Here is a 72,089-nt window from a genome sequence, read left to right on the forward strand (position 1 = left end):
TCATGTACCGTCAGCAGGTGATTGTCATCAACAATGACACCTCCAATTTACAAGCACCTTCAGAGGCAGTGCCCCAAGGTAGTACTCTGGAACCTCTGGTATTTTGAAATATATCAGTGGCATTGTAAATATTGACCGCTTCCGTAAAGCATATAATACTTATATATGCTGATGATACAACGGTACTTATAACTTCATAAGATCATGAGAACCCAATGAACAGCTGCAATCAGGTGCTGATGAAGTCATCGTCCTGTTCACATATAAGCTCTCACCAATAAACACTTCCAAATATGAAAGCTGCTTCGTTTCGGCCTAGAAATAAAACACATCTATTCAGAAATCCGGCTATGTTCAGAAACAATTGAGAAATCCAGATAATAGCATGTTAAAAATGTCCAGATGTAACTTTTGAACAACACATTTCAGGCATTGTGCATGCTGAAAATTTATTTCCACTGCCTCAAGCGTTCTGTAGAGGGTGCGTTTTTCATTACCAAATATAGTAAGCTTCTCCTCTTTAAATCGTTCTTCTTATCTCCTATAAACTACTGTCGTCTTGTTTGGGCTATGGCGATATCGACGAATATCCGCAAATTACTTATAATACAGGAAAAAGCTATTCGTGCGATTGCAAATGTTCCTGATGGCAGTCACACTGCCCTACTTTTCCATGACTGCCTCACTATTATCGCACAATTTGGACGAGGCCGTACCACGAAGATCGATTGCTTTCTCTGTTTCACTTGAATGAACTAATAATCTGAAAATATCGATTAAGGTAAGTCATCGTTTTTTTTACCTTGTTGAACTCACAGTTGATGTAGCATTTTCTTTAAGCAGTTTTACCGCTTTTCGTATGCCATTGTTGAACTAATGTTCGTAGCATTTTGGGTGATTGGGTGATTCGGTCCAATGGGTGATTCGGTCCAGAATGGGTGATTGGTGATTCGGTACAATGGGTGATTCGGTCCAGAATGGGTGATTCGGTCTATCTCATATATATTTTTTATGTATTCTTGGCTTAGTGCTGATCTTCTTTTGGAGACAAAGGCTTAAACGCCGACTACGGGGGGGGGGGGGTCTCCGGGGCCAGAGCCCCCTCAGGACTTTTGCGGGGGGAGGGGGCTGACCCTCCCTCGGGCCATGCCCCCTCCAACCTCCCCCTCCACACACGCACGCACACACGCACGCTCACGCACACACACACGCACACACATGCACGCGCGCACGCACGCACGCACGCACACGCGCACGAACACACACACACACACACACACACACACACACACAGATCTAAAGTACCACGATGAGAGCTTTGTCCCCCAGATAATTTCAGGTGTCTTTTGAATTTCCTCGACCTTCTCCTTTGAGATTTTACTGGGGCTGAAATCTTACTGCATCATCGTTGGCGGGGATGCACACGGATTTTAATTCCTACTTTCATTTTATTGCTGCAAAGTGTGACAATAGGAGAACACGGGCATTAGAAGCACTAGCTGTGGCTGCCTCATCCGTATTTTCTCACTTCAGCATTGTTTTAAATTTGCACTGTAAACACCATGCACATAGACAATATATTTAATGTACACACAGGACAAAAGTTATTATAATTTGGAAAGGGATGCAGGGTAGCATATTAAAAGTTATTTCTAAAGGCATGGAGAGCCTACGATTAGAGAACGAGTACGTTGCTGTATGTTCACCACGCTTCAAATTACTTTGCGTGCTTTTTTGACAATAACAAAAGTCCATAGACTTAGTTACCTCATCATCAGAGTCTTTTACGTTTGACGTTTGAAATGCACGTGAATGTTGTGTGTCTCAGTATTGGTTCTCTTTCCAGTAAGCAATGGTAACCACTCATGAAAAAAATCATTTCTAATAATTTACAACATTTATTAGGCATGGAAAAAACATCGTCACTTGCATGCAAAGGTCACAAATACATACAGGGTGTCCCGATTCACCATAATATGCTCCAAGATTAAAATAAGAGCAATGCGTTACTCGGAGAAAACCCAGCCCATATTTACAGTACGGTGGAGTAGCTGCCAGTAATTTTTCGTTACTGAGATTTAATTAGGTAATTGTAAATAATTAACTGTGTTCCCACCCGTGACTATGTTCCCACCAGCATCATAATGTCGCACACTCGAACAGGCTCCCTCTGAGTTATCTAGAACGAAATTAGGGAAATAACGATAAACATCATTAAACATCGTCCGAAGTAACACGTCGCGTTTGGCGTTAGTTGGAAACAAGCTGTGATAGCTGTTGTCTTAGCGTAGTTAAAGTGCACGGACTTTTTCCCCGCAAAACCTATTACGTCAAAGGCGAATGGACAACGTCAGTGCAAAGGTTTAAAGGTGCGTTTTGTTTCGTCCCTGTCCCCATGTCTATCTCTAATGAGCAGAAGGTAGGCATGATCCTTGCCTTGGAATCCGCAAATGGCAAAAAGAGGAAGGCCGCAAACAAGCATATCAGACATCGAACTGTGGCGGTAGACGAAACGCATCGACCATCAATAGAAATAATGAAAACTTGAGACAAACCGGCCGCTTCAAGAAACAGCGGCGGAGGACTCCATCATTGAGTCCTAACCTATGCGCCGATGCTCTAGCATTTATGACCTCAAACCCCCATGCTACAGGGCCGGACGTTGCCGCACAGGCACTAATTTCCAAGTCATCAGTCTGGAGGACTCTAAACGACAGTCTTTGATGCGTAGTACATTAACCAGCACCAAAGCTTGGAAGGTAGGGATCTGCAGAGTCGTCGAAATTTCTCGAATTTGGTCGGTGTGTCACCGGACGTTTTGCGCATTATCATGACCTCGGATGAAGCCAATTTTCGCTGAAACGCCAATGTACGTTTGCATAACCCACACCTTTGGAAGGACTCTAATCCACGCTGGGTAAAGCGCAAACGGCACCAGTACCAGCGGTCGCTCAATATGTGGTTCGGAATTTACGCCGGTGCTATAATTGGTCCCATCTTCTTCGATCACACACTGAACTAGGCAGCGTTACGTGTACGAAATCCTTGAAGAAGTGGTGGATGAGTTTCTCAGCGAAGTCCCGCTGCCACGTCTTCAACTTCTGTGGTATCAGCAAGATGGAGCACCAGTACACAGTAGTAGCCAAGCATGAAACTAATTGATGCGTCTTTTTATGCGCGATAGGTTGGTAGGCACGGGCCTGTGAATTGGCCGGCTAGGTCACGTGACCTCTCTACACTCGATTTCTTTCTTTTGGGTTATGTGGAAGATCGTGCTTACATGATCGAGATGGACGTCAGATTAGTTCAAGGGAAGGATAACGGATGTCAGCCGTAGAATTCTCTCTAAATGTTGGTCATTTACTGGTCTGTTTATTTTGCTTCAATTTTTTGACACAAACCTGTTTTTGCAGCACGTATACACTTTCATGAAAAATAAAACGGTCACTATAATTTGGCTGCGGTCCGATGGTTCGATCGAAGCAAGTCTCTGGCGCAAAATATAGTTTCGCGCGCACTTTTTCGATGCGGTGCAAGCCACAATGACCAGATTTTGAAACATGCTATGCCTATTGCATTGTTTTTCGCCTTTCCTGCTGGTCAGAGGGGCGCTTGAGCCGCGTTTTCAAGCGGCTTTTGTTATCGATGTGATCAGTCAGCATTGAGAGGCGGATAATAAGTGTGACGTAGAAACGAGAGGAAGGAGTAGCTGCTAAGCCGCGAAACAGGCTGTTGGTGCTCCTTCCGTGCACCAGTATCAAGGTTATGCGCTCTCTTCGAGTTTGAGACAGGCAATTCAATTGCTTTGAATCAGTTTATTTGAGGGCGCTGCTTTATGATGTGGATGGGAGCGCAGTCACGTGATATTTTTCATATTTCGTGGGGTTTCTTTACCAGTCGGAAAAAAATTTGTTCGCGATTAGTGCATCGCTCAGGGCACCGGAGTTAAATGTCCTTTGGTGCGGCCTACAGATGCCTCATTGACCCTTTGAAAATTAGGACAGTACATCTCGAATTAGATAATTAAATGCAATTACCGAATTACATCTCAGTAACGAAAGTATTACTGGCAGCTACTCCACTGTAGTGGAAACAATATGCATCATTTTTCTTCGAATAACGCAAATGCTCTTTTTTAATGTCTTGATGCGTGGTAGTTGGGAAACAGTTTATAATTCACTCAGTAACCGAAACAACGCGCAGCCGGGCTCACTCGAAATTACAATCAACAGCAGTCATGGGCCGCAGCGCTCGTTCTCGGTCTTACAGAAAAAAATAACATAGGGAGAGAGAGAGAGAGAGAGAGAGAGAGAGAGAGAGAGAGAGAGAGAGAGAGAAAGGCTGCAGTTTCGCCGGAAAGGCGAAGCAGTATTAGTCCTAGCCACGTACGCGACAATTACACGAAGGAATATTGCGCCACCAACAGGACTCAGGCTGCGAAATTGAAATGTCTCCTACTATGCGGTCTTGCATATATTGTCATAACACCGTCACTTCAGCGCTCCAGCCATCGAGGTCGCACGCAGTTGCTTCAAGTGCAACGAAAACTTTATTACATATATATATATATGATGTTGTTTCGATTCACAAGCAGCAGAAACTGATAAAAAAGGGCAGGACACGTCAATTGCAGGCCATCTGAAAAACGATCGTGCAGGGACATCTTCCTCAATGCACGAGAGCTTAGTCTTCCTCTACGTGCCACATACTGGCTGTGGCGTTTGCCTCCCTCCTGAGAGAGGACCGTTCCGATGCTCACCTAGCGGCAGGACGATGTGCCAGAAGAGGTGTGGGTACTTCATACTGAACAATAAGGCTTCATGGGCGCAATATGCAGAACTTCTATTGGACGCTTCCTCGCCCTGGAGGAAGCAGTACCGTCCGGGATAGCCTCATAGTTCAGGTCGCTGAGGATTCGTAAAACCTTGTACGGACCAAAGTACCGCCTGAGTAGCTTTTCTGAAAGCCCTCGCCGACGGATGGGACTCCAAACTTAGACTTTGTCTCCTGGATGATATGTGATGTAGGAGCGCCGTTGATTGTGGCGTCGCGCATCGTAGTCCTGTTGTCGGGCGATTCTGACGCGGGCTAGTTGTGTCACTTCTTCAGCACGTTGAGTGAAAGCTTCAGCATCCATGCCTATATCACCGAAGTCATGTGGGAACATCGCGTCGAGCATCGTCGTCGCTGCATGGCCATGAAGAAGTCTAAATGGTGTCTTTCGCATTGTTTCCTGTTGAGCAGTGTTGTAAGCGACTGTGATGTGCGATAGAAAGTCGTCCCAATTTTTGTGCTCAACGTCTACGTGCATACTCAACATGTGGGCGATATTCTTGTTCAAGCGCTCTGTTAGGCCCTTCTTTTGCGGTTGATAGGCTGTGGTCTTTCGGTGAGCCGTGCCGCTGAGGCTAAGGACTGTCTTTAGAAGTGTAGCCGGAAAGGCTGTCCCTCTGACCGTTATTATCATCGCTGGTGCACCGTGCCTCAGAACCACGTTTTGAATAAAGAATCGCGCTGCTTGGACTGCGGTGCCACTTGGAAGGGCCTTGGTTCCTGCATAGCTTGTCAAATAATCGGTGGCAACTATTACCCACTTATTTACAGTATTGGAAGTCGGGAATGGTCCGAGAAGGTCCCTCCCGATTTGGGCAAATGGGGTCTGGGAAAATGGACTGGTTGTATTAGCCAGCTGGTTTCGTATGTGGTGGTTTGCGTCGCTGACAATCGAGCACGTGCGCACGTAATGTTTCACAAAGATGGCAAGCCTTGGCCAGTAATATTTCTCTTTGACTCGGGCCAGTGTTGGCGTGTAGCCGAGATGGCCAGATGTCGGTTCATCATGGCAGGCTTGCAAGACCTCACTACGGAGGCACGTTGGGACTACAACTAGGCGGCTCATTCCGCTTGCAGAGAAGTTCTTCTTGTAAAGAACATCATTACGGAAGCAGAATGATGGAAGCTCCTTGCAAACGTTTTGGGCGCGCTTGTAATCCGGCTTTCTAAAAATTCAATAAGCGGAGTCAGTTCGTTATCTTCCCGCTGCTGAAGAGCAATCATGGCCGTGTCTAGAACACCTATAAAAGCCACGTCTTCGCCATCTTGTGTGACTTCCTCCTCAATCGGTGATCTTGAAAGGCAGTCCGTGTCGGAGTGCTTTCGTCCGGTCTTGTACACCACTGTCATATCGAATTCTTGAAGCCTTAGGCTCCAACGCGCTGGTCGACCGCACGGATCCTTCAAGTTCGTCAGCCACCGCAAGACATTCCTTTTCTGTGGTTGAGTAATTAGACTCAGCACGTGAGAGCGTCCTGCTTGCGTGTCCAATGACTCTCTCGGCTGAGTCTTGCCAGTGCACGAGCACAGCACCTAGACCTACGTTGCTAGCGTCCGTATGAATCATGGTAGGAGCGTCCTCGTCAAAGCGAGCCAGTACAGGAGGTGTTTGCAGGCGCTGTCGGAGATAAAAAAACGCTGCTTGTTCTTCTTCGCCCCATACGAAGGCAACGTCTTCCCTTCTAAGGCGCGTTAAGAGTGAAGCTATATGTGAAAAATTGGCAATAAATCTTCGGTAATACGAGCAAAGATCGAGGAAACGCCTCACTGTCTTCTTGTTCATGGGTGTTCGAAACTTTGGTATGGCCTTGATCTTGTCGGGGTTAGGGCGGACGCCTTGGTGACTCACAACGTGACCTAAGAACTGAAGTTCCTCAAAACCAAAGCGTCACTTTTCTGCTTTCAGTGTTAAGCCGGCGGACCGGATCGTTTGTAGAACCGCCAGCAGCCGTCTCAGGTTTTCCTCGAACGTTTCCGAAAAAACTATGACGTCGTCGAGGTATAGTAGGCATGCCTGCCACTTCAGGCCTGACAGAACCATATCCATGAGTCACTGAAAAGTTGCTGGAGCTGAGCATAAACCAAAAGGCAGTACCATGAATTTGTAAAGACCATCAGGCGTTACGAAAGCAGTTTTTGCACTTGCATTGAACATAAGGTAGGCTGATTATGATAATGATGACGATGGTGATGATGATGATGATGATGATGATGAGGATGATGATTAGACAGTGTGTTTCTAGCCGTATCATCATCAGCTTAGTTACGCCCACTGCAGGGCAAAGGCCTCTCCCATGCTTCTCCAACAACCCCGGTCATGTACTAATTGTGGCCATGCCGTCCCTGCAAACTTCTTAATCTCATCCGCCCACCTAACTTTCTGCCGCCCCCTGCTACGCTTACCTTCCCTTGGGATCCAGTCCGTAACCCTTAATGACCATCGGTTATCTTCCCTCCTCATTACATGTCCTGCCCATGCCCATTTCTTTTTCTTGATTACAACTAAGATGTCATTAACTCGCGTTTGTTCCCTCACCCAATCTGCTCTTTTCTTATCCCTTAACGTTACACCTATCATTCTTCTTTCCATAGCTCGTTGTGTCGTCCTCAATTTGAGTAGAACGCTTTTCGTAAGCCTCCAGGTTTCTGCCCCGTAGGTGAGTACTGGTAAGACACAGCTATTATATACTTTTCTCTTGAGGGATAACGGCAACCTGCTGTTCATGATTTGGGAATGCCTGCCAAACGCACTCCAGCCCATTCTTATTCTTCTGATTATTTCCGTCTCATGATCCGGATCCGCCGTCACCACCTGCCCTAAGTAGATGTATTCCCTTACGACTTCCAGTGCCTCGCTGCCTATTGTAAATTGCTGTTCTCTCCCGAGACTGTTAAGCATTACTTTAGTTTTCTGCATATTAATTTTTAGACCCACTCTTCTGCTTTGTCTCTCCAGGTCAGTGAGCATGCATTGCAATTGGTCCCCTGAGTTACTAAGCAAGGCAATATCATCAGCGAATCGCAAGTTACTAAGGTATTCTCCATTAACTTTTATCCCCAATTCTTCCCAATCCAGGTCTCTGAATACCTCCTGTAAACACGCTGTGAATAGCATTGGAGATATCGTATCTCCCTGCCTGACGCCTTTCTTTATTGAGATTTTGTTGCTTGCTTTATGGAGGACTACGGTGGCTGTGGAGCCGCTATAGATATCTTCCAGTATTTTTACATATGGCTCATCTACACCCTGATTCCGTAATGCCTCCATGACTGCTGAGGTTTCTAGCCGTATAGGGACCACCAAATACAGATTTCTGTATGCGCCTCCACACAGCGCCAGCGCTCGAGACGGAATTGTGAGCGCCTGTACAAAAAACAAACTAACTTGAGCGTGCGGCTCTTCGGGGTAAGTTTTCATTCGAGAACACGCACCTAGGTGTCGACAGCGACGTTGTGACGTTTGACATGACTTCCACGTGACTGCGATTTTCCTGGCAGTAGTCCAGTGTGACTGGCATCAAGGAAGGTTTGAATCCGCTTTGTACAGATTGCCACATGACCACCAGCTGGAACCCCAAAAGCAGTAGCGTTGAAATTCCAGCGCCCTGTATCAGAGAAGGGGACAAAAATTAGGTGGCATGGTCAGTAGAAGAATGGCAGCGCATTCGAGGCGTGCCAATCGTAGGGACTTTCAGATAATGGTACACAGCTAACTTTTCTCATTGGCTTTATTGCGATGCACGTGTTTCGCTTCTCAGCACAATGTCTAGTATCAAGAAGGGTCGGGTAAGTTAAAAGTTATTTGCAGTAGCGAGGTTCTAGAGCACTTATGCTCTAAATGCTCTCCCTTTTCTCATACTGTGATGTTCATCCGGGGCATACTGTGCAGGTTGTGTGTGTGGTTGGTATCTTGACGCTATCGCTCAGAAAGCTTAAAGCGCTTCGGAATAAGTAAAAGAGATGTAGTGCAGTGACTTGCCGAGAATAACGATTACAAGTTTAATCCCGCGCATTTGGCAAGAAGCAGTGCTGAGATAACATTTCTTTGAGTATCTATTGAAGAATCTTCGAGTTTAATAATCCTTGTTTTGAATTCGTACTGTTTTAAAAGTTTGAAAATAACAGTTCTTACACACCTTTGCGTGCACGAAAGGAAACGCAACTGCCAGTATCATCAAGCCCACGAAAGGACCCATGGATGCAGACAGTACCATGATAATGATCTGCAAAATATCCAGTAAGTGCCCAAGTTACTTCCTGTAGAAACACTTTGGAGAAGATTTCAGAGGCAGTTTCCCGTAGTTGAATGTGCCATAAGCAAACGAGTCATTGAGTACGCTGGAATACCGATAACTTAGGAGAAATATTTAGGAGTCTCAAGCTTGAATTGATTTCTTTAGGTTTAACACACACAGACACACACGAATATACGCAAATACGCATGCTGGAAGGCAGCATTTTGAACAGAAAGACTCGGGCGGCAGAATGCTCGCGCACCACGGGAATCAATGTTAGTATGTTTAAGCGCGATATAACCGCAGCGTCTTCAGCCTAACTTTCACAAAGCCGGGCCGTGGTCACAGAGCTTCTACCCTCTGGACGAGTATTCCACACTCTCGCAAGACACATCAATATTTTAGACTTAGCCAAGTAAAAGTATAACAAACAGAGAACATAAATTTAGCAGTACATTTTTCCATCGCAGTCGAAATAGTTGTGTCAAACCACGGCGTAGCAGTGTCGCTTACGAAGCCCTCGGTGCATGTTAAATAAATTGTTAGTGTACCATAGTTGCCGACGAGAAGAGAAATCGAATATTAGGCGAAGATAATGTTGGCGAAAGTATGATGATAGGGCGCGGCCGTCTCTAGGCTGTCGCCAAAGCCTTCGCCGAGCATTTCAACCAACCAAGTCATAACTTTGATGAACTTAAACTCTACATGTTACAGTCAAATTTTGGTTCTGAACGAGAAACAAAATACAGAGAACCATACCTTATCCATGAGTTCAAGACATGGCAACCAATGAGCTTAAACGACTCAAAGGGAGCTTTAGAATCTATTCGCTGTGCTAAATTTCAAGCTATAGGCAAGAACACTTAGTTTGGTTTCCTAGCGTCTTTTCTTCTTCGTCTTCTTTCTGTCTTTTTCCTTTTATTCATATATTTATTTCATTTGAGTATTTTCTGTTCTATTATTATTATTTTTTACATGAGAACCGATTTCTGGCGCTCCTTTTATTAGCTCTTCAAGATATACGATCGCCCACAACCACCAGCGAAACAGGTAATAGAGCGCTGATGTGCACGCCGTCGACACACCGGCTGCCACACGGGCGTTGTCACGTGATTGACAGGCGGCTGTCTCCCTGGCTTTGTGGAAAGCACTTCTTTATTCTCAATTCGACACCCTCACCGCTAACACACCTTCGCTCGTTGCCGCACCCACCCGCCTTACGCCCTCTCCCTTTTAGAAGAACCCTACCTATATATACAGTGGCGAGGAAAGCATACGTCGCCTTGAAGAAGACAAGTCCCCTTGTCGAAAAGTTGGCTCTTGCTTTCACCTTGTTATCGCTTTACTCGTCTTCTTTTTTAAACAAAATAATTTATTCACTGACTCAAACCACTTACACAAGTTCATCATAGGCTGCAGGCATAACGAAGAAGGAAATGGTATTGTTTAAAATTGCTGGCAAAACGCCGCATGTCACGGATCCCGCCAAGCATCCTGGTGAATTCGGTAAAGTGGCCGTGCGTGGCAAAACTCTGCAGACTGAATGGGCCCACATCGAAAAAGAAGAGAAATTTTATTTTACCCATAGCTTAATGCATAAGTATACAACGTGTCCCAGCACTATGCGCCAAAATTAAATATATCCAAATGCCACGTAGCTGGACACAACCAAGGTAATGTTGTTTGCCGTGGTTTGGAGATACTCAGATCATATTTTGTATTGTGCCTAATTAGCTAATTAGTGTTAATTATTTATCAGCTTCTCAAGTATTATTATTAGATGAAACGTGTGAATCAGAAAAATGCAGAACAACATGAAAAACTCCCTATACAGCTTTCTGTTGCTCAATACGTGCTACATAAAAGAGTTTTTCCGAGCGTGAAAGAACAGCGTGTGAAGCAACCGGCTCACGGAAAAGACACAAACGAGGGAGTCAGTGCGCGAAGACTAACAGTCAACCACAGGGTTGCGGGATAAACAATTCGGAACTTTGTTTAGGCTCCCTGTCTTGCATGCGACCGTGTACGTGTACGTATTCTTGCAGGCGCTGCGTCCATCGTGCGATTCTGCCTGTAGGATCTTTCAAACTACTGTAATATGGCCGGCCGAATAGATTAGGGCGAAATTTTGCATCTGCCCATACAAGAGCCAGGCACTTACGCTCTCGAATAGAGTAATTTCGCTCCGGTGCGGAAAGCAACCTGCTGGCATAAGCGATGACGCAGTTCACTCCGCGATGACGTTGGGCCGAGACAGCGCCTATTCGGTAGCCACTCGCTTCAGTGCGGACTCCGGTTTGGGCTGATAGACTGAAGTGGGCCGAAATGGGAGGCGTTGTGAGGAGTATGGTTACATCGGAGAAACACCAGGGCTTGAGAAGAACCCGAAGTAAAAGGAGCGCTTTGTTTAAAGGGACACTGAAGCAAAACAATAAATCAGTTTAGGCTAATCAAGCATTGTTTGAGAGTCCTGCAGGCAGTCATTTAAAAAGATAGTTTGATTATTAGATGAGGAAATGAAGGTCTAAGTATCAGTATTTGAATTCCGCGCCGAAACCCCGACGCCGCTACGTCAGTGTGACGTCAGGGATTCCAAAGTATGTTTTCGCATTTGGGCCGCGTTGGCTGAGTAAAGGTTCCCGAAACATGCCATGTTTAATATTTGGTTCCTTTAGAACACAATGTAGTCAATCTGTTCCGCTACATACAATTAGTAGGCCCTAGAAGATGCCATCAAAATCCAAGACGTCACAGCCCCCAGGTGCGGGAACTGAAGTAGGTGTCGCCACCCGTATTTCGTTCTTACGCTTTTTCTGGCTTACCAAACGTCTTATCGTTGTTAGAGTGGTGTTTTTGGTGTTGTAGAACGGTAATTTACTGATGCAGAAGAAATAATTTTTCCATTTAGTGTCCCTTTAAGAATATTAGTGAATGGTTTCGCAAGCACTGCAAAATTCTCCACAAATTGGCGAAAATAGGACCACGGCCCTTCAAAGCTGGGAACAACTTTGGTCCAGTTGGGCGCAGGGAAGTTTTTTAGGTCTCGAATTTTCTCCGGGTCATGTTGCGTGCCGGTAGCATGCACAATGTGACCAACGATTGTATAATGCGATGAAGGACAAAACAGCACTTCGATGAAGCCATCTGAATTCCGGCATCGCTGTACGCGTCAAGAATCGCTGAGAGAGTTAGAGGTGTGTGTAAAACGTAGGTCGAAACACAGGTATATCATCGAAATAACACAAGCATGTATACCACCCATGAAGCAGATAGTCAGTCATTCACTCTAATGTGGCTGAGGCATACCACAGACTGAAAGGCAGGACGTTGAACTGGTAAAGCCCATCAGGAGTCACAAAAGCCGTTTTTTCTCATTTCATTGGGCACCCAGCAATATGAGAATATCCAGATCGAAGGCCGATAGACGTAAGTGGCACCATAAAGATAATTCAGGGCATCATAAGTTTGCGGTATTGGGTAAACGTCTTTCTTCGTGATGTTGAAGTGGCGATAGTGCATACAAAAGCGCTATGATTAAGTAAAAGTACCAATTCACAGATAAAATCTTATTAATATCCTTAATTAAAATTTAACTTGCTCAAGTTTAAGTATATCCTTTACTTTATGTATTACAGTAACAAGTTTTCGTTAGCATTCCTGTTAGGGCAAGGCTGAATGTCGCATTGATCACTAGTTTATCTCATGCATTAACAGTTTATTTTTCATAATAGGTTATTTATTTATTTTTCTTTTTTATGTTATTTATCACTTAACTAAGTTATTTTATTTTTCAATCATATTACCATCCATTTCGTAGCCTATCCCCATAGTGAGTTCGTGCCATTGATTGGGGCTTCATCATCATAATGATCCATCGTTCTTTTTAACCAAAACAACGCTTAAAGCTCAGGCACAGGATGATGGCTGGATAATGTCCTTCGCAAGCATCTTGTTGACTTGCTGCTGGATGACGCTTCGCTCAGGCGCAGACACACGATAGGGGCGTCAGCGAACGGAGTTGACATCGCCTGTGTGTACTTGATGCGCGACCACTGACGTTTGGCGTAAAGGCCGATTACCAAGTCGAAAATATCGCGGTAGGACTCGAGAATACGTCTAAGGGCTTCAGCTTTATCAGGGGGAAGGTCATTCGATCATGCTGCGAATTTCGCGGTTGCCACAAGTTGTCCTTGTCTGACTACCCTTGAGAAGACATGTAGCATCCACTGCAAAAGATTCTAGCTAAATGTCTTGTTGGGAACAAAGGTGAGCTACGGAAAGCTCCCCTGGAAGTACTTGCTTGATGAAGCCAGAATTCCCATGTGAAAGGCAGGTTCTGTTAGCCGTAATGCACATGACCGTGTAGGGTGCAGCGATAGCGTGAGTGCGCAGGACGTCAGTAAGAAGCGTCCCGTAGTTGTCATCATCTGGAACAGTTGGCGAGCTTTGCAATTCAACATACGCCATGGTTTCAGATACTAGACGAACAAAGGCGCTGCAATGTAAGCGAGACGGAGGAACTTGGCCACTGGATTCACAGAGGCGAGGCAGTTCAAGGCGGAGGACACAGGCGGAGCAATCAATCTGAGCTGAATCTGCAGAAAGAAAATGAAGCTCTAGTATGAGGTCCTAAGGGCACTGGCCAAGGACCGCAAAAATAAGAATCACCTGTTGACCAGCAACGGTAAACCGAGCTGTGGACATAGCAGCAGGGACCGCCGCGCCGTCAACGACATGTACGAGTTGGGCCGCGGGAGTGTAAGGGTCTTCATAAGACGGCGAAAACACAGACGTGCGCCCCGGTACCAATGAAAGCTCTGAGAGGGACGCCGTCGACGTGGACTTCAAGAACGTTTCGGTGGGCACGTAAGGGCAACTTAGGATTTGGGGTCAAGGGACTGGGCAGCTACAGCTGCGGAAGCTGCCCAGTTTAGCTTTACGGCGAAAAGCGACGATGTTAAGGATAGGAAAGGAGAGCGGCGGGGAGTCGGCGAACGAGATGGACCGCGATGCGGTGGACGATACTTGTGTTAGTGCAAATGCGTGCCTTAGAAACAAATTGAACCAGTTGTAAGGGAATTTGACTGTGTGCACAGTGTCGCAAATCAAACTAGCGGCGCTGTGGCCTGGCCGAATGCTCCAAATCTCGAACGAGTGCTGTTTTCAGTTGCGTCTAAATTTCTTGAGTTCAAATAAACAGAGCTCACCGCACTGAACTAGGAAATAACATCTGCTTACACCGCAAAATGAAGGCATGCTGTCAAAACGATATGTTGACTCGCGGCACATGTGTGCTAATCAACTTGAGACCTTCCGAGCTAGTTATTGTTTCTGCTATCGGTACTTGCGGACAACAGTATAATAGCGAGAGTATTCCTGCTGCTTAAGACATTACTAGCACTAATGTTAAGGTAGACAACTAAACTAACCAACGCAAGTAATGCTTAAGCGTGGATCACGAATTTGTTATAGCGCCTCCCCCAATTTAAAACGCCAGCCAGATATTCAAGATATATAAAAATAAAGCAGTGGGCTACTCACCAGAAATAAAGAAGTCGCCCGAGCGAAGTGCTTCGAAGAAACCAAGATATAGTCGTCCCCTTTTTCCCAATGCACAAATTTCTTATCCATGTCGCTGTCCTCCGCGCATCGTCTGCTACTTTCTGGTAACGATGAATTGCCGTATTTCCATTGCTATGACAGGGCATCATGGTACACGGAAAAATTCTTTCGACGCCCAATTTTTATTTCGTTTTCGGGCTTGTGAGCCACCAGTTCGAAAGAAAAATAATGTTCAGTTCGGTTCGCTATCTAAATGCCACTTTAGTGCACACACGTCACTGTGACGTCAAGAGTTTTCGCGGTTTTGTGACGTCGCGTGCCAGAAAGTCGAAATGGGTGAAGCCTGAAAATGTTTGATCCCGTAGTGGAGGGCTAATGAGCAATAAGGCGTGGAATCGGAAATAATTTTGTTTCTCCTGTTCGGTCTAATCACGCATAGCCAGTGCGTACGCATGATATCAAATGGGGCATTCTTGCGATGTCACATTACAGAAAGGCGAAGTGGAGGTGTCCCTAAAAATGTTCCACCAGTTGTGGAAGGCGAGTGGCTGAGATAAAATTTAAAGAGATCGCAATAGCTTTACGTTATTGCGCTCAAGAATGGACACTAAGAGAAAGTAAGGCTGTCGAGTATGGCATAGAATTAGATGCTGTGATGAAACTAGAATATTTGCAGGTATAGGATGGGGAGAGCTGGCACATGACAGGGTTAATCAGAGATCGCTGCGAGATGTCTTCACTCTCCAATGGACATAAACAGGCTGCTCATGACAATATTACTGACCATGATTTTGATGGCGACGACGTTTCCATCAGAGCAATTTTTAATCTGAGATTTTCCAGGAACTTCGCGGGGCGAGAGCATGCGCATTTGACATCGGCGCCTTTTCATCGGCCGCTGAAAGACCGACCGCCAACCAGGAAAACGGGTGACATAGCCAAAGAAACTCCGAGTTGCTAGCGCAGCTGAATAGCAATGAGAGCGTGAACGATGGGGTCTGTACAAAAACTGACTTTTTATGAACTACCGAGAAGGGACGGGGAGGCAGAACCAGCGTGCCAACAGACTTGCTTGTCAGGCTCATAACAGGGTGCCGCTGAGCGGCGCTATAAACTAGGGATTTAAAGACGCGAAATGGAAACACTACAAAGAACGCAGCCAGTTACAGCGGCGCGCAGATGGCGTTCACTACGAAACCTATTTGTTTTAAAAGATGAAACAAAAGAACGCACCATGAAAAGACGAATGATTAGGCTGAGCGAATTATATGCAATGTATGCGATGGGGGTGTAAGGAGACACTATGGCACCAATCTGGTGCAAATGCCAGCCTATTCCACTCTTTGAAGGGACGCATCATAACCCGGTCCTAACTCTGATACTGTTGTGGAAGATCTTGGCTTTCCCTGTCTTCACATGAACTGTCCTTTCATGCGGTATCAACCATAACATTGAGCTAGGGCGAATCATCTCAAATAGCAGCATTTCCGAATGCTGTCTTGAAAACACAATATCCCGCACCCATATCTTCAGCAACTGACTTATATTTCACAGTTCTTTCATTATGCTCTTTCCTAGCCCTCTCACTTTCTTATTACCGTTGTTGGCTTCATCGCGATAATTTCAAAGATGAAGGCTTTGATTCAAGCGCTCAAAGAACCTGAAGAACTATAAAGCATGCTTACCCTTGTTATAGATCCCAAATAGACACAAGCACAGCTGCAGAGCGTCATCGTCGCACCTAGTAGGAATGCTGAAAGTAGAAGAGGGCGACGTAATTTTTATGTAGCCTTGTAATACCTTTCACCTTTTTCGTAGGCTGTACAACCGACCCATAAATAAATGTGACAAGAAATCGCTGTCGTTGAATTCAGGAAACATTCCAACTCTCATAACATAGATAATAAAATATACCATTCGAGATATCAGAACTTCTTGCAGCAGCACTTCAGAAGTTTTACGCAAAATGTTAACGGGAAAATAAGACTTACCTGTACCCCGTGCGACCCATTTGAAATGAAGCTTTACGCTATGAAAGCGCGGTGACAGCACATCCACGTAAAGAACGGCAGCCTGGGAGTTGATTATTGAAGATATTGTGCTGAAATAGGAGGCAGCGAAGTTCAACTTTGTGGTCACCAGACCAGAATGCGGAGAAAAATGAAGTAGCAGCCCCGAAAGGGTATTTTGTCTGGGGATAACTCGATATTCTTCAACGGTTCGTTGAAAGATAATGCATGCAATAAATAACGTACCTAGGTACTCGGTCGCATAAAATGAACATTAGGCACCTTTATTCTCGTCCACATGGGCATAGATAACCAGACAGCGTTTATAGGGGGCTGATCACTTTCTCATTGATATAGATAAAAAACGATAAGTTCTTCTGCTTCCCGTAGTTCTTGTCCTACGCAATCGTGTTGTTACGAGTATGCTTGTAAAAGCACTGCGTTTTAACTTCCTTCTGCGCTGTGGTCTTGCTGTTCTTACCTAGGAGCGTTGGAAAGATTCAATAATGTCAAGCATCTAATTAGCCTAAGTTTATAGATTATCACTCGTTAAGTTCATGTGCTCTCTCATTTATCAAAATAGAATCAACACTGTAGCTATTTAGGCAGTGTTTTTGGTGAACTTCCTGAATAAAATGGCTTTGAACCAGATCTAGTCACACTGTGCCGAATCATACGAATTGTAGCAGCCCACAATCATATCGCTCGCAAGCTCAGCAATGGCGCATGAGACCCACGCACGGAGGGGATAGCTTGAGAAAGCAGCATTAATTCAAATCTTTCTGTGCGAAATTTGTAGCACTTATTCACATAAGTTAGACAGTTATTTATTGCTTCACTACCCTTACCTTGTGGCAGCGCTTACGATGGCAGCGACAAAAAGACCAGTGAATCCAGAAAGCTTCGTGATGTAACCGCTCACGTAGTATGGAAGGATCTGTGGAAGAAAGGACGCAATTTCGACTAGTGCAGCCATCAATAGCTCTGCTGCATACGGCGGGTTGCACGACAATTTATGGTTGTTGGTTTACTTACTCAATCTTGAGTACTGTTGTACAAGGGACTTGAATTGCAGTGAAACCAGCTATGTAGCGATACATTCATAGTATTTCAGCGAGATTAATTCTTATCACTACATGGAGAACTTCTTACGTGCCAACTTAATGAAAATTGCGTGTAGACCCCTCCCCCCACTCCTTCTCGTTTTTTGGTTTCAAGTATGTTTCCTTGTGAGAAAAATTTTAGCACCTGATGTAATGTCCGAACAATATATCAAACTACACAACGACTTCACAGTGAACTCTGTTGAACTCCAGCATAGTATGCGAGCTGTAAGCGCTTATTGAAGTCATATTTCCGACAATGTTGCAGTGGAAAAGAACTGCACTGTGTGGCATCTAGATTACGGATGGGAATGACAACTTAGCTCCTGCCAGCTGGCTTAAGTAGCAGTTTCTTTTGTTTAAGCACGTTCCAATGCACACTGAAGGCGAAAATTTTTAAGTATTTTTCTGCGTGTGAAGCGAGTACATAGTAGCACCGTCCATTCGATAGCCGACTACTATTGACAGGTATCCTTGAACTGATTTTTTTTCCGCAGCCTAGATAAAAGTAATCACAAAACTGCGTAATAACTTCATCATTTCCAGTGCTTGTCAAACTGGCCTTGCGGCTTTATTAGGCGGGTGACATTCAAATCAGTTGCGTACAATAAAGGACGTTCACAACCTTTTGAGTTTATCTTCCTGCAAAACAATATACCAATTATGTCGGAAAACAAATGTCAATGAGTCGAGTAAAAAATTATTGAAGAGATCGATACAACACATTATAAGTTTCAAAATAGGCTCCTCCTGCATCGATACATCGGTTCCAGCGAGATTTCCAGGCATTGAAGGTGTCACGGTAGGCTTCCTCCGGAATGTAATTTAGAGCGTTGATGCAAGCCTCTTTGACTTTGTCTACTGCCCCGGAATAATGTCATTCCATAGTAGTTTTCAAGCGCCGAAACAAAAAGAAGTCTGGGGGAGCCACGTCAGTATGGCGGCTGGGTAACCGTTGGCGCCTTTAAAACGGCCAGGAAGCGGGTCAAGAGAAAGGCGATGTAGGCTGGCATGTTGTTATGGTGAAGTTTCTAATCGCCCTCGATGTCAAAAAGGGTGTGAAGAAACTTTCATTTGAGTCTCTTGAGCACTTCTACGCGAAATTTATTGTTGACGCTTTACCATGCGGCACAAACTCATGGTGGGCGAGCCACCTGGTGGCAAACACAATCAGTATGGTCTTGACCTTTTAGCCGCTCAATCCGGCCTTGTTGAGGCGAGGGGACGTCGAGCTGTGCCACTCGGGACTTTGCCTTTTTGTTTCTGGGTCGTGTACAAACACCAAGACTCGTGGCCTGTGATGACATCGTCTAAAAAGTGGAAGTCACTTTCACACAAGCCCCAAAGTTCCTGGCATGCTTCAACTCAACGCGATTTTTGGTCCTCCACTAACACTTAGAGCCGTATCTTCGCTCACACTTTTCGCATCTGCAAATTATTTGTCAAAATATTGTGAACAATATATTTTGAAATGCTTACTGTTGGTGCCACTAGCCGGACACTCAAAGGACAGTCTGAGCTCAGCAGGTTTCTGATACCCGTGTCATTTTCGTCCGTGATGGTCGTTGATGGCTTTCCAGCGCGGGCTTCTTCGCTGATCCCTTCACGACCTTCTTAAAAAGGCCTTGTGCCAGCGGTAGACTTGATGTTCCGAGAAAAAGCTATCACCAAATGCTGTCTCTGCCATAGAAAAACTTTCCACTGGTGACTTTCACACAAAATTTGATGGAAATCCTTTGTTTCCAACGAGTGCTGCATGATGGCTTGCACAGGAAAGGAAAACAACTTTCACGAAAAATCGTGTCCTTAATTTGGTAGCGTAAGCTAACTTCCCCCTCTGCCATTCTGGCTGCGACGTATACTCACTTCACAATATAATCACTGACATTACTTTTCGGATATACCCTGTATGTCATGCGTCTTGCTTGCGTTTTATTTCTTAATCTGAGCTCGTAACTTTTTTTTACCTGTCAAGGATGCCATGGTGATGCCTATAATGCACACGCCATTCGCGACCTGGAACTACCGGGAACGCAGCGTTGAAGACAGAAAACGTATGTACAATTGATCACTTATTGCTTTGGGTGCAAGATGAGTCAGAGAAGGTGTTCTCTTTCTAAGAGTGTAGTCGCGTATAGAGCTCTTGGAATTATCTGTTTATTAGAATTTGTCTTTGCTGGCAATCATTCGCCATGCTCTAGAGCCATTTTCTAGCTATCTTTATCAGCGTTTTTGAAAAGTCACATTAGAACTAGCATCAAATTAGACGACCAGCTTACTTACAAAGGGACGTTTACCATCCAATCACATTAATTCAATCACACAACAACTCTTCTACTGGGCGCGGTAGGAGCCGCCCATTGAACGCCAAAGTTCGACCCACTGCTTCTTGAGGTAAATGCCGAAACATCAAGGGTAAGTCCGTCAAGATGGAGACAGCTATAGTTCTGAAGCTCTTCATTATATAGTGATTCATATATGAGATGTAAAATGTCTTCTTGCTTGACGTAGCAGAAGACTTGCCATTCCCGTAACGTTTTGACACGCCATACGACATCAAGGTCGACCTCCTCGCTTGCTTCGGCCCCAGGCTCTTGGTCCCTGGCCAGCCACCGAAACCGCGAACTAGCTCCAATTATTATACTGTTCTGTCTTGAGATTCTAAGGTTCCAGCGCTCCTGCTGACGAAATCTTCGAATAATGACCTATAGACATACTGCCATTTCAATAGCCGCAATATACAGCGATTAGCCGAAGCGATGAAACTTTAGTATTTTCTCCAACTGGTTAAATTAGAAAAGAAACTTTAACTTTGCATACATGGCAACAACCTTTGATATGTCCAACAGTTCTAGCAAGTGTCATTGCGCCAGCTCCAGCAAACCTTGAATGAAGTTTCTTAAAAATACTCCATCACATTTTGTCACGCAGCAACCTGTCTCACTAGTAACCTATCTTGGTCTTCGCATATTCCTACAATTTCCGCAACTGCATCTAAAAGGCTTGGCTTGCTGAGGGCAACTTGCAAAATTCATCTGCTGACGTGCGTAAATTAGCATACCTGACGTTCGTGCGCCCGCAGTTAGAATTTGCATCCACTTTGTGGACCCCACGCCAAGAATATTTAATAACTATGCTGGAACGCATCCAGAACAGAGCTGCCAGATATATAGCTCGTAATTTTGATCGGAAGTCCAGTATAACGCAGATCAAGTTCGATATTTCTTTGCAGCCCCTAGACATCCACCGCAAGGTTTCTTTGCTCTGTCTATTTCACAAATATGTTCATTCCCATAAGCCATGCATATTACCACTGGCAACCCCCTCCCGTACGTCTTCAAGATTACATAATCAATTTAGTTTCAAGCGCATTTTCGGGTAAAACGAGTGCTTTCAATTTATCTGCTGTACCTCGTGCCATATCCCACTCGAATGGTCTTCACGATGATATCGTCTCGATAACTGATCGTAAAACATTTCGTTTTACATAATCTCCTTCCTCCTATTTCGTTGCTATGCTTGAAGACGCTGTGTGTTGTTTTGTTTTTTTAGTTCGGCCACTGTACAGTTGCCTTAGATTTATTTTTGAGATGTTTCCATTGTACTCAACAGTTCTTGGTTACCTTGTCCCCCTTACGCAATGCCCGAATGGGCCTGTAAGGTGTTTTCAAAATAAAAACAAATAAAATAAAGTGAACAAATAAATAAATAACGTGAATGTGTTGTCAGAATACGTTAGTTGCATTTGCTACTCGGGCATGGCAAATAACAAAAATGCCCTACCGTATTGACAATATTTCTCGCAGTGTAGCTTACCTATCAGTTGAACAAAATACTTGCCTGATCATGACTATTGATTGCACCGGTGAGCCTCGGGTCACATCCCCAGAACCACACTACCAAAGCCAAAGCCAGGGCTAAGTTGAGGACGTAAACGGTGAAGAGCATGAATGATCCAACGAACAATGTTCTGCGTGGAGAACGAAACAAAGGAGGAGTCTTTTCAGCCGTAATCATACAATATAAAAACATAACCAATTCCCTCTCGGCTAACAAGGACTAGGCTGTAGATTAGACCTAACGCTGTCTATCTTTTCAGGAAACATTCTGATAGAAAGAAGTCTCACGCATTTAGTTGTTCATATGAAACACCGAAGGCACGAACGTGTTTCTGCACCTGTCTTGTAGACCTTAAAATGTACGTAATGCTATTTTATTGAAAACGAGAACGTATCTGAACAAGACTTCTGGGACTTTGTGAGCAAGGCGCAGATTTATTCTTACGTGCGTCTTGCACATCTTACATCCAAGAGGATTCTCTACTAGCAAGTTAACGGAACAGCAAGAACTAATTTTATCACCATATTATTTTTAATGACAGTGATGCTACGTTTATTTACATGTGTGCGTGTGCCCATGCGTGTATGGGTGTATTAACGTTTTGTTGTACGTAGTTGTCGTGGCTCGTCTTCGTGTCCTGTTTTACAATGGCTGTGTTCTTTCTTGTGAAGCATATCGCGAAAACTAATTTGTCGTTTTTAATGTTCTCGGTAATAAGTATCACTGCTATCTAGCACGCTGCATTGGTCATTTATTGGAAGTTCTGCGTTTCTGCTCTCCACTAAAGCCAACACTTCTATTGAAACATCATTATTAATTAGAAGACGGGAGAATAATAACCTGAAGGTTGACGTAACAACACTGCAATCATTTTTGGCGGACTGGCTTGGTGGAATACGGTGAAGCCAGCAAAGATTATTGTGCTGTTTTTAGAGCTTTTAGTATATCCAGGCATAAATGCCTTGAGGAGGGCGCCATGTGGGAATATATTTGCTTTACTCATACGGAGTGTATGAACGTGAGAATCTGACGCATTTTTTAATGCTGCTCATTTCGTCGGTGGTCTCGGTTACTCCCGATGTCCATCATCTGATTTATCTTTAGTCTTTCATGCGAACACAAGCCCTGCTTGCAAGTACATCATTTACCTCGCTTAGTTCAAATTTCTGCTCTCGCTAAAATATATTTATACTGTAAACAACTGTTTATTTCCCTTCGAACGGGTTCTTATTATGATCCTCATACAACATGGTGGCAGTGCAGCAATCATTACAATATGTTATGCGCATAAGAGCTAAAAGAGAGCCCGCAAGGCATTTTAGATAATAAAGCTGTGCTTGACGATTCATTGTTTCCTTGTGGTGTATTGTCAAACAAGCCGTAAGAAAAGAAAGAAAAAAGAAAAGCGTATGCTACCTTGATTTCCAATAATATATAATGCACGCCGCCCTCGGGCAATATAATATATCATTTCACAACACAGTCCAAAAATATTTCATGCCGTCTTCCATGCCTCTATAGCACTCAAATTAATGTGGTAGTATAGTAATAATTAACCCTTAAGTGCCGTATGTTTAATAGCTATGGCCTGTGGAATGAGTTTCAGGGACGGATAGATTAGAATGCCCGCTGAACTTAGCTATGTATTTCTTAAACAAGCTGTTAGAGCTTGTGGTGACAATCTAATACAGTTGCTATTATGCGGAATATCTGGCAGTTCGAGAAAGGGTCAATGTTTACCTCTTCGCATCGCTGAGGGTACGGGAAGCCATGCACCTTTGAACAGTCACTTGGTCTAAGCCGACCCGGTAAAGAGAAAAAGTCGTAGAAGCCAGCAAGGATGACCAGACATTCTCGTCGTGACTAATGTCAAAATCTACACTGAAAGAGACAGGAAAAATTGAAAAATACGTAATTCTCTTTGGATGTTTATTTTCATCAATATAAGACTGAGCCATCTCCCCAAGAATTTTAAATATATGCCAGAACAGGTACCTTCCAGTGACCTTCACTGGCTTTAACACATGTTATATCAACGTATTGTTTTCAGCTGATTTTTATACGTGTTATGTTTACAGCTACGGTTCTATACATGCGAGCAATATAATGTATTTTAAGGCTTCACCTTACTTATGTTACCTTTGCTGTATTGCGCTATGGCATGCACTGTACTGATTGAAATTCATCCCAGAAGGCAGTTTTATGCTTTCAGTTCCAACTTTGTGAATTGTCGTTATTAGCCATTATGCACTGCAAATTTTAATTTAGTTGTATTTATCCTGCTGCATTATTAGTATTTTTTGTAAGGGCACATGCTTAGTTAAACTTCCTGATTTCCCCTCTTTTATTTCTGTCACCTTTCTTTTCTTTAAATGAGGATAAACGCTCAGTTTCATTTAAATAACACGCGTTTCTGATTCTGACTTTACTGCCTAGCTGTTACTTAAGTTTCAGTCAGGAAACTCGAGGTTCTAAAATGAACTGCAATGCGTACTTCATACGCAGCATAGTTTCTGTCCAAACGGGTATAAGACACCACCCACCACCCGTGATATACTTCAGCGCACAACGTAGAAACACTAAGGAGAGCAAACCGACGAGACGGCATGCAACCTCCATGTGTTTCCTCTGGCATCATTGAGATGTGTTTTGTCTCCTCTGCTTGTTAGCCCGGGGCTTTGCGAGTTGTACGTCCTGTATTATGTCATGCCAATATAAATATCTTCAGTCATGCACTCATGGCAATATGTGGAATATATGCACAGAAATAAACAATTTCGTCACCTTTAATAATTTCCTGATGACCACAAGAGGCCCGACCGGAGCTATATCTTAGTTGCTATACGAACATCTTCGTATAGCATGTTGAATAGCATGTTGTTGAACATGTTCCTCAACATTTCTTGGAATGCAAGCACGTCAAGTGCAGTATAAATCAGCAGAAACGTAGTTTGCACTCCCGCGATCACGTATTAACCTACGAGACAGGTGCATGCGTGTCTTAGAATATATTAGGCCATTAGAGCTACTAACACACACCACGAAAACCTAATTTTGTTTATTCTTTGGGCGCACATTGTTCTTCGTGCTACTTTAACCACCGAGTCAGTAACTCTTTGTATATCTAAAAAAATCAGTTTATGATGTGTCAACAGTGAGGACGACCGAACTAAATAATTTCTGATTATACCTAGTTTGTGTCTGTCGTGGCCAACCTATGACTGCAAATTTCACCAAGTCCTAAGAATGCCTGATCCTATGTCATTGACTACTACACTTTTCTCCGCTTGGCGCCAGATTTGTTGCTCAGATAGGTCCTTATTATTATGTTCTTTTCATTGCATATCCTGGAGAACGCTACTTAACGAAGTGTACTGCTGGGCTATTGGGCCGAGACCTTGTACAGCAAGAATTTTCGTGTGTTTGGGGAATTCAACGTGAGTTCGCGCTTGTCCTGTTTTTGCCGCTCTGGGGTTTGTTGGCTTGCGCGGTAGATATTGTAAAGTATAATTTCCAGTTCTACGTCTTCATACAAAACTGGAATATCTGGTACATTCCCTTGCCGTTTATATCGCTACCACAGGCATCCTGTCTCGTAAGATTACGAGCACAGTTTTCCATTCCTTCGCTCGTCGCTGGTCCTTAACTTCAGATGAAGTTTTCGTTGTCCTGCAAACCTGTAAATCGGAGTTCCCATGGAACATCTCTCGATATAAGATTTAACATCTGAAGTGACCAACAAAAATGCAAGCACCACACTTTTGGGACATTTTCACGTGCGGTGGAAGATGCCGCTCACACAGAAAGGTTGCATAAAACTTGCCTCAGACAAGCTCACACAAGAAAGCCTCATTCTGAATGTCAAAATACTCACGAGCATGGCACTGCAATGTGGAGTCCTAATCAGAAGCTCACGGGGAGCGAGATGCCGGAAAAAAGTGGAATATTTCCTGAGCATGGGGGGCTTTCCTGTTGTGGCTTAGCTCCATTTTCAAAAATGTCACATGTGCTATATTTTACGCGACTTATATATTTTGGGCCAGATTTCATGACTACCAGCTCAAGCTAGTCTTACATTCATATCTCTTGTGGAACCGACGTCCTCCGAACATTTACCTTGTGTGCACGTAGGATAAAGAGTTACAGTGTGATGTGCTATGTAACGCTATAGAGAAGTTTATAAGAAATTTTAAATTATTCTTACCACAGGAAGTTTATTCCCGTCATCTACTGAAGATATGAACTGATATAAATGCGCTTGAAAGCATGCGCAAGTGTACGGATTGCACAAGTCCTTATCTATAAGCCCACTTGTAGACATCTATGTGTGTATACCAACTGATATAGGCTCACCAAGAAGCCAGCATCCCAAAGGATGCTCGCTTGCATCTGGAACAAAGTGAAGCATGTCTCCTAAAAATATGCATTAGCAAAAAATATGCATTAGCACTGATCCGACAATGGTGACTCCAATAAATTTTACGGAAAGCATACTATGCTCTCGAATAGAAGTACAGATTTAGTGGCACTTACTTGGTTATGTATCTGCGCACATCCAGCTCATGGAGCGCTTGTTGCGCGCCAATAGAACTTTTTGAGCCGGAGATGACATTAGCGATGACAATTGTCGGTCCCAGAATAATGAAGATTAGCTGCACGCAGTCTGTCCAGACAACGCCCCTTAGTCCACCCTTGGGTTTAATAGGAGATTTCGGGCACTAGGTTTAGTCATTGAGCAAACATGATGTAGCTTATACGATTAAGGAAAACCATGCAGTTCATAAATTTTGGATATCATAATACGTAACGTTGTGATATGGTCACAACTGCAATGTACATTTGCTTAGTTTGCAGGTGGTAAATATCTGTGCATGCAGCTAAAACACAAAATCGTAACACCTATTAGATCGGCGAAAAAAATGATTAACGCTAAAACGCAACGAAGAGTGAAAGGCTGTGCACGAAACAATGACTTGCAACTAAAGGTTACTTCGGAGAAAGATGGAAAATATAATCCAGGGCCGATAGTGTACAATGTCTTGCATGCACATTAAATAAATAGTAATTAGGAATTTACATCGAGCATATGTTTTGTTATATTTGTCAATGCACATATTGTATAATGCACATATTGTAATGCACATATTGCACATATTCGCAGGAATGCTGCGAGACTACTAAGGTACCTGCACATTGTATTGCCATATCTCGACAGGCGATGACAATGTCAGAAAGCCGGTCCCTGGCAGTGAAGCAAGCTTTTCTGAGCGGTTCCTACTGACTTACCCCGACTGTGGAACTTTTTCTTTAAAAAATATAATTAGGCAAGAATATCCAAAATGTTAAGGTACACGTGAAAAGGGCGCGAATTTGCTCTCGTGGTGTTGATTTGATTCCAAAAATTTGACCTACGTTTCGAATGCTCTCTCAGAAAATCACGCGTAAGCCTATTTACTACATATATAGCATACCAATGTAACTTTTCTGTCATGTACACATTTTGAAATATTGTTGATATAAATTATATGTTCGAGAAAATAGGTTCGATAAAAATTTTGTTGCTAGGACAACGGCAACAAGTGACGTTCAAGACATACCCTGTCGTCGAAGCTGAAGATAACAATTGCAATCTTGCATCTAAGTAGATAGATACTTGGGCAAACAATTTTAGTACGGACTTGTGCTAACTTTTTGCGACAGGGGCGATATATATTTATCAAAACAGGATCGGTTGTATATTCGTTGAGCCTCCGTATAGTTTTCTTTTTACATGCACTGCACCATCCACTAGGTTGTTGTAGCTGGCAGGATTTTTCGTTCTGGTTGGCCTCCCTGTTTATCCTTCCTTTCATCTCTTTTTGCGGCCACATTTTGTGTGCTCACCTCGTAAGTTGATTTGGTCGTTTGTTCTTAGCAGCCTTTTAGCATGCATTGTTTCCCCGATCGCTAACAGTTTTTCTGAAGTGGTAAAGGCTGTCGTTATGTAAGCATCGTTCTGCTTCATTTATACTTACTGTGTTGCCTGTCGAGCGCGCGTGGCTCGAAGCATACGTATTTAAGAGCAGCCTTTCTTTCCTGGTTGTTACCCAACTCGTCTAACGTATCTTTGTTGCTTAGAAAATCGACCAGTTGATCAAATGCATTTGATCAAGAACTGATGCATTCACTTCGGCTCATTGTAGCTGACCCTAGCATAGTCATTACTGCCCGCGGTGCATACAAAACCTGCACAATATAGTCTTCGTGTATGACTTAAGAAAGCCCTGAAACACTTTTCCAACTGTTAACAGAATGGCCTCACTATTAAAGAACGCTAGCTTGCGCATATTCTCCAGCAAAAAACTGTTCTAATCCTTCAAGTATAAGCGGAGAAAGATGTAGTTATCGCATCGATAAGCGGCTTTCTCGTTTCGTGTGTAATGACGGTCTGAAAGCTAGACAGGCTAGGCAGCTTCCTTGCATACAAGGGTTACAAAGATCATATCAGTGGTACGTCGATATAGCCGCTATATATATATATATATATATATATATATATATATATATATATATATATATATATCGTTCGGTCCGGCTATTATCAGCCAGAGGTAGCATGGTATCAAGTGTTGACGTGACGTGGCACCCGTATACAAGTTCGAACGGCGTAAACTGTGCAGTCTCCTGTACAGCAGTATTATACGCGAAAGTCACATAGGGTAAAATTTCGTCCCACGTCTTATCCTCTACTCCGATATACATGGAGAGCATATCAGCCAGCGTTCTGTTCAGACGTTCCGTTAATCCATTGGTTGAGGGTGATACGCTGTGCTCTTGCGGTGAGAGCTATGCGTATGCTGCAGAACGTCCTGCATAAGTTCCGCTGTATATGCTGTGCCGCGGTCGGTGATGACAACAGACGGTGCACCATGTCGTCGGACGATGTGGCGTACAAAGAACTTGGCCACTTCATACGAGTTTGCTTGAGGGATAGCATCACTTTCGGCGTACCGGGTTAAGTAGTCGGTAGCGACGACTATCCATCTCTTGCGCGAAGAGGTCAGTGGGAATGGCCCTAGTAGATCCATTCCTATTTGTTGGAACGGTGCTTGAGGAAGGTCTACAGGATGGAGACAGCCGGCCAGTTTGACTGCTGGTTTATTTCGGCGCTGACAATCGCGGTAGGCCTTCACGTACCGTTGTACAGAAGAATAAAGCCGGGCTCAGTAGTACTTCTGCCGTATCCTTGCTAATGTCTTAGCGAATCCCAGGTCTCCCGCGCATGGCTCATCATCTCCGGCTTGCAATATGTCTTAGCGCAGCGCCGGCGGCACGACAAGGAGGTACGTATTGGGATCGCTTCCACAGTTCTTTCTATAAAGGACGTTGTTGTGCAAGTAGTATGACGATAAGCCGTGCACAAGCGAGCGGTGTAAAACACCTTCAACTCCTTGAAAGTGTTCGATCAGCGGCAGTAGCTCAGAGTCAGCAGGCTGGTCCTCAGCCATTTTTATGGCGTTGGTAACGCCGACAAATGGCATGTCATGGTCAGTGTCCGATGCCGTCGTAGAGAGAGGTGCGCGTGACAAACAGTCAGCGTCACTGTGCTTCCTTCCAGATCGGTAGACAACTGTAATGTCGTACTCTTGTAGGCGCAGGCTCCAACTTGCTAGTCTGCCTGAAGGATCCTTGAGGTTGGCAAGCCAGCACAGCACGTGGTCTACACTGACTGCATTAAAGGGTCTACCGTACAAGTAGAGTCGGAATTTACTAATTACCCACACAAGCGCTAAGGTATCTTTTTCAGTTGCTGAGTAGTTTTTCTCAGCTTTGGTGAGACTGCGGCTTGCATAAGCAATGGTGCGTTCCGCACCAGCTTGCCACTGCACAAGAACTGCGCCAAGACCAGAACTGCTGGCGTCAGTATGAATTTCAGTGTCAGCGTCTTCGTCGAAATGAGCAAGTATTGGGGCCTCTTGCAAACGCTTGCGCAATTAATTGAACGACTGCTGCGGCTCGTCCGCCCAAATGAAAGGCACATTGTCACGTGTAAGCCGTGTCACAGGCGCAGCACTTCTCGAGAATCCCTCCACGAAGCGCCTATAATATGCTCACAAACCAAGGAAGCGTTGGACAGCCTTCTTGTCTGTGGCTGGTGGAAACTCGGCGACGGCAGCTAACTTCTCGGTGTCTGGTCGGATGGCTTGAGGACCAACGACATGGCCAAAAATTCGGGCTCTTGGAACCCGAAGCAGCATTTTTCAGGCTTGATGGTGAAGCCGGTAGTATGAATCGCAGCGAAGATAGTCTCGAGGCGTACGAGATGTTCGTCAAACGTGCTCTGGAACACGACGAGGTCGTCCAAGTATACGAAGAAGGTTTGCCATTTGAGTTCAGCAAGCACGGTATCCATCATGCGCTGAAAGGTGGCAGGTGCGGAACAGATACCGAAGGGGAGAACTTTGAACTCACAAAGCCCGTCAGGTGTCACAGACGCTGTTTTTTCCCGATCCTCTTCATCAACTTCGATTTGCCAATACGCTGGTTTAAGATCCAATGAAGAAACAGGCCGCCATTGGAATATGAACCTGGCAACGTTTAACGCTAGAACGTTATCTAGTGAGGCGAGTCTAGCAGTGCTATTGGAGGAATTAGAGGGCAGTAAGTGGGATATAATAGGGCTCAGTGAAGTTAGGAGGCCAAAAGCATATGCAGTGCTAAAAAGCGGGCACGTCCTGTGCTACCGGGGCTTAGCGGAAAGCAAGAACTAGGAGTCGGATTCCTTATTATAAGAATGTAGCTGGTAATATACAGGAACTCTTTAGCATTAACGAGAGGGTGGCAGGTCTTGTTGTGAAAATTAATAAGAGGTACAAAATGAAGGTTCTACAGGTCTACGCCCCTACATCCAGTCATGATGACCATGAAGTCGAAAGCTTCTATGAAGACGTGGAATCGGCGATGGGTAGAGTGAAAACAAAATACACTAAACTGATGGGCGACTTCAATGCCAAAATAGGCAAGAAGCATGCGGAATATGGCATATGCTCTAGAAATAGAACCGGAGAGTTATTAGTAGAGTTTACGGAACAAAATAATATGCGGATAATGAATACCATCTTCCGCAAGCGAGATAGCCGAAACTGCAAGTGGAGGAGCCGGAACGGCGAGACTTTTTAAAAATGATACAGATTTCATACTCTCCGCTAACCCTGGTATCATACAAGATGTGGACGTGCTCAGCAAGGTGCGCTGCAGTGACCATAGGATGGTAGGAACTCGAATTAGCCTAGACCTCAGGAGGGAACGGCAGAAACTGATACATAAGAAGCCGATCAATGAATTAGCGGTAAGAGGGAAAATAGAGGAATTCCAGATCAAGCTGCAGAACAGGTATTCGGCTTTAACTCAGGAAGAGGACCTTAGTGTTGAAGCAATGAACGACAATCTTATGGGCGTCATTAAGGAGAGTGCAATAGAAGTTGTTGGTAACTCCGCTAGACAGGATATCGCAGGAGACGGAAGATCTGATCAAGAAACGCCAATGTATGATAGCCTCTAACCCTACAGCTAGAACAGAACTGGCACATCTTTCGAAGTTAATAAGCAAGCGTAAGACAGCTGACATAAGGCAGTATAATATGGATAGAATTGAACATGTTCTAAGGAACAGAGGAAGCCTAAAAGCAGTGAAGAAGAAACTAGGAATTGGCAACAATCAGATGTATGCGTCAAGAGACAAAGCCCGGAATACCATTACTAATATGGATGAGATAGCTCAAGTGGCTGAGGAGTTCTTTACAGATTTATATAGTACCAGTGGCACACACGACGATAATGGAAGAGAGAATAGTCTAGAGGAATTCGAAATCGCACAGGTAACGCCGGAAGAAGTAAAGAAAGCCTTGAGAGCTATGCAAAGGGGAAGGCAGCTGGGGAGGATCAGGTAACAGCAGATTTGTTGAAGGATGTTGGGCAGATTGTTCTAGAGAAACTGGCCACCCTGTATACGCCATGCCTCATGACCTCGAGCGTACCGGAATCTTGGAAGAACGCTAACATAATCCTACTCCGTAAGAAAGGGGACGCTAAAGACTTGAAAAATTATAGACCGATCAGCTTACTGTCAGTTGCCTACAAAGTATTTACTAAGGTAATCGCAAATAGAATCAGGAACACCTTAGACTTCTGTCAAGGAAACGACCAGGCAGGATTCCGTAAAGGCTACTCAACAATAGACCATATTCACACTATCAATCAGGTGATAGAGAAATGTGCGGAATATAACCAACCCTTATATATAGCTTTCATTGATTACGAGAAAGCGTTTGATTATGTGGAAACCTCAGCAGTCATGGAGGCATTACGGAATCAGGGTGTAGACGAGCCGTATGTAAAAATACTGAAAGATATCTATAGCGGCTCTACAGCCACCGTAGCCCCCATAATGAAAGCAGCAAAATCCCAATAATGAGAGGCGTCACGCAGGGAGATAGATCTCTCCAATGCTATTCACAGCGTGTTTACAGAATGTATTCAGAGACCTGGAATGGGAAGAATTGCGGATAAACGTTAAAGGAGAATACCGTAGTAACTTGGGATTCGCTGATGATATTGCCTTGCTTTGTAACTCAGGGGGCCAATTGCAATGCATGCTCACTGTCCTGGAGAGGCAAAGCAGAAGAGTGGATCTAAAAATTAATCTGCAGCAAACTAAAGTAATGTTTAAGAATCTCGGAAGAGAACAGCAATTTACAATAGGTAGCGAGGCACTGGAAGTGGTAAGGGAATACATCTACTTAGCGCATGTAGTGACGGCGGATCCGGATCATGAGACGGAAATAGTCAGAAGAATAAGAATGGGCTGGGGTGCATTTGGCAGGCATTCTATGATCATGAAAAGCAGGTTGCCATTATCCCTCATGAGAAAAGTATGTAATAGCTGTGTCTTACCAGTACTCACGTATGGGGCAGAAACCTGGAGGCTTACGAAAGGGTTCCACTTAATTTGAGGACGACGCAACGAGCTATGGAAAGAAGAATGATGGGTGTAACGTTCACGGATAAGAAAAATCAGATTGGGTGAGGGAACAAACGCGAGTTAAGGACATCTTAGTTGAAATCAAGAAAAATAAATGGGGGGGGGGGCATGGGCAGGATATGTAATGAGGAGGGAAGATAACCGATGGTCATTAAGGGTTAGGGACTGGATTCCAATTGAAGGGAAGCGTAGCGGCGGTCGGCAGAAAGTTAGGTGGGCGGATGAGATTAAGAAGTCTGCAGGGACAACATGGCCACAATCAGTACATGACCGGGGTAGTTGGCGAAGTATGGGAGAGGCCTCTGCCTTGCAGTGGGCTTAACCAGGCTGATGATGATGATGAAGAAGAAAAAAACCTATCATATTGTAGACGATCCAATGCGTCGTCGTTGCGTCGCAATGGATAAACATCGCGCTTGGTGACACGGTTAACTTTCTGTAATCTACATAGAAGCACATTGCGTTGTCTTTCTTTCGGACTAACACTACAGAGGAGGCCCACGGGAAGGTGGAAGGCTGGATCACGTTGTCTTGGAGCATCTCTTTCACCTGATGCTTGATCACTTCCCATTCCACCGGAGACACTCTGTAGCGATGCTGACGAACAGGACGTGCGGACTCGTCCGTAATGGTGCGGTGCTTTGTGATGGCCGTGCGCAGCACTTTGGATGACATTGAAAAACACTCCGCAAATTCATTCACGAGACTCAGTAGACGGTCCTTCTCGTTGTCTCACAAAGAGGCGTTAACGAGTATCCGTTCTTTTAGGCTAAGTAACCCAGATTGCTGAGACGATTTGGTTTGCAATGCGACAATGTCAGTAACATCAGTGATTTCGCGAAGGAATGCGATTGTCGTTCCTCGCGGTACATGCTGATATTCGTTGCTAAAATTTGTTAGGAAAACGACTGAACATTTGTTTGGTACCTGAAGAAGCCCTCTGGCTATACAAATGTGGCGCTAAAGAAGCAGAGGCATGTTCGCCTCAGCAATTCCTCCGGCGTCCTCCTCCATGTCGTATCGGACAAGGTTAAGCACGCTGCTCTTGGGTGGGAACATGACGTGATCGTCAGCTACGCGAAGCGCGATGTCACGGTCGTTGTCATTACTGTTCGCTATGGCTTGCGTAGTAGCGAAGCTGACTTTAGATTCTCGCAGGTCGTTGATGGCACCGTTCACCTAAAAGAAATCCACGCCGAGTATAAGGTCCTTTGAACATTCAGGAAGAATGACGAAGTCGCCGATGTACGTGAAGCCCCGAATGTTGACTCGCGCCGTGCACTGGCGCATTGGAATAATGAGATGCCGTCCTGCAGTAGGAATTTTAGTTCGGGCCCATTGCGTCGAAACTTTGTTCAGTATACGGGCGAGATTCCGGCTCATAACAGACGTGTCTGTACCCGTGTCGATTAACGCCGTGACTTCGTGGTCATCTATGGTAACTGGTACATTGCAGGATACTGACACGGAACTTTCACTGCGTCTCAATTACTTCATATCGCAGTCGTCGTAATGGAGGATCTTCAGCGTTCCCAACGTCAGCGACCTCACCTCCGCAGGTCGCTGGACTCAGTTTTCCCGGAAAGCATGGCTGGGTGAGCGACGCCTCGTTGCTTTCGGCGTGAAGAGGGGTCTGGAAGACCTGTTTCGGGCGGGCGACGGTGACCGGGGTTCACCCGAATCGTGGGGCAAACGAGGTCCTGGCGTCCGCGAAGTATGCTTCAATCTCCAGGGGGCGTTCACCATTGCGCGGGCAGGGCGCATTCAGTGAAAATGCACGGACCTAAGCTCGGCGGTAAGGACACACCCTGTAGAGGTGATTGGCTTCACCGCAATGAAAACACAAGGGCCTCCAGTCTGCGGTGCGCTATACGCCACACTTGCGGAGTGGTCGTGTTTCAGCCATGAATGGTGTGCGGCGAGTCCTGAAGTCGCCAGTTGCTTTTTCAACGGCGCGCACATCATGAATGTCCGGGACGTCGCTCACATCGCGAAAAATCGGGGACAATGAAATTCGCGTTGCTTCGGCATACGAAATGCGAGGTCGTGGCTGCCGTACCTCGTGCTGGGGTGTCTCGCTTGGCTCTGGGACTTGGACTGCCTGTCTGATTTCCTCCCGGACGACCTCAGCCAGAGCGAGTCGCTGTACCGATGCTGGAGCCACCTGAAGCTTTTAGAGCTCTTCTCGAACAACAAGCCTAATGAGCTCCCGCAAGGCATTGGTATTGTCCAAGGGCATAGCGAGAGGGTCACGCGATAGGGTCGACACTCGCGGTTGTACTGCCTTGTTCGTTGGTGCAGTGCCTTTTCCATCGGTATGGCTTCCGCGAGAAACTCTGCAACGTTATTTGGTACGTTGCGCATTAGGCAACCGAATAACTCTTGCTTGACACCGCGCATCAAGTTACTGAGCTTCTTTTCTTCCGGAATGGATGGATCCGCGCGTCAGGAAAGTCGGCACATATCTTCCACAAACATTGTGACGCTTTCGTTCGGCCGCTGCACTCTCGCCTGAATTGCAGATTCAGCTCGCTCCTTGCGATCGAGGCTGGCGCATGTGCCGATGAGCTGCCGTCAGAATTCGTTCCATGTCGATAGGGTGCCTCACGGTTCTCAAACCATGTCCGCGCATAGTCCTCGAAAGCAAAGTAGGCGTTGCGTAGCTTGCGCTCTGGAGACCTGCCGTAGTATTCTGCGACACGCTCAAAGTGAACGAGCGAGTCCTGTACATCCTCGAAGGTGCCCCGATGGAATGACGTGGGGATTCGGTGCTGGTTGAGGACGACCTCTGTCGGCGCGGTCGAGGAAGATGATGAAACCGACGTACTCATCCCTCTGACGTGGTTGGGTAGCTACTCGTGCTCAGGTGGCAATCCTTAAAGTCGGCGGCTTGTCCGTACGTGCACAGGAGTCAGCTCGACCGGACTTCGTACTGGGCTTGTAGACGGTGTTCGATCTGGGAGTGGAAGCATGTACCCAGCGCCTCCACCAGAAAAATGTAACGTAGATTGGAGACAGAGTGTTACAAAATAGACGTTTCTCTTTAATGGCGGGCCAGAAGAAGAGCGTGCAGCTTACGCACTTCATCGCCGTTCATGGCGCCGACCTTTGCGCGCGCCGTTCTGCGGTGCGGGAGCCCCACATCTTTGTGTCAATATATATGTGCGTGCGTGTGTCCGTGTGTGTGTGCGTGCGTGCGTGTGTGTGTGTATGTGTGCGCACGCGCGCGCGCGCGTGTGTGTGTGTGTGCGTGTGCGTGCGTGCGCGCTCCGATATATCCGCCGAGATAGCGACCGGCCGAACATCAGCGGGAGCCCCATCATACCTGGGAATGCACAGGCAGTTGCATTCAACGGAATATAATCTTGAAAAAACCACTCTATACCAATAACTATGTTAGAATACTCACAAGTGCAGTGTAAATTGTTCCACCGAGTCCAATTAATATATTGCACCAGAGGAGAGGTGTTCCGAAAACTGCAAACAATGAATTCAGACAAAAATATCATCGATTATAAAGTAGTTTCACTATCACATTTGCATTGAGATAGAGTCTTAAGGATCCAAAGCCATGTCAGTTAAGGTGAGCACTTTGACCGCTTGTGTTACTCTTGCTGTGCTTTTTTTACGAAAATAAAAACATATTATGGTTGAGCCAGAATATAATATTGTGGGAAAGGGAGGGGAAGTCCCCCCCCCCCCCATGCCGCGATTACTTCTAGATAGACGGTAACCTGCACGGTGACCATACTAACAGCGTTGGGCACAGTGCTTTCGTTTTCATTTAGTTCTTATAGGCTCTGCACTAGCTGTAACAAGCATATTAGATGAAGCAATCCTATGAAGGCTTCCAAATAGTAGAAGTTGAAACAACACAAGAGGCAGGCGGATAAAATAGAATAAACACGAAGTGCGATAGAACAAAATGGAGCCTGAGTTGTGAAGCTACTCAGTGCAGTTTTATTACATATTTTGGCGCAGTCGGCTTTAAACGATCCATGAAGTGGGTAACCTTCTTCGTTCGGCCAGCCAAAGACAGCCCCGTCTTCACGAAGTACGAGCTCCGTGCAGACCCGCCTGTCGATCTTCTTGACGTGACGACAGGTGAGCTCGTGTCTGTCGTTCAGCAGAAGGCATCTATTTCTTTGGAACAACCTTTAGAGAAAGGGTCTGTGAAGACAAATCTTCAAGCCTCCCTTTTCAACCGCCTTCTGCTATCACAAGAAGAGAAGTCCGTCGCATCAGAGCCAACTTACCATGCAGATCTTTCTGTTATGCTTCAGGCTATTCGACATGAAGAAAAGCTAGTTTTACAGCAAACTGAAATGATTCTGATTATTATCTTGGCTCTGAGTCTCAAAGAGAGCGTTCCTACAAAGGCTGTGGAACCGGAACCCTTTGATGGTTAGTCGGGGAATCCAGAAGCTTGGATTGCGTTCTTTGAATACGCCTGCCGAAAAAACGGCTGAGACACAGATGAAAGAAAAGTGAAGCATACGCTCCCTTTTCTAAATGGCATCGCTAGAAAATGGTGAGAGCTGTGTATCACGGGACATCAATGTGATGCATGGAGCACGTGGAAGGAGAGTTTCACCTCGTCATTTTGTGGCAGCCCGCTTGAGCGATGGGAACAAACCATATTTTATCGCTACAGGTATGGAGCAGTGCTCGAATATTTCTTCGAAAAGCGTCGACTACTTCAGCTTGCAGAGCCGGAACTTCCACTACAATCTGTTATAACGCTCATAATACATGGCCTACCTCGGGAATTACAACAACAAATCCAAGATGCAACACTAAAAGCTTGAAGGCTTTGCTGGAGTCACTTCAAAAGATGGCCTGTCATTGGATGGAGAGGGCGACAAAGCCGTGCTGGGATGTCCAATGGGCAGAATCATCGAGAAACAGAGAATTTCATGAACGTTTGCCAAAGAACGGTTACCAAGAGGAAGTCAACGTCGGTCGTTGCATACCGCGCAGAGAGTCGTTACCTGAGGGACGCAGTTTGCCCAGACTGAAAAAAAAACTAACAAATAAGGGGGGTCACTCTGACCCCATGACGAAAAAAAAGCGAGACTGTTTCTTTGATTTCTGTAAGTTTGTTAAATATAGAAATTGGGGTTAATGGACAACGTGCAATTGCACTTATCGAAGGCGGAGCTTCTGTATCCATTCTTAAGAATAGCAACGCAAACGCACAACATGTATTCCGAGGGAGATCAGTTTTTGTGCGTGGGAATGATGGAAGCAAGAGAGAGTATTGTGAGTGGGCACGCCTGGGGGGGGGGGGGAAGTAAAGTACCAATCTAAAGAGGTAGAAGTGGTTGCGGTAATTTTAGACACTGTGGAGTACGAGTTTTTCCTAACTCGTCCTGACATTAAGTTGTTGAGACTGAATATTTATTGCGACGATACTGTATCTGTTGATTGAGAGGCTGAACAGAGTCGGGACAGAAAGACGACCACCTATGGATGCTAAAGAAAGTGTAATTCCTCAACTCTACCCCGAACTGGTATGCTTGGGAGGATACTCACCGGCGACGACAAAGTTCGAAGTTCCATTTCACCTGTCCGGCACAACAGTTGGGAGAAAAAAGCCATACAACTTGACGAGAGAAAGGAAGGCGTGGGTAAAAGAAGAGCTACAAAAGATGTTACAAGCTAATGTAGTTCGCCCGTTGGAGTCTCCCTTTACTTCACCTATCACCATTGCTCCAAAGTAAGACGGCAGCTGGCGGCTATCTACTAATTACAGAGCCGTAAATAATCAAACCCTGTTGATTCCTTTCCCAATGCCAAGGATTGACGCCATCATTGATGAAACCGGAGGCTGTACTTGCTTTTCTCGCGTAGACTTGTGCAAGGGCTTCTGGCAGATGCCACTGCAAGAAGACATCATGCACTACACCGCATTTACGACTTCCTTTGGCATATATGAGTACAACCGCCTTCTTTTTGGATGAAAAAACTCACCAGTTGGTTTCAAAAGATGATGAACGCAGTATTGAATCCCTAGATTGGACGCTTCTGCAATGCCTACGTGGATGACATTATGATATACTCTCATAGTGAAAAGTTGCATGAAGAACACCTGGGTCACATTCTGGCAGCGTTATCTGATGCTTAGTTAATTTCAAGAAGAGTGAGTTCCTCAAAGCTAAAGTGACATTTCTTGGCAAAGTTTTAGACGGGACAACAAAGAATACGAAAGAAGAATTGGTAGCTCGCATAGAAAAACTAGTAAATTCATACGATGTATACTCGCTTCGCGTGTCTCTAGGTTCCGCGGCCCATTTCAGAGAATTCATTGAAGATTATGCTCTCAAAAGTCGCGGTCAGACAAGACTGACTCAGAAGGATGTTCCCGTTTGTTGGACAGAGGAATGTCATGAAGCCTACCGAGAAATGTTCCGAATAGTTTCTTCCGATCCTGTGTTGTGCTTACCAGACATTGCGCCGCCCTTCGAATTGAATACCGGTGCATCTGATAATGGCACGGGAGCCGTCTTGTATCAGAGAGACTCATCACGACCACCAAAACAGTTTCGTGTAGTTGGATACTACAGTGACACATTCAACAAAACTGAATTCAACTATAGCACAACAGAAAAAGAAGCTCTCGCCGTTTTAAAAGTCGTCCGCTACTTACATTCATATTTGGAAGGTGCAAAGTTCAAGCTATACACAGACCTTGAAGCACTAGCGTACATATTGAAGATGGCCGAACTGAAAGGAAATATAGCTCGTTGGGTAGGTGAACTTCAGCAATTTGATTTTGAAGTAGCTCATCGCCCGGGCGCTTCTATGAAGGGTGCGGACGAAATGACGCAATTAGTCATTGTGTTCTCAGAGAATCATGAAGAGGCAAATGTTGCAAGGATATGAGAAGACACCGAGGTTTAGCAACGTACTAAAAATGGACAAGTAACCGTTCCTACTTCCTTGGTTCCAAGAATATTGGAAATGTATCATGATAACTTCGAATCAGCAGGCAACGATGGCTTTTGGAGAACCTACATGAAATGGACAAAAAGGTTCTTATGGCCTCGTATCAAGCAAGAAACAAAAGACTATGTATTATCATGTCATAAATGCCAGATGGACAAATTAAAATTTAAACAACCGACGCAAAAAATGGCTATACCACAATATTCTAACTTGAAATTTGAGGTTATTCATCCTTATAACCCGGAACTACGAAAGAAGTCTGAAGGAGTTAAGCAGACACAAGCGTTCCCGCTGTGCATTGATGAGTGCAGCAGGATGATTGAAGCAAGACCTGGTAAAGAAGATGCTAACGGCGTAATGTCCATTATCAACACGAAAATGTTTGACAATGTAAAAGTATTTGTCTTCGACAATGGACTTGCTTTCTGAAGTCGTCGGCCAAAGGAATGGGCTGAAAAGCGTAACATCAAGTAATGGTTCACGGCGCCCTGTCATCCCGCAGCAAATGGGCTAGCTGAAAGGGCTATAAGGGACATCAAGCAATACATTAGCACGTATTCAGCGTTTCCAGCTGGTTGGCAATGTTGTCTGGAAGCGGCAGTAGCTCAACAAAGCCGCTCATATACAAGTGTTCTGGGATGCACTCCTTTATTTGCTGTAACTGAGAGACCACCTTATCTGCCTGCGGATGTAAGCCTAGGCATTGACAAGAACATAAAGCTCGCAGAAGCAGCAAGAACTGAAGACAGTAGCTCAAGGTATCGAGAAAGAATGAATAGAAATTTCGACAAAGACAAAATACCAACACTCGACATTGATGACTACGTACTGGTAAAAAGAGGGCCAAGCCTGAACGCGGCCTATAACGGACCACTGCGTGTGATCAAGACGGCAAGTCAACTAGGACACTTAAAGACCATACGGTACACTGGTCCCAATGACACCGCGTAGTCCGCTGTTATTGGCAGCATATTCAAGTATCATCGCAAAAGGGTTGCAAGCAATGCTGGGGGAATGAAGCAATCCTATGACGGCCTGCAAATAGAAGAAGTTGAAACAATACAAGGGGCAGGGGAATAAAAGAGAATAAAGAAGAAGTACGATAGAACAAAATGGAGTTTGTGTTGTGAAGCTACTTAAGTCAGTTTTATTACATTAGATTCTCACTCTAGCTTTTGTAAAGCCTTCGCTAATAACGCATGATGTAGTTGTAGGAATAGAGGTCTGAAAAAACTGTTTGGCGGCTACCGAAGTGGTAATTGTTGTGGAATCACGATTTTCTTTCTTAAAAAGAAAACAAAAACGCTCTGCATCTCTCCGACGTAGATTTATACTATCCCACACACCCTATCTGTGACGGGCTTTACCTGACGTAGGCCATAAGCGTTAGCGAAGTCGGTACTGAATAAAGTGTCGATAACTGCGTGGTGACTTCGATGAACACTCCTTCAGAAAATGCACTCTGTTCAGCATTTCCCCCAGAGCTGCGAACTGATGATAGCCTCAAGGCACGAGATCGGGAGCAAATAAGGGACACGTGGTTACAGTTTGATGCAGCCAGTTTTATTCGGCACAATAGTATGGTACAGTCTTTGAGGAAAATAACCCGATTTTCTAACCGTTCAGGACGCATGATAGAATGTGTAAGCGCAACTGAACGAGGATATAGAAAGAAACAGGCACATAAAGACAGTGCTACATTCAACTATAGATTTTATTTTCGCACGGATCGATAAATGTATGCCGTATGAGCAGAAATAAACTAGAGCAAAAAGAACGTTCAGTGGTGCTTGTCGATGAACCGTACACGTGTCTAAGGCATGATCAAAACATACGCTACGATAGTTAATGCGACAAACTGAGGAATCGTGTCCCTTATTCAGATAGGGACGTAGATGGCTTGTTCACGCACCTTTCTTCTAATTTTGCAATTTCATAGGCTTCCACAATGTCCCTTGTCATCCTGCTTTAAGCTCTAACAAAATAGAAGTACTTTAAAACTTGATTTTGCAGGTACAATCTCGGCAATGAATGCGTAATTGGCCCGAGATTAACTCTAGGGACGTTGTATTCATGCTCTTTTGTTCTCTGATTGATGCATCTGCAAGTTTGAGCACAAACGTTTTTTTGCATAAAGGCTCAATGACATAGACAACGTTATGAGCGCAAGTTACAAATTGTTTGCGATGTTGAGGAGAGCCATGCATTCGTTTTGTTATTCTCTGAATTAACCTGTTCGACCAGGCATCCGTCCGGTCAAATGGAAGATGGATCAATCAGACATTAAATGAGCATCAATATGAGGTCACTAGAGTAATCTAGGGCCATTTGGGCGTTGATTGCCGATATTTTTTCTGCAAGCTCATGTTTTAAAATACTTCTGTTTTGTAAAGGGCTCATAGTGGGATGACAAGGGAGATTGTTCAGGCCTATTAAACTGAAAATTAGAAGACAAGTGCGGGACAAAGCCATCAGTGTTGCTATGTGAAGAGCAGATACAATTCCTCACTTTAGTATTTTAACTATTGCAGTGTATATTTTGATCATGCCTTAGACGCGTGTACGGTTCATCGACAAGCACCACTGAATGTTCTTTTTTGTCTCGGTTGTTTCCGCTCGTTCGGTATATATTTAACAATGTGTGCGAAAATAAAATGCATAGTTGAAAGTAGCGTGATCTCTGTGTGTGTTTTTTCTATGTCCTCGTTCAGTCGCGCTTATCCATTCCATCCTGGATTCAAACCAACTAGCCGACTAACGTGCTTTGACCAACTTTTACGACACTCCTTCATAAGAGCGGCCTCCAAATTGTTCAAAATGTTCGAGTATTCGTCGGCATTTACTTTGTAGTATTTTTGGCGATAATCAATCAAGACGGTTAGTTAAGCAGTCTAAAAGAGAGAGAGAGAGATAAAGAGGAAAGGCAGGAAGGTCAACCAGATATCGGTCTCCGGTTTGCTACCCTACACTGGAGATGGGAGATAGGGGTTATAAAGAGGACAGAGAGGAAGACGTTAAAAAGAACACGCACACACGGACGCACACACACAGATGGCTAGATCATAAAAAGCGCTATAGTGCTTGCACGGCCTTCTTCTGTGACGGTAGGTCCTTTCGATGATGTAAAATTCTTTTTTCTGATAGCGGTTTTTGAAAAGATGAATGTCATGATTATTCCTGCAGATGCTTGCCCTTGCAAATTTTACGAAGGGGCAGAGCTGAGATGCTTTTATTATTTCGAGCGCCGTTTGGTTTTCGGACCAGTATATTGCTATCGCTCGATCCACCTCAACCGTGGAGGTTAATTGGGCAGTGTTTTCCTCATTCGCATGGCTTGCACATGGCGTTACACAAATACAGAACACGTGAGCAACTAAATGCGATGAGCAATATCTTCATTATTTCTGAAGCTCGCCACCTTGACAAACCTTTCGAGTGGACATCAAGCAGAAACTGTTCATGTACAGCGACACCTTAGAAAGAAGCATAATAAAACTTACTCTTGCTAAAAAATATGCGTCATTAGGCATTGATTAGTTTGTGTTTAGGTGCGAAAAACTTCAAACAACCATTTTCCTAATGCAAATAACATAAAAGAATGATAGCAGTGTCTTGCAGCCAAAGTTTACTTATTTTTCATTTTGGATTACACATATACGTAACGCTCTTGAACAACAAGTTAACGCCACAAATGAGCTGGCTAGGAAGATTCCTGCTGCTGTGACTAAGCAGTGCCGTACGTATGAAAGTGATTGCTGCACAAACTTCGTAAAATTGCTGCCTTTTCTGCATTTTCGATTCTCCTGCTAAGGCTGCATGGTCATGTCTTGTGAGGGATAGCAGTACTTATGGGTGAAGCACAGCCGGCAGTGTTACACGCTCCATGTGGAAGCTGAAGTTCGTCATTTACAGCGTAAACATTCACGGGCAAAATCCAATAGCCATTTTAGTTGGCGATGTTGTCCACCACGGCCGCTACCGATGTTCGTCGCAGCGAGCGCCAGGAATGAGAACAAACATACCCAGTTCACGCCGATATCTAGCACTGGCACTGTGCGCGAGTCAGCTACTCTACCACTGCACCACGCCAGTGTTTCCTAGCTGCTGCGGAAACATTCTCTATACACGTGTGCTAGAGCACGAATAGTCACGCGATGTGAGATGCGCGCCGCGAAGCGTCGATACGTGCACACTTTGCATTGTACTGTTTGGTGCAGCGTGAAGCAGGACCGGGAACACAGGAAAAAATGAGAAGCGCTTACAACTTCAACATTACGCGTACGGTTACGGCGGTCGGTCAAACCGTCCTCTAACTTGGGCATTACATGTTTACTAGATCTAGCCTTAGGAGTGTTAGCCAGCGCCACTTAGAGCCAAGGTCGGCAGAGGTGGAATATCCATTGCGCCCGATGCCGTCGCGTGACACGTGATGTTAGGACAGCATCTTCAACGTGTAACCATTTAAACATTTTCTTGTTTTACAAATATCCTGCATTTATGCGCCTCCTTATGTTCGTGAATATTACTATGGTTTATTTGTTTCCCTTCCAACGGATGTGCATTTTCATTCTTTGTTTAAACAAAGGCAATGCTTCACAGTAGTAAGGATTTCAAGCAACTTTGTTCGTACAGTTCCCTCCCACTAACCAATCAGCAAGTTTCCTCGTTCTGCCTGGCTCTAGTGGAGGTTTCGCTTACTGTTCTCGCAAATATCATAACATCTGCTCTTTTGCAACCGGGAATTGTTCTGCCTGTAGCGGAATTCGATAGAACAGCGAGGTGCACAACCTAACACTGCCTCTGTCATCATTCAATTACAAATGCGGGTCTCCCAAAAGAGCGCGGTAATAAAGTAGTGTGAGTTTACGAATGACTTTCCTTATGACGTTTTGGGCTTCAAAAAGAGCGTTGCGATTTAAAAATCGTTGGTGTACATTATGACAACTGCTGGCTTTTCCGGCGCACATAATTACTTGTGTGAGCGCTTGCGTCCTTTTTTTCCTATATGCACTTGCGCATATTGCACTTGCGTCCTTGAGCACTTGCGTCCTTTTTTGTTGCTTTATGTTTTGCCAGTGCCCATTAATAAACTTAATAACGCTTATAAAGAGATGATTTGCACAACGTGCAAGTGGATAAATCTCACATTGTTGATGACATTACACATGTAGGCAAGCAGAGCTGCCATTCTCGTCTTGCCATCCTCTTTCATTCGTTCTCAGTTACTGCCGATACCAGTTCCATGTGTCGTAACTTACGCCATTAAAAATGAAAAAGAAAACCACAATGTTAATGCTCTATAACAAGTCGTAGATACAGCCTATTTAATGCCGAAATAAACTAGTGGCCGTCAGAGTCCGCCACTTTATTGTAAACCGCTATAATTATTCTCCTTATAGAAAGATCTGTTTTATGCCTCAAATTTGAACAATATTGCAACTTACTTGTTACCGTCGTCAAGCTGGCTGCGAAGATGGTTACTGCACCTGCACTTAGCTGAAAACCAGGTATACGACATCAGTCATCTCAAGTCAAGATTGCTGTTCACAGCAAAGGGATTCTGGCATTTGCAGAAATAGAAAGTAATTGTGAGGGGAAAATTAAAAGAGTAAGTCGAAGGTAGGTGACTTGTAAGCCCAGAAAACGACTTTTCGATACTATTACCGGCTCCTGAGAAAAAAAAGCTTAAGGTAAAGTAAACGTAAAATATACTTCATCGATCATGAGTAGTCGTTTTCCGTTTCGGCAACATATTCCAATGCATCCAGAATAAGCATGTTGTACAGTTTACTTGCATACTAAACAAAAGACCCCATTTGAATGTTTTGAGAAAAGGCTGTTCAAACTCATTGTCGTATACGAACTTACAGCTTTGCTGGGCTGCCATTGGAAGTCATTTTCTGTCATTTCTGTAATTTACCATACCGAAGTAATGTTTTTTAACATATAACTGCAAAAAAAAACGTGCATCATTCCCGAATAAAGATATAAAGCCAATACGAATAGATATGATGTGCCGTAATATTAGATTTCCGACTCCCCACAAAGAGGCAGGAAATAATCTTTTGTAACCACTGTGCTTATACATCGTCTTTATCTCAAGACAATAGATAAAGATTAATCCAATTCTCATGTTCCACGTGCCAAAAGTAGTGGGACACTCCGGGTGAATTCCGACAACCCAATGCACGGCACACAGGCCTCTTTGCATTTAGCAGCCATCGAAATGCGGCAGCCGCGGCCACGAATCGATCCCACGCCCTTAAGCTAGCAGCGAAATGCCCAAGCCACCACGCCACCAAGGCGGGTGCCAGTTAAAGAACCACTCACCAGGCCACGTAGGAAATTTTACTTATGCGCTGGAAGTTGTTACGTGCCTTCTATAGGGAGCATTTTACCGCAATTGTTTCTGAAATTGGTTCTATAACAGCCGAGATATAAACACTTCAGTGTCACGAACCCACGGTTTCAGGAGGCGAGCGTCATCGCCAACATATCATTGATTACTCTGTCCACTTGCCCCCGTTTAGCCTCGGCAAGCGAAAATCCTTTCCTTCGTTCCCCCATGCTGGAGCTGGAGGTAAGCGTGACGCAGACGCCATGGACCCCACCTTCTTTCTTTTTTCTCGCTGTTTTGCTGCGTGGCGCATTTCCTCTGATGGTCCCTCACGCGATCTGCTGCGTTTGTCTCATTTCGCACAGCGCACGATTTTGCGCTCGGTGCACGAGACCAGCTGGCTAGCGGTATAAATGATGAAATGATGAAACAATTAGGCAATCGCAAGCGGATCCCAGAGCATGATCGCGCGCTGGAACACGGCAGAAAATCAAAAAGACACAGTTACGTTGATTGCGCGCGTGTCTGCACGAAGTGGACCCGCCGTGGTTGCTCAGCGGCTATGGTGTTGCGCTGCTGAGCACAAGGTCACGGGATCGAATCCCGGCCATGGCGGCCGCATTTCAATGGAGGCGAAATGCGAAAACACCCGTGTACTTAGATTTAGGTGCATTCCGGAGTCCTCCACTACGTCATGTCTCATAATCGGAAAGTGGTTTTGGCACGTAAGGCCCCATAATTTAGTTATTAATTTTTTGTGCACGAAGTGGGAAGAAGCAGACAAAACGGAAGTACATCTCCCTTGCTACTGTACGAAGTAAAACAAAGACACGTGGACATTCGGTGTGTAGGCCTTATTATTAATGTGTAAGCATCCTTTGGCGAGCTTCCTAGGCCTGTCGCGCGAAAAGTGTAATGCACTGAGTTTTCGCTAAAATGCGTAATTTGCAAACTCATAACATTATTCCTTGTGATAGTGTAAACGCAGATGATTCGAAGCTTTCAAGCGATAAGGAACGGTTAATATAAAAATGAGAAGGCAATATCCTAGATGGACTTGGCTCTAGAGGAATAATGGGGAAGATTATAGTAGAGTTGCGCCTACTAAAATTTGGAGGTGAGTCAACTTGAAATGGGCCAACTGAAACTTGGGTGTGGACCAACTTTAAATTTGAGGGTCGGACAACTAAAGTTTGGGGGTGGGTAAACTTGAAATGTGTGTGGGGGGGGGGGAGGTAAACTGAAATTAGGGGTTGGGCCTACTTCAAACTTGAGGGTGGCCCAACTTAGAGTTGGGAATGGGCTAACTAGAATTCGAGTGTAGGCCAAATTGAAATTTGGGGGTCAGCCGATTGAAAGTTGCAAGCAGGCCAACTTTAAATTTGTGGGTCGCCAACTTGAAATGTGGGGTGCGCCACCTTAAATAGAGGCGTGCCAACTTGAAATTTGAGGATGGCCGCACATAAATTGGGGAGTGGACCAACTTAAATTTGGGCGTAGGCCAACTTGAAAGTTGTATGTGGGCTGACTTAAATTTAGAGGTCAGTCAATTTGAAGCTTAGGCTCCGAAGTAGCCCAACTGAAATTAAGGGGTGCGCCAACATGAAATTAAAAGGCGGCTCAACTGAAATTTGGGAATGCGCCAATATGAAAGAGTGAGAGAGAAACATATTTAGTGTGCATAATTCAGAATGGCTTTATTTTCAGGAGTAGTTCCCTCTTCACGGGAATCGAAATTTGGACGTGGGCCAACTGAAATTTGTAGGTGGGCACCTTAAATGGGGGGTGGGCCAACTTGAAATCTGGGGGTGGACCAAGTTGAAATCTGGGGTAGGCCAACTATCTTTTGTGGTGGTCCTTTAAGTAAGACCACGCAAGGTCTTTTTATATATCTTTAAATATTTAGAAACATTAGAAACCTGGACCGTGACATTTCGCAGTTCTGTCGTCAGAATGTTTGTATTGTTTGGTGTATGTTGCATAGAAGAGGGGTACTGCTCTGCGAACACTGAAGCTTTCGTTACTGCGCTCAATGTTTATTGATTGCACTGCTTACTTTTTTTGGACCTCGTCTATTTAACGACAAGCTGGTCTCGATTGCTTGAATATTTTTTTTTTGCTTCATGAGCCGCGACCTCGCTTCACTGCGCAGCTTTTCAATCTAGCCATTCGCTTGAAAGCTAGCCCAGCTGGATTATGACTGTGTAAAAAAGTATGTAAAGTTCTGTATTTTTCTGTTCACGAGTTGCTAAGTGAAGCTTTAATTGTGACTGCACCGAGAAGCAACAGACAAAGAGAGCTGTTTTAGAAGAAATGGTGGAGACGTGTTGCTTACTGTATGGCTCCTCCAGCCTTGCAAAAGACTGCACATTCACTTAAGTACGTTTCATGATGCGGGTAAATCTCGTGACAATAAACCAGGCCCTTTTACTTTTTCTCAAGTACTGGTGGTGAAAATTTCGGATGATTGCTAATTCGTGTATTGGAAGGTGTGCTGCAAGGGTTCTCAGAAAATATGCTATTGATTATCTCTGGCTCCTCACATTTTCAAGAATTAAGCATATGTTGCGGTGTTCAAATAAGTTCTGTACGACATAACGTCATTGACGAAGACTACTCAGTTCAATTTTCTTTGCAAAGCTCGAGCAATTTCTGAAGTTGACAACTCGTAAACTGAAATCAAATTTCTCATAGCGGGACACGCATCCAAGTAACTCGGGGTCATTATCTTACCGAGAAGAAAAGGTAGATTCCACATGCCACCAAGGCGATGGTTGAATTAAACCGCAGCCGGACATACTGAAAAAAGAGCGTATATTTAAATTACACGACTAACAATTCGAACAGTTAGTTAGTGTGCAAATAGAAATGGTTTCTTTTTCTCAGCTAAAACTCATTTATAAACATACTACCAAATATTAATTACAAGAACTACGGTGAGGACTAAAGCAGCCATCAACTACCAATCGAAGTTGCTGAGAAAATACGTGTGGTTTGATCCCGAGGCTGGAAGTATTCCACGCAAATTTTGTTATACTCGACGCGTGAACCTGCGGCTATGTATATATATATATATATATATATATATATATATATATATATATATATATATATATATATATATATATATATATATATATGCTTATAGAGGTAAACCTCAGTATGGCGAAGTTTTGAGAGCGACAGCCGAAGCGGAGCAAAGTTATGGTCCGTATAAAGTACAAGTGCGATAAGATCCCGTTGCACCACGCGCGGTATGTTTTAGGTGCGAGTGAGTGAAAGCGTCGAGGGTGATTCGAGATGCATGGTGGCTTGATGATCACCAACTTCTTGCATGCGCAGAGGGAAAGGAGGAAAGAGAAGCGAGGCCGGAGAAGGGGGGGGGGTGGAGTTGGCTTTCTCATCGTGGTCTTGGCTGCGCATGGTTTCAGCGTAGGGGAGTTCATAGGCAGCCCACGTACTCTGGTTTAAACCTAATCTGCTACGTGTGCGAAAACAGGGCCAAACGCGCGGCATCGTGCGTTGGCTTCCCCGTGTTTAGTGCTAGAGGTATAGCACTAAACTGCTAGTGCTAGAGGACACTGCAAATGAAATTTCAACTGCGTGCCACAGCGACATTTTGAAGGCAAAGCGTGGCGGGCACGCCCCACACCGCCGTAGCCTGCGCAGTGCAAGGTGTGGAAGAAGGAGCGGGAGCAGAACGATGGCCATGTGTGATCGCCAATAACTCCGCTTCTGCTGAACGCACTAAAATACTTTTTGCGGGAAAGTATCTCTGGAATGAGTTATTTTCACTTCCAATGCTTTCTCCACTTCAATAAAAAGTGGCTGTGGCTCGCTTGAATACAAGCTGAGTTACGCAGTTTAGGAAAACTGTCGCAGACAGCACAATTGCGCCTGTAGTTTCTGTATTAAGTACTGGCCTGTTCGTACCAAGGAAGTGCACTGTAAAAAAAAAATTGGTTTTTCGCCTGCATAATATAAATACTAACTGAAGCCCTAACAGCAGGGCAGGTGTACAGACGAACATAAACACTCAAAACATGCATATCTGCGGTATTTTCGGTGACTTTGGTCTACAGCTTAATCAACGAGTCTCCCCGAGAACACTGATTCGTTGTGTCCTGTGTCTTTGGGAGGAATAGAATAGTACGACTGGGGGAGGGGCGGGAGGACGCGTAGCAGAAATACGGATATTCCTATTTTCTTCGCGTTCTGACGTATACACAAGTTACAAGAACCGACATCGTGCAAATGTTGCCAGAACGACTAATGGTAAGGGGAGCCAAAAGATTCAGGTCCTTGTTTCGGCTGCATGCCGACCTTCCTATATATGCGGTCGATTAGAGAAATATTAGGATCCTATCTAAACATGTCCCATTATTTCCGTAGGATATATATACCCTCTCTATGGAAAGGGTAGAGTGGGACACATTTCGTCGGTTGCAATTTTCTCTACAGACGATTAAGAAAATCCTCAAACAAAACGTTTGCGTGTTATTGTACATTTAGAACAGTCAAGCGTGAATCAATGTGCAAAATAAACGAAGGAAATAATTGGCATGTTAAAATTTCCCGTTCCTTCCACCTCTCCCCTATATAATAATTTCCAGCGGATCTGCCGTGACTTAAGACGCAATTTCTTCTCTATGAGAGCGAAAAGAATGAAAAAAGAACGCTTTATTAAGCTTTAGAAATATGCCAATTTATAATTAAATCTGTGCTCGCAAATTTTGATTAGGGTATAGAGATGATATGATTCTGCATGAAAGAGAAAAGCATGACGCACTTGGCCCTTGACATCAAAACTGCGGAAACCACAGGATAGGACGGCCATGCTCACGGCGCACTGGCCTCTCCGCCGATTACTAGCATTATAAAACGATGGCAAAAAACTTGGACGGATGCGCCCCAGCCGTCTCCTCAGTACACAGTTTAGTACGCGTACAACAAAGCAATGAAGTTATGACATCGCAGTGAAGTTTCCGAGTGAATGCGAGTACGCTCGTGTTTTACTCCGGTATCACTTATAATTGCTGTCCCAAGTGCACTTGAGGCTACGCACACTTCTAGTTGTTGAAGTAGGACCAATCGGAGCACATATCCACTATGCATTTGAATTATTTGAACAAAAAAGAAGTACTGAAAGTTCTGAAAGGAAGTAGGCCTATTATAGATCATCCGGCAGGTATGATATAAATATATGAATGTGTCTAGCGTCTGGTATACCCATACAAGACAAAGTATAAACTATGCTTGACCTACCATAAGACAATATACTTCGGAATATACTTAGGCGTGTGCCATTAGGTAAAAGAATCACAATTTCCGAACAAAAAATAAGCGTACTTTGTGTTTATTTCTGTGTTTCGTCTGAGCGGTGGCCCCACAGAATTGGAGCAAAACCTATGCGAAACGAGTGCAGCTACTGACGCATGACTTAATCGTACTGCACATTGGCAACAGAGTAATTTTTGTACCAGCATAACAGTTCACTCGGAAGGATAGGCTCTCTTGCTAAGACAGCCACTGAATCCAAGGACGCAAAGAGTGTTCTCACCTCAAAAGTGGACGTGACGCGCAGCCCGTACAGCACCGGAAGGAACAGGAACGCTACCACAGGTGCCATAGCGACGGTGTTGATGGCGTTCCAGATAAGGTGGAACCCGTAAGCGTAAAAGTGACCCGTGAAACCCACCAGGCTCACAGAGGAAATTAAACTTGCCACTAACGACGCCGCCAGCGGAAATGAACGCAGTGTTCTGCTTCCGAGAAACACTTCGGTCGTTGAGTCCGTGATTCGAGCCTTGCGGCGAAGCGAGAAGTATAGCCCGAGACCAAAGTTTAGCGCCATGAGGGCACCAAAGACCGCGTACTCCAGGACTCCAGTCATGTCTCACTGGCGTTTTTGCAGCTCACGCGAGCAGTTTCGCCCCTGTGGTGAAGGTGCCCGCGAAGAAGAGCACGTACACGGGTGTACAGCTGCGTTCTAAGGTGAAATCTTGCAGTCGTGTTTCCTTCAGTTGGACCACACAAGGTAGGCCGTGTGTCGTTGTTCGGTCGACGCACGTATCCGCGGCGAGACCAACCTCGTTTTCGTCAGAAACTTTCAGAATCCATGAGCGAAAACATTGAGTGAAATAACATTATAAGAAATGTCTCGGATGGCTCGAAAAGCAATCTTTGGAATCAGGTTAAGCGCATTGATAGGTACAAGCCGCCAGCTTTCAGCCTGCCGTCATAGGCGTTTAAAACGTAGATTCACCACTTGTAGCTGCGACTCTTACTAGACACTGTGGCTATCTGTGCAAATAAGAGTCCCTTATACTCGTGCTTTCCTCAAGCCTGATTCGTAAAAAAGGACTTTGTAAAACTTTTGAGAGCGATTATTAAAGCTGCAGCAGAATAGGTCGGCAGTTACATACAGCTAGGTGAACGCGACTCGGCTCAAACGCTATGTGCAGGATATAGTACCTCTGTATGCGGCAGCTGCGAGCTATCAGAAAGCTGAAAGGAAGTGCCTGGCCAAAGTACAAACAAGGGTATTTTCTATAGAGCTTTTTTATTTTACTGCCAGAGCGCTTGCTCTCGTAGACGTAAGTGTATGTATGTCATAGTGAAAACAATGTGTCATAGGTATGTCGCTCCACTAAATTTTGAATCCTAACAAGAAACCTTAATTGCGTGAGCTCGTGTGCTCAGAAGTCTACAAGAGAATTAAAGCTAGTGTACACACTAAAGAACTGGGCCCGTAATCAGAAAGCGTTCTTAAGCTAAAAGCGTTCATGCCAGCGAATAGCGATGTAGGACATATTGTTAACGAAGGCGATACGCAAATGAAAAACGAAAGAGAATGATAATATTTGGGGTTTTACGTGCCGAAACCACTTTCTGATTATACGAAAGAGAATGAAGCTTAGTGAATTCGGCCCCTGTTGTTATTATATTATTTAGCAGATGTTTTGTCCTTAAACAGCAACTTCTTTTAAAATTTATAACAAATACAAGTAACATACATAGGAAGCCGGCACTCAAGAAAATAAAAGGTAACAAGAAGAAAAAAGAAAAAAAGTCGCAATCCGGCGACGCAGTGCGCTGAATCAGTTCCCAACAGAAATCACATAAATCACATCGGAACACTAAAGTCATCCTGCATAAATCTCACAAAAGACAGCTAATAAAGCGGGTCACACAGATATTACTGCAACGTAAAGTAAGCTCCCATAGTTACACTAAATATAGAAAACACGAAATCAGGTCACAGAAATTCACTTCAATGTAGGCACAAAAAAATACAACAAACTGCACCCAAGTATAGAGATTGTTCTTCTCAAAGTAATTCTTCTACTTACGCGTTTGTCATTCCACAATAGAACCTTAAACAGACTTATAAGCTATCTCACATGACATCAACAGCTACAGTAATACATTTTGATATAGTATTAACGACTGGTTTGGAAGCGCGGAAACCACCATGGATCATTCTGGGGCTGATAGATTTCGAAACATAACAGGAATTTCTCCTGAAAGCTTCTTAAAACTCATTGCCTTTCAGTTGCAGTCGCCCTTTGTAGCATGAAGATGATCACCACATTGCAGGAAAATGGCATTCGCAATGGGTCCCGCTTAGCTCCGGTCCTGAATTATTTGTTTCTAGCCGTGTTAGAGAAATGCTAGAAAATGGGTTAAAAGGCTCAAAATCTTTAAAGCGTCTTGATTCGACCCCAATTTATTTAATTTTCTCTTAACTGTACATACAAATATGTCCCGTAGGAATGTACCATTATCCTACGTGTCGCTCCAGAGTGTGTAGTACGCTGGAAATATTATTTAAATGCCCAATGAGGGTGCCGCCCAGGTTCCAGACTTATTTGTTTTAAATGACCATAACACATGCTGGTTTTATCATCCTCGCACTAACAAGGCACTATTTTCATTTTGTTGAGCGCACTTTGAGAAAGTGGTCTCAAGGGGTATTGTAAAGTTACGTTTGAGCAAGGCCCTAAAGAAATTATGTCAGCTTGAAGTCAACGCAAGCTGGACACAGCAAGCCGAACATCAGTGTTGTTCTAGATATTCAAGCCAGGTCACTGTACCAATACTAAAAGGACTGCTTCACGCGATTATCAGATCAAGCGAGTTCCAATTCTCAGCGCCAAACATCTTAAACAGCCTTTGCAGGAAGACCGAACCACGGCATTAAAAAGAAACAAGCAGTGAAACGAAACACAGAAAATCGTATGCCGAGTGTGAGACAGATGTCATTTACCGCGTCTCAATATCATGCGAAGCTAGCTACATCGGCCATACTGGCATATGCATTAACGCAAAGCTACGGGAACATAACAGCAAATGGAAAAAACAAACAGCCAGATGATTGTCTAGCAATTCGCTGCAAACAATGTGCAGGTGAATAATCCTTTAATAATAGTCTGATTCTAGAAAAAAGCGTTAACGAGTTTACCAGGCTAATTATTGAACCAAAACACATACCCATCTATGGTGATTCATGTATCAGGAAACCGTCTGTCTTATTACCAATAAAACGAGTTAAAATTTTTGCTTATGCCATGAGTATTTATTACAGGATCGTTCCCATGTATTTTACTATATGGCGTTGCCGGCATACCCGGGGTGCGTGTTCTGTATTGCATCCAATGAGGCATATACAGTATCTATGCTCTGATCCCAAAACTAGGCTCGTTGTTCAAAGTCAGCGCCATGTGTGTGTGCGTTCTATGGAGCTCTTTATTCCTGCACCAGTTGCATTACGCCTATGATATTTAGTGCGACGTGTCAGCAAGGGCAACGTGCTAACTTAGTTAACTTGATGAGGCTGGCGTAAGTTATTGTTGACATGTTTTGGAAGACGGCATGACAGCGGGACGGTGCCGGCGGCGGCACAACGACGACAGTGGTACGAAGATGAATTGACGGCCAGCACTAGAATTAACAACTTACCGAGTGGTGGAAGCAAAATGGGACTGACGCGATGCGCATTTGCCACTCCATCTTGGATGATTTATCGCAAGGCAAGGCTGCCACTGATGTGAGAATTGAAAAGCGTTACATGCTGTTCATAAATGAGTAGGCTTGCGATGATCAGAACCACAAGCATTCACAACCGAGGGCTGGGCAAACATCGCAGCCTAACACTCAAATTGAGAATGAGGCGTGCATGGCTGTTTTGTTGCTTGAAATGACACTTTCTTCGCAAAGGAAGCCGGCACGGTTCGAGGTCGTTGACCCTCGTCCCACGAAAAGGTGACTCGCAACAAAAAAACGTCTTTAAAGAACCCTCAAACTCAGCGCCTTCCAGGCGGCGGTGGTGCTGGTGAAGAACTGTCATTTCTCTCAAAAGAGAAGTACATGCAGGTATCCATGAGCCGGTCTTAATAGTCCAGCCCTTAGAAATACTGGGTGGGTGCCCTAATACGGGATCCCAGTGGCGTTGCCCGCTGCCCGGGCGTGTTGGACCAAGGCCATTTGGGCCTGCTGGTCATAGCCGCCGCGCAGGGTCTCCTCCGAGTCCTCCTGAATGAGGTTGGTGTGAGGGGGCATAACTGGGTTGGACGGGCAGGCCTACACCATGGGGTAGATCTCCGAAGACTTCTCCGCACAGTACGGGAACTGCCCGTGAAGAAAGGATCAAAATGTTTGAGTGCTGCCGGGCACAGCAGAGTGTTGGTATAGAGACGGAGTAGAAGCCTCTCCTCCGTCTTAGACCTTTAATTGGGTGCAGTGGCTGGAGTGGCCTCATTCTGATGGGGCGGAATACAAAAACACTCATGTGCCATGCATCGAGAGCATGTTAGAATTCCGGCGGATCAAAATTAATCCTGAGCATGGCGTGGCTTTGCCACACAAAGCCACGCCATGGTGCTTTGCCACACAAAGCCCACAGAATATTTAACACAAGAATCGCGTTTTGCAATTGAGAAAGATGCAACCTTACTGTTGCAGGAAGAAAATTTATTCCTACGCTGTCAGGCAACTTTTTGTTGCTGTCTGTGGACCACTACATGTTGCTCCCCATGGATGCCATTGCATTTGATATTTCACTTTGAAAGCCGTGAGCAGGATGATTACGCATTCCTTAGCTAACCACTTCACCAGTTCGACTTCTGGAGTGCTGCGGCTATAACTTAGCGCATCAAATATTTTCAATTAGCTGTAGTATCTAACCTGGCACATTATCACTAGTGTATGTGGAATGTGTTCTTGAACATTGTGGTGATGACACTAGCTCTGGAAGCGGGCGGTTTCAATAGCTGTGGAGGTAGTTTTGGTGTTGTACACGATACACACCGGCTATGTGTTGTCTATGATTTGGATAAATACAGTGTATGTCAGTAGCTCATTGCCAAGTTTTGTTAATTTCGTCCTTTCGCTTCCATGCAGGGTACATGTGCACCCATTTCTACAAGACCATGCTCCACATCAAGAGCAGCCTCTCCTCGATGATTAACAGAGAGATTAAATGAAAGGAAAATATTAGCCATGTACAAGACTTGTGCTATGTTTTCCTTTCATTTAAACTCCCTCTACATTGTAGAAAGCATATATATATATATATATATATATATATATATATATATATATATATATTATTATATAATGTCTTTGTTAACTTCCTTCGCTGCGATTTGTCTTATGTGCAGCATATGTACGGGCCACGTACAGGCGCCCAAATCTTTAACTAGCGTGCGCGAGCGGCGACTTTTTCGTGCGTCAGCGCCGTATGACGGGGCGAGGCTGGAAACAGTCTGAGGCTAAGCGCATGCGGACAAAGCGCGCTCAGCTGGGCCCATCATCTGCTAGGCTGTTTCCAGCCTCGCTCCGTCATACGGCGCTGACGCACGGAAAAGTCGCCGCTCGCGCACGCCAGTTAAAGATTTGGGCGCCTGTACGTGTTGTAAAATGTGCTACACCTTTGCTTGAGATGTACACATATATATAGGCTGCATATATCAAGCACCAAAGGCAGTAGGCGCTATGTGGTAATGTTTTTCGGTGTGTCCTGATGCACAGATATTATTTAAAGAGTCTGCATGTGCCTGCAGGCCCATGTAGACTCTTTAAATTTAAATATCTGTGCATCAGGACACATAGACAAACGTTACCACATGGTGCCTAATTTCTTTTATAGGAATGCTGTAAACGCCAGTAATCTGATGCAAAGCTCATTAGAAGCTCATTAGGAGTTCATTCTGAAGACATCACAAAGTCGCAAGAAAACTAATCGGAGTGCACATTAGGAAGACATTTCATTCTCGCAAGAAAAACATTCATCAAGAATTCAACAGAAAGACGGTGGCCAATATGATATAGAATGACATTAGGAATACATCAGAAAATTCCGAAGAAACTCATCAGAAAGTCAAATGACTGATGTAAAAACTCATCAGACTTTCAGGTGAAACTCATCTCATATTTTCATAACGGGAGTGTTCTTAGGGAAGCGCTAACGAGCAGTTCCGCTGCAATGTACGCCTGCTACGTAACTCGCTTCGACGCTGGCAGTACGCTGTGTCGCTATATTGATGGAATGCTAACACATTACCGCCGACAGTCCTCGGGAGATGGGTTCTTTCGCATGTTTTTCATTGTGGAAGCTAGAGCTTTACGATACTATGTGACAATACAGCACCTTCGCAATTAGCCCCCTTGGTCTACTGCACTTTCTTGGAGATAAACGCTGATCGTAAAGAAACATGTAATGTTTCGGGATAATGCAATCAGTTGTCACGCTATCGCAATCATATTGGCAGGTGTACTTGTTTATTTTTCCCTGAAGATCGCTTTTCACCGGCTAAAATGTTAAACATTATCGCTCGGCGCAGGACCCACGTCCATGTATCGGAAGTTTCTCAAACGTTATCGATGTTTCTATTCGTTGTCGGTTGTCACAAAACCTTGTGGAATGTAATTCTATGCACGACGCGAATTGTGTACTGTTTTCTGGAGAGCCGGTGGGCATCACCGATTACGCTTGAACCGTCCACATGTCACGTATAAAAGCTCACGACCTTGACTCGTAGACAAGAATTACGACGATTGCCCACGTATATCGTCGTTATCGGGGTTCTTTGAGTGTCACTTGCGTTTTGAGGTGCAGGTTCGAACAATAAACAGTTAGTTTCGTGATCCGCAGTTTTCTAACGGTGTTTTTCACCATCACTACTAAGTGACATCTAGTGAACGTGCTTCGTTATGTAACGGAAGCCCCCCATAAGCTTAGGTCGTCAGGACATCGTCAACATCGCCACGAACCATCGAGCCAGCGGCAGGTTGCAGAAGTTACAGCCGGAGCAAGTACTTCTATCGGAGACTTCAAGAAAGATCAAGGCCAAGCCAAAAGCCGAAATGGCAGCAGCAGCCGCATCTCCGATCATCCTGCAACAACACAGGGAGCGAACTGTTGAAGATCGCGAAAGCTGACTCAAGACATACGAAAAAGTGGCTACGTTCAACAACTGGAACTCTGAAGTTGTGCCATGTTTACTTACTTCTCATTGGAAGATACAGCTAGGACCTGATTTGAAAACCGAGAGTCAATCCTGACGACATAGGGCCTGTGTTGCAACGGCTTCCTGCAGATGACAAGAAGGCAGTGCGCTGGCTTTTTGGCCTGCATGCCTATTATAGGCGCTTTGTCAAGAACTTCTCTCACATCGCCAAAATTCTGACTCTTCTTACTAAATACAACGTCGAATTTAAGTGGAAAACACTGCAAGTCGAGGTATTTGAAGAATTAAAATTTGAAGCACGCTTAAGCTTAGTCTTTAAAAGGAGAACGCGATAGCATTCAAAGACCCCTGACTGCTTTTCATGCTTCCCAGCAACTACAGTTTATGTAAACGCAACGTCTGCCGGGAAATGGTGGAAGCGAATACTATGCACAAAAACAAGCTTTCGTGTAGAAACGCGGCCTCTTTTTTCGATCTCCTGTTAGCGTTTCGCACTTTTATTATTTCAATCTGAGAAAAGCTAACATAAAAGGTACGCGCTGTTGGTGTTTCTTTTTCCATTACACTTGCTTGTGGGCCCCCTTTCTCAATATTCCGAAGCGTAGCTTCGAAGGGTATGAGCAACTTTTGTGGTAGAAGAGTCGATGGGTATTTGTGGTTCAAAATTTCGCTCAACATTCTTTTCGAAGAAGCGATGTCCGACGTCTGGATTTTCTGCGATTCGGGGCCGTTAAGATTAAAATTATGTTCATAGAGAAAAAAAATTATGCAAGAGTGGACACTCCTATAAAGCCCAGCGGCCGAAATTACTGCAGCGCACCAAGCCGCCGGCGTTATTACGTGAACCACACTTCCTGTCTCGGTTTTGGGCGCGCGTGTTTTGAACTCTAGCTGGTCCGCGTTACACCGGCTGGGCTTATGGACGCATTTTTTTTCTTTTTGCTTCAACAGCTCAACGGCGCTCTTTTTTCGTGCAAAATTGTTCTATTATTAAATAAAAATGATTGCGAATGATCTTTACAAGCCTCCATCGAGTATGTGCCACGTGCGATTTCATAAAGACGCAAGACGCCTTGTGAAATGAGGAAAGGCTTATTTTGTTGTGTATAAATGCTCGTTGCGGGCTTTTTGTGTATTCGTCCAACGTTGTGGCACCAGGTAAGCAACAGTATTTCCCGTACGAAGCTCCGCCGGACGACGTCAGCTGAAATGTAAGTTACAAGCATGTGTCACTTTGGTATTAACACATACGAATAATGAGCGTAGAGGCAAAATGTGCGAAAGTGGGGAATGGGCGGCATTACAATAAAAAAGCAATTCGCTTTTACAGACACGGCGTAAAGAATACCCGCCTCATCCCAAACAATACCATGCATACACCACGAAAACATCCTACTCCCAAGCATTCCCCTATTCCCGGGACTTACTTCCTGCACTTTAAGAGCCCGAATACACGGGTTACTGCGCGTTTCCAAAAGACCTTGGCTACAATGGACGCGATGGTGCGGTACGAATACACAAAGGTGACCACAACCCAAGGCCCTCCACCAGACCATGCTGGACGCTCGCAGAATTCCTTCTACTCGCAATCGACAAATGCTGGCTGCAAAGCTTCTTCAGTCGTTCAGAAGACAGGATTTTCAAATTATAAGTTCCTGGCGTTTGAACTCCTTGACGTTATCTTTTTCGCGTTCTGCCGGCGCAAGCGACACCCGCCCGTGCTATCACTCTTGGTAATTCCTCGTTGCGTTTTCTACAAGCGTGAGTACAGAACGAAGGTTTAAGTGGTCATAAATCTTTTCACAAGCTTGTAGCAGTAGGATTCAGTACGCGCCAAATTAACTTTGTCACCATGGCCGAGCTGCTTTTCGCTGCGTCGTGACAGGTGGGGCGAGTGTGGCTCACTATTATCCCAATATATAATGAAATTAGTTACAATTATGTTGGCGGTCAGAGAAAGCGTCACGAACTTGTCCCAGTAAGAATCAGTACACAAGAAGAAACAGCGCCACGCAGCGGAGCTGCTTTTCGCCATCTCCGTCACAAGGCCAGTCGCGGCGAGCATGCCTCATAAGTGACAAAAAAACTTCGAAATAAATTTTCAACAATGTTGGGCGTCAGAGAAAACGCCGCAAACTTGTCAGCGCATTAAAGCGCGAACTTTAACTGCGTACTGTGGGCCGAGCTGCTTTTCACTAACCGAGTCACTACGCCTGGCGCGGCCCCTGCGCTTGAAAAGTACGCGAAAAAGTAACGAAATTAGTTCCAATAATATTGGTGCTTAGAGAAAGCGTCAAAACTTGTCCCAATAAGGTTCAGTGCAGGCGAAACTGCGTCACAGCACCCTGTGACCAGCGTGCCCAAGAACTACCGAAATAAGTGAACATAGTGTTGGGCTGATTGAACGTGTCGCAAACATCTCACAGTACGAGTGTTTAATTCAACTTAACTGTGCCACGACGGACGAGCTGTTTTTCGCTAACATCGTCACAAGTCTAGGTTCCGTGCCGTATGCCCTATTGCTTGTAATGCGTCGCAGACTGTCGAACAATGTTTCTCACCTTGCCGTAGTCCAATAATGCAGTGGTACGGTGCCGAAGTGCAGAAGGAACGCAAGAATTCGCCGGGAGCCCAACAAACCAGGCTAAATCCAAAAATAGAAAAACAGGCAGACAGGTCGCCAAACCAGGCTAGCGCTGAGATGCGCAGCCGGTCTAGCTCGGTTCCGCGGCGTGTCTGAAGAAATGACTCAAGCAACTGGCACGTCATTCGTCTGTCGCTAGCCAACGGAAGTCTGCCCAAAGGATCACGAAGCTTACAAAACCGCACGACATTCACTGCCTCAGAGTCTTCCTTCGACTCACAGGCCACTTGAGGAGCTTCATTAAAGCTTTCACCAAGATAACCAACTGCTTCACGGAGCTCCCAAAAAAGATGTACTTCTGTATGGACCGAAGAATGCGAAAAGACTTATGAAGAACTAGTACAACGTATATCCTTGGATCTTGCTCGGACCCTGCCATATTATGATTGATCTTTTGAGATGAACACAAACGCATCAAATTGTGGTGCAGGGTAGTTCTGTACCAAAGAAATTTGAAATATTATCCCACTCAGCAACTGCGAGATGTAGGATGCCACTCCTATACATTCTATCCTACTCAGCTGAATTATTCGACATCTGAGAAAGAAGCGCTAGCCGTTTTAATGACGCTGCGTGACTTCCAATCATAAATTGATGGAAGGAAGTTAAAATTGTACACTGATCACTAAGTACTGACCCGTCTTTTACCTATGTTAGAGCCAAGAGGGAAGCTGCCCCGTTGGGTCACTGAACTTCAGCAAGACAACTTTGGGGTCTTCCACCATTCAGGTAGTCATATTACAGATGAAGATGTCCTGTCTCGATTGCAGTTGAGGTTCCATATGGAATGGTCAACTTGACAAAATATGGGAAGGGTATGAGTCCCTGCAGTTCGAGGATGGACAGTTCGCTGTACTAGAGACGCTGATGCCAAAAGTACTTCACTTATATCAAGACAGCCCCAAATCTCGTGGTCATGATGGCTTTTGGTGGACGCAAAACAAATTTCTTCAGTGGGTCACATGGAAAGATATGAAAAAAGACATCGAAGACTACGTCAAGCCATGTCACTTGTGCCAAGGTAACAAGACTAGGTACCATTCGCGACCCCACGAACTAGCTTTGCCATATCATTTATATAAACCCTTTGAAATTGTACACGCAGACTATACAGAACTGAAGAGGAACAGTCCTACAGTTCGCAAGGCGAAATTTTTCAGGGTCCAATAGATCAGTGCACTAGAATGGCAGCAGCGGGCCCTGGAGGAGAAGACGCTAATAGCGTTATTCTTGATCGTTATTCTTGATCGCACAATGTTTCCACTGCTGAAAGTTGTCATATCAGACAATGTACCCGCATTCCTAAGCAAGAAACTTCAGCGGTGGACAGATAGCCGGGGTGTCAGAATACGACATTGCGCTCCCAATCAGCCGCAGGCAAATGGAATAGCCGAGAGAGTGATCCCTGACATTCAGCAGTTCATCTCCATGTACCCAAAGTTTGACGGATGGTGAAAATGCTGTCTAGAAGGGACTGTGGCTCACCACAATAGGACGCATACTACAAGGCTTGGTTGCAGCCATAATTTTGCTTCTTATGACAAAGTACCGCCACTGTTAGCTGACCCAACTCGGAATTGAAGACAACATGCGCCTGTTTGACTGTCGTAAAAGTAATGAGCAGAAAACCAAACATCGAAAAGAGATGAAGTCGCAATTTGACAAGTGGCACCAAGGACACCGGGTTTATGTTTCACTGAACGAACATTTGCTTGCATGGAAGGGACTACCCGGTAGTGATACAGGTACACATGGCCCTTTCGGAGTCGTGCAAACACGGGCACAACAGGGTTTGCTTAAGACTCGATAACAGACGGCTAGAATTTGCGGCCGTAAGCAATGCTCTGCGCTATCACCCCTGGAGGGGCGAACAAGAAAAACTGGAGGAGTGTCACGTTGAAGAGAAATATGACGCGAGAAGGCGGTCTTGAGAAGTCGAGGAAGAAGAAATGAAAACAAACAGTAATGACGACCGTATAACTAGCTATTCTTGGTGTCGTTACAACTCTTCCATGGTAGGTGTGATCCATCAAAGAGACTCTTGATAATCAGTAGTTATGAGCTCACCAGTGTACAACTTGTTGCCGAAATTGGATAGTTGATCGGTTATGGCACTAGCGTTATCTATACGTAAGGTCTATAAATGGCGTGGGGAGACCCGAGCCGCAAGACAGAGGGATGCCCATCCGTGCCAACTCTTTTGACCACAGAAGGCCCACTAGGTACAGGAAGAGATCACGATTGCAAGTTCAGACTGCAGTACCCCCAGTAACTGTATCATAATTAGAGCATGCAATATTTGCAATGCGTGAATAAATGTTATTTCTTTACTCGAGTGCCCATATACCCTCAGCCGCACGCACCAGACCTTTCACGTACCCGACCACGGTTGCGTCCAAAATACAGCCTACTTTTCTTTTTTTATTTGATGCTACGTGAATGTGCCAGCTACTTTATTTGAGGTCCTCGAGCCCAATATTGTGATTTCGTTGCTCATTGTGCAGACTATTCTATTGCTGTTGTTCTTCATCTTGCAAGCGTTACACTGCAGAGCCCGTTGCAGCTGCGAAGTAACACAAACAAGCTACGATTATTCTTTTTTTTTTGTCTGTCCCTTTACAGAGATGGTTGCTCCATGAAACTCAATTTTGATGCCCTACGATGTACGGTACTCAAGGTAAAAGGAAATGAAGGGCAGAAATAAACACAACAGCGCACGGAAAACAATGCACCATTTAGACATAGCTCAGGAAATGTACACTCATTGCAGAAAGCACGTGTTTGACATGCCGATAATCAAATGTGCCCCTCACGTTGCTACATCAGCGGACTCAAGAAACAAATTCCTTTGAACGATATCGAACTTGCGCCAACCTCGTGTTTGGAGCTAGCTAGATCTACAGAAATAAGGTACCTACAACGACGCATACAGGCACACGTAGGCTGTCACTGAGTTAAAACACAAACAAACCTTGAAATGCGAGAAGTGCTTGCCTATATCTTTCCCGTCATCCTCGAGAACGCGAGTTCCGGCGGTAAACAAATGCAAAAGCTCTGTAACCCCGTTGAAGTATTTTAGAGCTGCTGTAAATGCTCTATTATAGTGTTTGAAATTCCTAGAAAACTAACCATGATTTTATGTGACTCTAACCGATTTCATGGGCCGATGCTGAGAAAGTGCATTCGAAGACTGCATCGAAAAATTACGGGAGAGCTCATCATACGATGGCGGTCGACGGTAATGCGATTAGCAATCGACCAACGCAGCGACCCACCGTATCCATGAAGTCATGTTTATTTACCATCTGTAGTGGTCATACTAAGTCTTCCGTTGCTTCAACTATATCCGAGATACTCCGGTACCGTCCTGCTTTGCTATGGAACTTGTTTACCAAGGTCGCCCATGAGCATGGCGGCATGACCATGACTGCGTGGCGCCGACGCAGCGAAGACGATCGAATGATGAGGTAGGAATACCCTCAATGCAAAAATTAAGGCGCCGTGACGATGACGGCACGACGAAAATGAAATGAGTCATAAATGATGACGAAGGCATTACGATGACAGCGTGAGCACGACGTCATGAGATGAATGGGTTGACGACGGTGGCGTCATGGCGATGGTATGACGGCAACCGGATAACGAAGCTTGAATTGCAATAGCACGACCACAACGGCATCACGACGATGGTATAGCAACGAATGCACAATGACGACTTTTGAGAGCGACTCCATGACGACAATTGCGAGTGTATATTTTTTAAGTGTATATTGAGAACACCGCGCTTACAATAGCGATTGCTGCACCATTACTAGTTCGTTATGTGGTTTATCATATCTAGAAAACATGTCCTGTGGGCCCTGCGCTACCTATCAAGGGCATCTCTGTGTTGCGAAATGGTGGACAAGCGTGCAATACGATTGCAAGTTTCTCCAAGGAAAGACATAGCTTATATAAAATGTAATGGAGCTCTCAATTTTCTTATGGCGGGATAAACAATTATCTTCTTCTTTTTTACGATATCCGGTTGCTTTCTTTTGGTTTTTCCCTCATTAGCTCTCCTGCTTTTATGAGCTTACCGAATAATGCAGTATTAGCTATATTATCTGGCAGGACACATCTAGTCACAATAGATGTCGGAGTAGCTTCGCAGTCTAGCGTAGTCGTTGAAATTGAAGCTTACACGTCGCCCTTATGATTCGTACTGCGCTTACGAAGGTGTCACTCATAGAGAAAACCAAGAACTCTAATTACGAATGCAGTATAGCTTTTCAGTGGAATAATAAATCGACGCATACGAATGAAGGTCTGTGCAACACCAAGCGACCGCGCGGCTGCAGCAGCACCCCACGCGGCCCACCGGTTGCTGGACTCGACCGCAGCGCCATTTATTCTCGTGACCACCGCGTGGGCCACATGCTTGCGCTGGCCAATATGCGGAGCTGCGAAACTGAGTTAGTTCTAGTATCGATGATACTAACAGAACTACCACGTGATCCTTCGGACCTTTGAAACGCAGACACGAAGCTTCTCTGCGCAACACACAAGTCGCTCAGCACAAGGGAGCGCCATGCTTTCGTGGATACGCTTCCTAAGCCTCTGCAAGTATTCAACTTTGCGTAGCCTGGCAGAACGTTCTCAATTACTGAGTCTCGAAAACGTCATACTATCGATACAGGATCTGTGCACGAGCGTAATATAATTGGTAAAGGAGTAAATACAATGATGAAAAATGGAGTAATACAAAAGTCCTCACGCCCTTGTGCAGCTTCGGTAATAGTTGACAGAAAGTTCTGCGTCGATTATCAGAATTCTGCGTCGATTATCGCTGGTTGAATGCCATGACCAAGAAGAACGTCTACCCGCTATCCCGGAATGATGATGCAGCTGATTGCCTTCATTCGCCCTTTTATTGTTCTTCAGATGACCTACGTTCCGGGTATTGTCACATTCAGACGCACCCAGCCGAAAGGGAAAAAACAACCTTACAACACCTGATGAAATATTTAAATCCAATGTGATGCCACTTGGGTTTTGCATCGCTTCAGGAACCCTCGAAGGCTTCACGGATAGAATTCTCCGTGGCTTAGAGTGGGAGATGTGCAGGTGCTATCTTGACAACGTTGTTACTTTCGGGCGCACATTCAATGAGTGCTAGACACGCCTGGATATTATTCTAGACTGCTTCAAGAACGCTGGCCTGGTTCTTAACTCCAAGAAATGTCACTTTGGTGACAATGGAACCCTTGTGTGGGGTCATCTTGTTGACAAGAACGGTATCCGGTCTGATCCCATGAAGACGCCAGATGTTGAGACATTGAGCTGACCGCAGTCAGTGGAACAACCTTATACCTTTCTCAAGCCTTACTCTTTCTTTCAACAAGTTTTTCCTGGTTTTGTTGACGTTGCCTATGCTCTGTCAAGTCTTCTGCACAAAGACACACAGTGTGAATAGGCAGCTGCCCAAGCAAAATCGGCTGAATGGCGACCATCGGGCGGTGCTTGGCGGATCGCTGGGAGCCAATCATGTCGGCATGAAGAGCATGAACCGTAAAAAGGCCGACATATGTTGCCTTGCTCAGCCACGGATGCTGGCACAGATGCGGAGGGCTGCATAATACCGAGTGCGAAAGTTTTTGCTGGCCTGAGACGTCGGCTTAAAGCTGGTGCGACGCTGCCGTACAATCACATAGGATGCCGCCGCCTAGTCGGAGCCTGTAAAGATGACGCCTGCCGGCGCCGACATCTTATGCGCCTGCAGCACGCAATGGGGGGGGGGGGGGGGAGCGAAGAATGTTGGCTCAACCGTCTGTCGCACTCGGGTCAGGTAGCATTCACTGGGAAGGAACCGGCAAGAGGCGATAGCGTAGATGGGGGCTGTTGGAAGGAGCTTGATGCGGGAAGAAGCGTTCAGTGGCCGCTTGATTGGCGCAGCTTCGCTGGGTCGCTATGGTGCTGCGATTCATGTTCACGTGAAGTGGATATTACCAGCCTGCCAATTTTCATCTCCTACGGCCTCCACGTTTACACGTAAGTCGCACGTATTATTTACGCAATTAGAGCCTATCCTTTCCAGCGTTGTGGAAGGAGAGCGCGTAAGGCCGCGTTTCATTGTTTAGAGAGCTCGACTGGGCTTGTCGATATGTTAAAACCGACATGTTAACATCACGGCCTAAATTCGATGCCTTGTGGTCTTTGTAGCTGCTTTTAATGTGCAAGAGTTCGCACGCCAAAGCTTGTGCAAGCGAATTAAGAGACTATGGAGGCAACGCGATATACATGGAGCACCGACGTGTGCATGAGGTATCTGTACCGTACTGTACAGGGTGTCCTAGCTAATTTTAGCAAGAGTTTAAAATATGCCACGTAGCTGGGCAGAACAAAAGTAATGTTGTTTGCCGTCAGCTTGGAGATAACCAAACTTCTTTTTCATTCTGCCTAATTTAATATTCAGTCTTATTTATTTATGAACTTCTCAAAACTTTTAATTAGGGGAAAAGTGTCAATGAGAAAGTTGTAGAGTGACACGAAAAACTCCCGATACAGCTTTCTGTTCCTCAATACGTGAAACGTAATAATGTTTTCCGAGCGTGAAAGAAGCCCGCGAATACGCGCAAAGACCCGCGAACGGCCAGTCGCGCTGTAATTTTGCATGCATTAGGGGGGTCAGAAAAACATTTTTAGGTAGCATGTATTGAGCAACAGAAAGCTGTATCGGAAGTTATTCATGTCGCTCTGCAATTTCCTCGTTGGATGTTTTCATCTAATGGTAATATTCGAGAAGTTGATTAAATCATTGAGACTAAGTGTGTAATTAGGAGGAAAGAAAATATATAGTTTAGGTATCTCTAAGCGACGGTAAAGAACATTACCTTTGTTCTGTGCAGCTACGTGGCATTTGCACATTTTAAGCTGGCTAAAGCTTTCTGGACACCCTGTATATGCCGTGCACACGATGTAAGCACGTTCCGGTCGTGGTGACACGCGTAAGATAATTTAAAGAAAGGTTAATTTCGCCCCGCTGGCGTAAGATTTTTGCGATACTTATTCTGGGGCTAAATAACGTGACACTGCGTTTGCATGTGCACTACGTATTTGGCGTTCGTCATGAAAAATTGCGGATTTGTCAGAACCTTTTCATGGGTACAATGCTTAAGAGTTAATGAGAGGCCACGAAGCGTCTGGTCTAATATTCGGCAGCCAAACAACAGTTATACATGTCCGATTTCTGGAACCTACATAGTAGAAGTCTCTATTTCAAATACCAGAGCGGGACCAAAGCAGAATCGGTCAATTGAGACCTGGCTGTACAGTTCTCTAGTGAATGGACCGATGCAATTCAAGGAAAGACCTTTTAAAGTACCATACAAGACTGTCATTGATTAATTCACATTTCATGGCTCAAGCACTAATCTACTTTTACAGCATTCGAAGACAAAGTATTCCAATTTTTGTTGTGTTTGCAGTAAATATTTCAATAAAATTCCACACAATAAATGAACTGCAGTGACAACTTGTCTACAACGCTTTCTGTGGAGCGCTTAAAGACTCAGAAGTGTGCATGAATTCAACAGTGAATTATACAGGGTCTTCTTTATGTATATTTTTAAAATTCCTGTTGCAGATAACAGCATTCCACTTCTTCATCTGGGTGACATTTAACAGGTGGACTTTCGAAATGAGTAGTAGGGCATATGCTTCTAATTGACGTGGTCGTGCCAACTATCATTTTTATTAACTTTAGTGCACATGCTGCAATGGTGGAAGTGAGTCCGTTAACACACAGGGCCTATTCAGTTGCAAGCAACCTGTTTTAAGACATACGTCAAGGTATGCGGTAAAATGCCTTGGTGTCATAGCTTTTTTCTTGTTGCACTGCGAACATATGCAATCATCGTAGGAACTAATCAGAAGGGAAACTTATTTTGCCGACTCTGACTTCATATATATCGAAATTGGTGCTACTTACAATTGGTTGCGATTGAACAGGTCCTGCCTGTTCGATGCCTCTAATTCCGCCATTACAACATGAGTCTTAAAGTGACGAATTCAAAATACAGTTAGTGAGAATATTTCAATTAGATGCGTCAGCACTTACGACTTATTCAGAATTAATATCCACCACTTAAGGTAACCCTGTTTAGGAAGCGAAACACGCTGGTATCTGAGACAAAAGGTCTTAAAAGGATCGACATAAGAGAAGCCACTCCGTATACGTGACTCAAAAAAAGAAAAAGAAAACCTAAAAATGAATGCTGGCAAAAGGACGCTTGCCGTGGACAAGCCATGCTGTTGCCGTCGTGGGGAAGTCACCGGCCCGTGTGTCGGCCGAATGCGGTCACGACGCCGGCGCGGTGTCGCCTGCCGACCCCCGGCAGGTGGTCGACAAACGAGCTGGCCACGTGCAAAAACCAAGCTCGGGCCAACCCAGATGGCAGATATCGAGCTGTCTACTTTATAACTGGCCGTGGGCGAGGGCCCGATCTTCTGCCGGGCTCATTTTTTTTTCTGCTTGGGTGAGTGAGATTCTGCATTTCATCAATTGAAGTTCGTGCATAAGTTCCGACCTATCATTCGCCACTTCAATCCTACAGCACCGACAGAAATCCACACATATGCTAGTGGCGTTGGTCAGGGCGCCGTCCTGGTCCAACGCTATGGCGACAGTCAGTGCGTGATTGCTCATGCAAACCTGTCATTAAGCAAACCTGAACGCAATTACATGGTGACAGAGCAAAAACGCCTGGGCGTAATAACTGCACTCCAGCGATTTCGCTCATACTGGTAAGCACGCCCATTCGTAGCCGGCGCAGACCACCATTCCCTGTGCTGGCTCGTGGACCTTCGCTACCCTCGTGAGCACCTTGCCAGCTGGACTCGTAGTTTACAAGTATATAACTTGAATGTTTCCAATAAGAGTGGCCGAAAACATGTTGACACAGACTACCTTTTCCGGATGCAACTTACCATGACAGACTGCTACGCAGATAATTCTGATCATCTCGCTGCCTCTATGGCACCGGATTTTCCTGATATCAATCTCTTCAAAGCCGAACAAAGGACGCATACGAAATTGTAGCCTCTCTTCACCATGATTCGTTCTATTGCAACAAGCACGTACCTTGCACATGATGGACTCCTGCACAAAAAGAACTACTCAAGCACGGGTGCACACTCAAAAACTGATGACGGGGACCCGTCAATTCACTGCGTATATCGTGGTAAAGCTTCTGCGACTCGCTCCTTAGGCCGTGGACGCCGTATCATCTGCTGAGCGCTCTAATTGAACAATCACCAACATGATTTCCATGTATGTTGTGTCCAATTACAAGAACTAGGATTAGGTTCTACCTTTTATTACTTACGCATAAAATACAGCCAAACACAGGCCCAGCGGTTACAGCCCCTTCTTTCTTCTGTATGCTCGCCCGCCAGGTACACGCTTGACATTGTCCTTCCTTTTTACCACTATGGCAAGCCTGTGGTCGCCGATACACCATGCCCAGCTGAACAGACTCGGCGATTTGCGCTTCTGCGGACCTTGGCGTTGCAAGGAAAGTCTAGAGCAGTCTACGTAGCACGACATCGGTCTGTTACTTATCACCCTGGTGATCTAGTATGTCTTTGTACTCCGACAAGGAAGCCTGATTTGTGCCAAATGCTGCTGGCAAGCTACGATGGACCGTATGTTCTCCTTGAGAAGTTCAGCGAAATGAACTATACCGTCGCGAGCCTTACAAACGCTGGTAGACGAGCAGCTAGGACACATATCATGCATGTCGCCAGGTTGATCGTATACAAGCAACGACAAGCCAGTTGACTTGACCGGTGGGCTTTCTCTGTGAATAGAGGTATGTTTTGTCCAAGTGCGAGAAACAGACCTGGAGATCTGAAATAAAAGAAGAATAGGAGGACGACAAGTGTGCAGTAGTCATTTATGCGGCTCGTAGCCGACTTCAACACCTAGATAAACATTTTACCCGTGCCCGCAAAAATATATACACTGTACGTATGTACAGTGCAACTGATCGTGGTCTACTCCGGACCACTTTACTCCTCGATGAGGTAGAACGTGTGCTGAGTCAGCTCGTGAGCAACACCTTTGAATTTGGTGAACTTGGATGAAATCACGGATCGGGGACCCCAAAAAAGTGCGATATAATTCCAAATCATTTGCCTCGCATTTACCGCTAAATCAGCACGTTCGTTTTTCACTACCCCTGTGCTACGCACATCACAAATCATTTTTGTGCGAAACTTTTCTTATGCCTGTTTAGTGCTTTGATGCTTGTGCAGCGCAGAAATTGTTGCGTGTTGCGTCTCTTTGTGTGATTTCACATAATTTTCTGGTAGAGTTCCAATCTACGAGTTTCCCGCTGACTTGTTACAATAAATAATAGCAAACATATCCCGGACGAACTTGATGTCGACGTAGCTTGTACGCAGAGGTGTTCTGACAATTTTTCCTGGGTGCCAATCATGCAAGGTACCACTTGTGTCGAAGCCCTGAAAGTAACCAGCTAAAGCGAAAACACCCCCGCCTGGGGATGCAAAATGACACGCTGTCGAAACAATTCGGACGAATTTCTTCCAAGTGATATAGAGTGTACGTAAACACTAGAAGCACAAACGGTGCGAGCTAATACAATTCGACGCAGGCCGCATTTCAAGCACCTATTGCGGCATGGCTTATAGCGACCATAGGTCGTCTGTGGTCCACTTGAGCCCGTCGAACTACTCCACATGAACCAAACTGAAAATCACAGAAAAAAAAGTATTTGTCAATGCCATACTTAGCGATCCTTATCATACAAAACAAGGTTGTGTGGTTCATGCTTGTCAATAAAACGGAGATATTCACCTCATAAAGCTCGTAACAATGTTGCGCGAGTACTGGAGGCTGTAGAAATTGTTACTGGCCGAGTACGTGTACCGTTTTCTACTGTATGGTTTGTGTGGGGAGAAGTCCCATTTTTGTTGCAGAATAACAACACTGCGGAATATTTTTTCTGTGGCGTATCGACGCTTTCTTTTTTTCACATGCGAAAGGGCAGAAACGCCACTATAAGAAATTCAAGAATATGTATG

At 44.9% G+C, this 72,089-nt stretch overlaps 1 protein-coding gene across 1 annotated transcript; it reads right to left on the reverse strand.

Moving 5' to 3' along the window:
* Window positions 1-6,115: 6,115 nt before the first annotated feature.
* On the reverse strand, window positions 6,116-52,329 carry LOC142586248 (sodium-coupled monocarboxylate transporter 2-like). Its single transcript, XM_075697497.1, has 13 exons — window positions 51,448-52,329; window positions 48,621-48,686; window positions 44,995-45,046; window positions 36,012-36,079; window positions 26,116-26,273; window positions 23,323-23,463; window positions 21,583-21,712; window positions 17,488-17,576; window positions 16,622-16,731; window positions 16,316-16,383; window positions 8,970-9,056; window positions 8,219-8,438; window positions 6,116-6,270 (listed from the first exon to the last, which is right to left on the reverse strand). The coding sequence occupies exons 1-13, from the start codon at window positions 51,778-51,780 to the stop codon at window positions 6,116-6,118; spliced, it is 1,677 nt and encodes a 558-aa protein (XP_075553612.1). The 5' UTR covers window positions 51,781-52,329.
* Between the last annotated feature and the right edge of the window lie 19,760 nt (window positions 52,330-72,089).

Source organism: Dermacentor variabilis, chromosome 6 (genome assembly GCF_050947875.1).
Source record: "Dermacentor variabilis isolate Ectoservices chromosome 6, ASM5094787v1, whole genome shotgun sequence".
Classification (NCBI taxonomy): domain Eukaryota; kingdom Metazoa; phylum Arthropoda; class Arachnida; order Ixodida; family Ixodidae; genus Dermacentor; species Dermacentor variabilis.

Coding starts and splice junctions, on each gene's coding strand:
- LOC142586248 (XM_075697497.1), bottom strand. CDS start 51,780: ATGACTGGAGTCCTGGAGTACGCGGTCTTTGGTGCCCTCATGGCGCTA. Junction 45,047..48,620: donor GAATCTACCTTTTCTTCTCG/GTAAGATAATGA, acceptor CCTGGTTTTCAG/CTAAGTGCAGGTGCAGTAAC. Junction 16,384..16,621: donor ATGGGTCGCACGGGGTACAG/GTAAGTCTTATT, acceptor TTCTACTTTCAG/CATTCCTACTAGGTGCGACG.